This window comes from Heterodontus francisci, chromosome 4 (genome assembly GCF_036365525.1).
Source record: "Heterodontus francisci isolate sHetFra1 chromosome 4, sHetFra1.hap1, whole genome shotgun sequence".
In the NCBI taxonomy this organism is placed as follows: domain Eukaryota; kingdom Metazoa; phylum Chordata; class Chondrichthyes; order Heterodontiformes; family Heterodontidae; genus Heterodontus; species Heterodontus francisci.
In genome coordinates, this window is record NC_090374.1 from 198,828,692 (window position 1) to 198,900,780 (window position 72,089).

Below are 72,089 nucleotides of genomic sequence, written 5' to 3' on the forward strand. Positions count from 1 at the left end.
TTAAAAGGTATCAAGTTTTTCCCTTGTATTTGTATTTTGTTATGACCGAGGCGGGAGTAATGCACTGTCAATTCAGTCCCAATACTCCACATGTCACAGCATATTATTAAAGTTTTCTCACCTACTGGAGATTAGCCAAATTAAACACTTTAGTAATCTCCAGAATAAAACAGACCAAGCCAAGTATCTTTAAACAACTGCAAATTAACTATTTATTAACAAACTAAATCTTAAACATTATTAGGATATATTTATGTCTAAAGACCTTATAACATCTTATTTATCCTAACTCCCCCATTTACACACATACATTCAAAAACTAACAGTTAAGCGGTTTTAAAAATGGCGTTTTAAACATTAGCTGCTTCTTAAGAATAAATAAATAACTGGGTTGTAAGTCTTTGTTGATTACATTCCCAATGGATAAGGTATCAGAGTGTAAAATAATCAAATGCCACTTGAAGTCTCCAGGCAGATTTTATTAACAGACTTTACTTGATAGGTGTTCAAAGCACATTGGTTGCAGCAGGCATCACACAGTTCTTTAAACAAGGAGTATAGCAATGGGTCCACTTGGATTTTAAAACCGGCAATGTCTCAGTAGAAACTTTACTGAAAATAACGCAAACACAAGCAAACAACAGTTAGTAATTTTTGAGGCAGAAAATTCTTAGAGTTTAGAAGTGAAAGGAATCTACTACCTTCAATTAAAGGAAATGGTCTTTTTCCAGGTGTTTTCTCTCATCTTAGGCAAACACAGCCTGTAACTCAATGTAGTTTTTCTGATAAGAGAAATAGACAGCTTCTTCCTTCAGCGTGCTTTGATGGACTCTAGTTCAAATCGGTTGAAGCTGGTTTTTGCACACAGTTTAAAGTTACAGTACACCATGTGACCTTCTTTCTCTCCTGCTGTGGCCTAGGAAACAGGTGCAGCTGCTGGCACACTGTGCTCAGTCTTAAAGGCACACTGTTTTTAAACAGTGTCTTAAAGGCACACTGTTTTAAACGGGGGAGGAAAAAAATTTCCAAATTTCCCTGACAATTTCCAAATATGAGGCATTCAACTGAATCTGTGCTCCATCTTCTCTAATTTCTCAACATTCTACTCATATTGTGGAGCCCAATATTGCACACAGTAAAGCAATTGTCTTATTGTGGTCTTGCATCGATTCAGTATTACATCTTTGACTTTTATATTCGATATCTCCTGCCATGAAACCAAGTATTCAATTTGTTGCTTTTTATGGCCTTATCCACTTGAGGTGCTGATTTTAATGTTGTCATGCACCTCAGAGGTGCGATGATACAACATTCACAGACTAACTCTGAAGAGTTCTGAAAAAATAAACTTTGGCTTTAAAGAATGAACCTTTATTTTTAAAAGTGAGCGATGGTCCAAACTGGCCACCAAAGAAAAAAGGGGATTATCCTTTTGTTTTTCAAAGAGTGTGACAAAGACAAACAACACACCTTCAAAGCCAAAAGGCGTTAATGGACCCATTTCACACCGATCCTAAAAACATTCCAGAAATGAATGTCCTCTTCTAAAACAAAGGAGGTATGAAATAGCTATTGTGTGATCACCCTAATTGTTTCCTTTTTATCCAATTATTTTAACAATTTAATCATCAATTAAAGACTCCAAACATTTCCCTAATATAGATGGTAAACTAACTGAATTGTAAATACCTGGGTTAACTCTGTCACCAATTTGAAAAAGGATGTTACATTCACCAGTCATAGAGTCATAGAGTTATACAGCACAGAAAAAGGCCCTTCGGCCCATTGTGTCCATGCTGGTCATCAAGCACCTAACTATTCTAATCCCATTTTCCAGCACTTGCCCGTAGCCTTGTATGCTGTGGCGTTTCAAGTGCTCATCTAAATACTTCTTAAACGTTGTGATGGTTCCTGCCTCCACCACCTCTTCAGGCAGTGCGTTCCAGATACCAACCACCCTCTGGATGAAAAAGTTTCTCCTCAAATCCCCTCTAAGCCTCCTGCACCTTACCTTAAATCTATGCCCCCTGGTTATTGACCCCTCTGCTAAGGGAAAATGTTTCTTCCTATCTAACCTATCAATGCCCCTCATAATTTTGTACACCTCAGCCTTCCCTGCTCTAGAGAAAACAGCCCTAGCCTTTTCAGTCTCTCTTCATAGCTGAAATGCTCCAGCCCGGGCAACATCCTGGTGAATCTCCTCTGCACCCTCTCCAGTGCAATCACATCCTTCCTATAGTGTGGTGCCCAGAACTGTCCACTGTACTCCAGCTGTGGCCTAACTAGCGTTTTATACAGCTCTATCATAACCTCCCTGCTCTTATATTCTATGCACCTTATCTACCTGTGCTGCTGCCTTCAGTGATCTCAGGACAAGTACACCAAGGTCCCCCTGTACTTCCTAGGATCCTACCTTCCATTGTTTATTCCCTTGCCTTGTTAGTCCTCCCAAAGTGAATCACCTCCAGTCTCCAGTCCTCAAGCACACATCCCCTCTGAATCTAACCCTGAAATATCATTTCTGGGACCTCCACTGTTTCTTCCCCCAGTTCCTCAGGATCCTTGGATCCTTTATCCTTTACTTTAACTAATTTCTCTAGTACTTCCCTTTTATTTACTATATCTCACATTTAACCATTAAGGATTTACTTCCTCCACAATATTCTCTTTTATAAACATTGAAGCAAAGTGCTTGTTAAGTATTCTGACTACAGAGATAGAGAAGAATTTAAGCACAAAGGGAAGAATTTTAAATCCACAGCATTGCTGAACTGGAGGCCAATGTAGGTCAGCAAACAGAGAACTGATGGATGAATGGGACTTGGTGTGAGTTAGGATACAGGCAGAAGAATTTTGGATGAGCTGAAGCTTACAGCTTGTGGAAGATGGGAGGCTGGCAGGGAGAGCACCGGAACATACTAGTCTGAAGGTAACAAATGCATGGATGAGGGTTTCAGCAGTACTCAGGTTGTGGCAGGACTGGAGGGAGGTAATATCACGGAGTTGGCAGTAGGCAGTCTTGGTCATGGAGAGGATATTGGATTGGAAGCTCAGCTTAAAGCGCTAATCTCTCCTCCAAGGAGTTCCACCTCAGATTTGACTGTTCTCTTTTTATGTGTGGAATACTTCATATGTTACTTTTTAGATTCTCTCCTCATACTTCCTCCTTGCTTTCCATAGCCCTTTCATAACCCTTTTCCCTTATCTTCCCGTATTCTCCATTTTTATTATTTTTATCATACCTGTTGGACTCATGCCCTTTATTTCAATTTTTTTTAATGGTACTCTGGTTGTTGTAGGGGAGCTGTTCTGAGATTGGAGCTGAGGCACATTATCAAGCAGGATAAAGAGTGCTTGGGGTAGTAACAGGATTACATCACACCCGTTCTACAAGTGTAAACACGGTCCAATTTCAGGGATTGACTTCCTGCACTCCAAAGACGCCTGAACAACATTCAGCCCGAAATTCAATCAGACTTCCACTCCTGCAGGCGCCCTCTTTTGAAATGACTAATGTAATCCCAAGCTAAGCATAATTAATTTAGTATTAAACTGTAACAGAAATGACGAACTATTATTTTTATTGCACGGAATTATACATGGGTCTAAATGATTATTAGCCACTGGAGGGCCCCATAACAATAACGAAGCTCCATTGAACACACACTGATCATCCCACATACTTTGTGCATAACTCTCAGGTACCACAGAAATTTCTCTTTAATCATCAAAAAGCTGCTTCTGATTTTCCCTACACAGCGACCCTTCTCCCCAGTACTGGCTATGCTCTCAGTGTCGCTGGACACTCAGACTGGGCAGAATGGACATTAACGGCAGAACAAGTTAGCTCAGTATTGTCAAACATTAACACCAGATTTGCGTAAAAAAAAGAAATATGAATTTATATACTGTTTCATCAGCTTTATAAAAGTGTTTTCCTTACAAATGTACTATTTGAAATGCAGTAACTGCGATTGCAAGCACATGAGGGAGCCAAACAGCAATGAGATGAATTACACGTTAATCTGTTCTTCAGTGGTTTTGCTTAAGGAAAAATATCGGCCAGAACACTTGGACAGCTTGATATCCTTCTTTGAATAATGTCATGGGATCTTTAGCATCCAATTGAACAGCCAGTCCTGGGCTCAGTTTAACATCTCATCTGATGGCCGGCAGCTCCAACATTGCACTAAAATATCAACCTAGAACCTATGCACATGCAAGTATTAATTCCTAGCGAATTGCCCATGGTCTGCTGATCAATATAAACCTTTCTAATGTACAAGATGGCAACAGAATTGGGAGTGACTTCACAGTTACTGGTCAGAATCGGCAACTGAATAGTGATAGTTTACATTGCAAAACTGATTGGAAAATGTTGAGAGAAATGTGTGGCTAAAAAAAATGTGAAAACAGACAGTAAGGTTTATAGATAGATTTTTTTTCCACAAAAAATATACTTTATCCATATAAATTTGCAAAAATACGTTACAAAATAGTTCAAATTTCACATTTCGGAAAGAACAACAAAGATCAGATTTCTTCCATACAGAAAAACATGAAATGCCTCACAATTCTTGCCATTCCATTTTAAATGCAATGTACATTGGCATTACATAGTAAAAAACATTTTGGTGTATACAGCCCGAGGGGTTTCCCATGGATCCAGCCCCTCAGTTCACTATGGCGGGAGAACCTTACACAGTGGTCTTTCCCCATTGAGTCTTTGAAATGGCTGCCCCAAGCTTTAGTGCGTCCCTCAACACGTAGTCCTGGACCTTGGAATGTGCCAGTCTGCAACACTCGGTCGTGCACAACTCTTTTCTCTGGAAGACCAGTAAATTTCAGGCAGACCAAAGGGCGACTTTCACTGAATTGATAGTCCTCCAGCAGCAGTTGATGTTGATCTCGGTGTGCGTCCCTGGGAACAGCCCGTAGAGCACAGACTCCTGTGTTACAGAGCTGCTCGGGATGAACCTCGACAAAAACCACTGCATCTCTTTCCACACCTGCTTTGCAAAGACACATTCCAGAAAGAGGTGGGCAACAGTTTCTTCCCCAACACAGCCACCTCGAGGGCAGCGTGCGGAGGTGGTGAGACACTGGGTGTGCAGGAAGGATCTGACCGGGAGGGCTCGTCTCACCACCAGCCAAGCTACAGACATTAAGGTTTATGGATAGGATGTGTGCACTATACACACTATTTTAATATATAGCGTTGGAAAAGTAGAACCACAATTACAATAGTTATTGGAAATGTATACATATCTACCTTAGTTCAATCGATGTTTCGCCAAAGATGTCAAGGCAATAGTAGGATTGGAGGAACATTTATAAATGATTAAGAGTGAATGTACAACCATTACATATGTGTTCTTAAATGAGAATAGAGTGTGCTGAGTGATGGCCCATCAGTCTGTAGATAATTTGTATGTATGTATAGGAGAAGTCCAAGGTTCAAGTAATATGTCTTCAGGTCCAAACCGAAATCCACCTATCACAATTTTCAACAAATAAATCAAGATTTTTTAAAATGATTTAAAAATAATAGAAACTGCTGTTCCATTAATGATATCGAGTGTTCCATTGTTGAAATGTGCAATATTGTGTTCGCTTGTCGGGAGTGAGATTCCAGTTTTAATAATCATCTGTTTTGATGCAATAGCTGTATTTGGTTCAATGATTTGCTCACGCTGATTCCTCCTGATTGGAGGTATACTGCACTCTGCCAACTCCAATCAACCGAAAGCCGGGCACTGTGCACGGCCATTCTCGATCACAGCTCGCAACCCTGAATCTTGCCCGCTTGTTGGAAGCTCCGCGTGTCAGAAGTGGTAAGGCGAGCGGTTCTCGGCTTCAGAATGGCAGTATTAAGGGTCAGCAGCGAAAAGGAAAGCTTTTCAAAGCGCATCATTGATGCAAATACAGCTCTGCGGCAAGCGTGCAACTAACCGAGAAGCTGGGAGGAAAGAGAGTGCGCCTGTTCTCTGCGGATTCCGGTAAAGGGGTTGGTCTCTGAGCGCTGGTTCACCTGCAGCTTTGCTCCGGTGTTTGAGATCGGGAGGTGGGAGAGAGAGAGAGAGACGCCAAGGTCAGCTCATGCACTGAGCTGTTTGAAACTCCCATCTCCAGCTCATTGGCCATTTATTTTCTCGCTCTCCTTCCAGAATCAATGAATTGAGAAGCTCCTGCAAGAGGGAATGACTGAAAGAACAGTTACTGTACTTTTCCTTTTGATGTCAACTTTTTCCTTCACCAGCTGAACCTTGTCCTCGATCAAGCGAGACAATTGAGCCCAGTTGTCTTTACACATAGGAAGTGATTTATTCTCTCCACTTTGTTGCCACCTCACGTTTAATGAAGTGATCAGATCAATGTTGATATGAGCTTTGCCGTGTGGACTCCGTCTGAAAGTCTCTTCATTTTCACAATTAGTTAGAGAAGTGTTTGGGGTGTTAAATTGCCATTTATAATAATTCCGTTTTGTACAATTATCTGCCTTTGTGAGGATGGAGGAGTGTGTTCTGCCAGAGTTAAAGGAGATAGAGACCAAGATGGGACGCAAGATTCCTGAAAGCCTGCTGCGGTCACTTAGAGAGGATCAGCTGGGCCGGTACAAAGACGATAAAGTAGCTCTTTCTCGCTCAGGCACATTGAGTAACTCCAGCACGTTGGAAAGACTGGAGACCAAGATTCGGATATTGAAACTGGAGATGGTAAGTGTTGGAACACGTGTGAGATTACTGACCATGTACACTGCCCGTTGCACTGGCGAGTTGATGTCAGCGAAAGTGGCCCGGTGAAGAAACTTTTGTTAGAAAGCACAGCACAGACTGAGGGAGTACTGTACAGTCGGTAACCTGCTCATTTCGTGCTGCTACTCAGTACTGGTTATACCAGTGAAGCCAAATGTCAGAAGCATGATGTGCACCAAAAATTTCTCTGTGTAATTATGAAGAAAATTACTTTCCTTAAAATGCCTTAAAATGATTTTTGGAATATGCTTATTTTTTTTTGGGGGGGGGGGGGTGGCATAGAGGGATGTCATATACTTTTTAATTTGGACAATAGAATTGGTGCATTTTTGTTACGAGTTAACCAGTGGTGAATTTAGAGACTATCACGTGTGTTTGTCAAATTTTTCATTTGGCTGGAGTGAAGACAGTATCTTTTTTTAAAAAAAAAAGTTCCCCTGACCATTTTGAATCAAAGAAGCACCTGTTTCTTTGAAATGTATATCTTTGCCAATAATGTTAATGTTTACCCTCTGATGCCGAGTGAAACTCCTGGTAGTTTATTCCAACAATGTGATATTGTGGCTTAACGCCGACTTCAGAAGAGGAGCCGACTGCATTTATTTTTGTGGTTTGTGCTTTGAGTTCATACTCGTAAAATAATCTAAACTCAAACATCAGTCTGGCTAGGTTTGAACCAAAAATAACAACAAAAACATATTGATATAGCACATTTGTAATAAAACGTCCCAAATTGCTTCATAGGAGCATGATACAACAAAATTTGACACCGAGCCAGAAGAGATATTACAGCAGATGACAAAAAAACTTGGCCAAAGAGGTAGTTTTGAAGGAGTATCTTAAAGGACGAAAGAGGTAGAAAGGGGAAGAGGCACAGGGAGGGATTCCAGAGTTTAGGGCCTTGGCAGCTGAAGGTGTGGCCACCAGTGGTTGAGAGATTAAAATCAGGGATGCACAAGAGGCCAGAATTAGAGGAGCACAGATATCTTGGAGGATTGTGGGGCTGGAGGAGATTTTAGAGATAGGGAGGGGTGAGGCCATGGAGGGATTTGAAAACAAGGATGAGAATTTTAAAATTGATTCATTGTTTGACCGAGAGCCAATCTAGGTCAGAAAGCACAGGAGTGATGAGTGAATGGGACTTGGTGCAAGTTAAAAGACAGGCAGCAGAGCTTTGTTTGACCTCAAGTTTGCTAAGGATAAGAATATGGGTCACCAGCCAGGAGTGCTTTGGAATAGTCAAGGCTAGAAGTAACAAAGGCATGGATGAGGGTTTCAGCAGCAGATGAGCTGAAGCAGGGATAGAGTTGGGGCGATGTTACAAGGTGAAAATAGGCATTCTTAGTGCTGGCTTGGATAAGTGGTCAGAATCTCATCTCAGGGTCAAAGGTGACACCAATGTTGCGAGCAGTCTGGTTCAGCCTCATACAGTTGCCAGGGAGAGGAATGGAGTCAGTAGCTAGAGAGCAGAGTTTGTTGCAGAGACTGGAGGCAATGACTTTGGTCTTCCCAGTATTTAATTGGAGGAAATTTATGCCTATCCAGGACTGGATGTCAAGAGAAGTTGTGGGGAGGTAGAGATGGGTGTCATCAACGTACTTGCGGAAACTGATGCTGTCTTTTCAGATGATGTCACTGAGTGGGAGCATGTTGATGAGAAATAGGAGGGGACAAGGTTAGATCATTGAAGGACACCAGAGGTAATGATGAGGGAGTGGTAAGTGAAACCATTGCAGGCAATTTCCTTGCTATGTTTAGATAGATAAGTATGGAACCAGGAGAGTGCGGGGAAGAAAGAACAAATGCATTTATATAGTGTCTTTCCTGTTCATGTCCATAGGACTTCTGAAAGTGAAGCTTAACCAATAAATTAATTTTAAATAGCCGTCACTGCTGTTTTTGTAGTCAAATTGTTGTTTTGTAAATCTGTAAATTCAGTGTTATCCACTTCTCCCATTTTCTGACATGCACTATGTGACTGGAGTTATACTGCTGCCTTGTATCAATTCAAGGGAGCTTCAAGTGCATGTTGATTCCAAAGTGTGAATTCTGGCCTAGCTCCTGAATGCATGAAAAGCTTTGGGTAGGTAGTCTCACACTGGTTTGAGATCACATGCGTGCAGTATAATCCAGACTACTGTGATAACAGGGACGTGTGGAGCTTTGTGTGGCTGGCCTTAGTGCAATATACAGGATAAATGCAGGTTATGATTCATCATAAAATCACCCAATCAACTGTTTAATGTGTTGGTTATTAATATCTCAGATAAGTAGTTCCACCTGTTATTTAAAGGAATCTTTTTGTTGTAGTGTGAAAGTAATCACATTGGGCTGAATTTTTGGGGCCCCCTGAAAATGAAAACAGAGGTGTGGGGATGGGGAAGGGGGCCCAAAAATATCAGCACCAGGCACCGTTTCTGGCATCAGCAATAATGAGCAGTGCGGGGGCAGGGTGGAACAGGAACCCCACTCTCCCTCCAATTCAGGCCGATTAAGATAGTTTAAAAGCTTGTGAAGAGCTCTGAAGGGGTTGCAGTTCTGATTTTGAAAGAGGCACATGGGTAACACATGAAACAGATCAGCTGAGGGTTGGCAGGTACAGAGTGAGGAGCCAGTAATGGCTCCCCCAGGGCGTCACCCCAGCCCCATAGAAGTGTCAGCGGGGCAAAGGGGGACTCAGCTCTTAGTCAGGGGGTGCCCTTGGTGTAGCACAGGTGGCAGGGAGAGTGGGCACCCAGTGCCAAGGCTTTGACGGGGGTCACACCTGTCTGGCATCGTAGGGGCAAAAGAACAGGGGAGTCCTCAACATCGACTCCAGTTCCCATGAAGTCTCATGGCATCAGGTCAAACATGGGCAAGGAAACTTCCTGCTGATTGCCACCTACTGCCCACCCTCTGCTGATGAGTCAGTACTCCTGCATGTTGAACACCATTTGGAGAAAGCATTGAGGGTGTCAAGGGTGCAGTATGTACTCTGGGTGGGGGACTTCAATGTCCATCACCAAGAGTGGCTCAGTAGCACCACTACTGACCGAGGTGGCCGAGTCCTAAAGGACATAGCTGCTAGACTGGGTCTGTGGCAGGTGGTGAGGGAACCAACAAGAGGGAAAAACATACTTGACCTCGTCCTCACCAATCTGCCTGCTGCAGATGCATCTGTCCATGACAATATTGATAGGTATGACCACTGCACAGTCCTTGTGGAGACAAAGTCCCATCTTCACATTGAGGATACCCTCCATCATGTTGTGTGGCACTACCACCGTACTAAATGGGATAGATTTTGAACCGATCCAGCAATGCAAAACTGGGCATCCATGAGGCACTGTGGGCCATCAGCAGCAGCAGAATTGTACTCAACCACAATCTGTAACCTCATGGCCCAGCATATCCCCCACTCTACCATTACCATCAAGCCGAGGGACCAACCTTGGTTCAATGAAGAGTGCAGGAGAGCATGCCAGGAGCAGCACCAGGCATACCTCAAAATGAGGTGTCAACCTGGTGAAGCCACAACACGAGACTACTTGCATGCCAAAGTGCGTAAGCATCATGCGACAGACAGAGCTAAGCGATCCCATAACCAATCGATCAATTCTAAGCTCTGCAGTCCTACCACATCCAGCTGTAAATGTTGGTGGACAATTAAACAAGTAACTGGAGGAGGTAGCTCCACAAATATCCCCATCCTCAATGATGGGGGAGCCCAGAACATCAGTGCGAAAGATAAGGCAGAAGCATTTGTAACAATCTTCAGCCAGAAGTGCCTAGTTGATGATTCATCTCGGCCGCCTCCTGAGGTCCCCAGCATCACAGATGCCAGATTTCAGCCAATTTGATTCACTCCGCATGATATCAAGAAACAACTGAAGGCACTGGATACTGCAAAGTGGCAAGTAACATTTGTGCCATACAAGTGCCAGGCAATGACCATCTCCAGTAAGAGAGATTCTAACCATCTCCTGTTGACATTCAACAGCATTACCATCGCTGAATCCCCCACTATCAATATTCTATGGGTTACCATTGACCAGAAACTGAACTGGAGTAGCCATATAAATACCATGGCTACAAGTGCAGGTCAGAGGCTTGGAATTCTGCGCTGAGTAACTCACCTCCTGACTCCCCAAAACCTGTCCACCATCTACAAGACACAAGTCAGGCGTGTGATGGAATACTCTCCACCTGCCTGGATGGGTGCAGCTACAACAACACTCAAGAAGCTCGACACTATCCATGACAAAGCAGCCCGCTTGATTGGCATCCCATCTACAAACATTCACTCCCTCCACCACTGACCGCAGTGACCATCAAATCCCCAGGCCCTGATAATCTACATCCCAGAGTACTAAAGGAAATCGCCCTGGAAATAGTGGATGCATTGGTGATCATCTTCCAAAATTCTATAGACTCTGGAGCAGTTCCTACAGATTGGAGGGTGGCAAATGTAACCCCACTATTTAAAAAAGGAGAGAAAAAACAGGGAATTACAGACCAGTTAGCCTTACATCAGTAGTGGGGAAAATGCGAGAGTCTATTATAAAGGATGTGATAGCAGAACACCTGGAAAGCATAAACAGGATTGGCCAAAGTCAGCATGGTTTTACGAAAGGGAAGTCAGGAAAGGAGCAGGAGGTAAGAGTGCAGGATGAAGAGGAGGTGGAGGGAAATGACAATGAACAGAGGAGGTGCTCTTGCTGCTTGATGAGGTGGCCTCCTCCTGCCACCCTTTGGGAAGAGGACCTCCCTCTTCTCCCTCATGGCCTCCAGCAATAGATCCGGCATTGTTGAAGCCAGGCTCTGCCCTGCCCCGGGTACCAATCCTCCAGCTCCGCTGTGACATCTCAGTTCCCTAGGATGAAGTGGAAGGCTTTGGCAGAAACCACAGATCTCTCCCTTAGGACAACCAGCAGCCTCAGTGATCGCTGCTGTGGGGTGTCTACATGACTCCCACACTTCTCTGAGCCACCTCCAATCCTGCCCCCACTGGCTCGAAGTGAACAGGAAACTTGTCTCCATATCAGTTAAGGGTTTCCCCTGTGAAAACCTGAACATCAATTGGTTTCCCACTGGAGGCAGATTTCTGACCCAAAAACAGATTCAGCTCCTGTTTCCAGCCTCCGTGGTGAAAATTCAGCCCATTATCTTTACAATGTGAATTTAGTAAACAGCAGCAAACATGGATTCAGACACACCAACCTCCTTGACATCTTTGAGAAAGGAATATATCAAGTGGACTGTCAAAGCACTACAAACTGTTGTACCTAGACTTCCAGTTGGCATTTGATGAAGTTCCATATGAAAGTCTATCAGTTAAACTTAATGCTGTGGTTATTCAGGGTAAATATTGGGTATGGATATGAAATTGGTAGAAGGATAAAAAAGCAATGACACTTGTTCCAGGAGTTATGTCAGGGTGCAGAAGTACAGAGTGGATGCCTCAGGGACGGAAATTGAACCACTGCTGTTTCTAACTGACATCCATGGCTTTTTCTTCGAAGCACAAGGCAAACTGGTCAAATTTTGCAGGTGATAGCAAACCTACGTGAGCAGTGATATCAGAGGAGGTATATCAGAAAGTAGAGAATGAGATGAACAAAATATATCAGTGGATTGATCAATGGCAAATCAAATTTAAAGCAGACAAGTACTGCAAATTGTACAGGAAATTGGAAAACACATGCTCAGTGAATAGTGTTGAAATAGCTAAGACTGAAGTTGAAAAGGACCTAAAAGTGTTATTTGCCTTTACACTCAACATAGAATCATAAAATAATACAGCACAGAAGCAGACCATTCAGCCCATCGTGTGTGTGCCAGCTTTTTGAAAGAGCTGTTCAATTAATCCCACTTCTCTGCCCTTTCCCCATAATACTGAATTATTTTTCCCTTCCAAGTACGTATCCAATTCTTTTTTGAAAGTTATTATTGAATCTACTTCCACCACACTTTCCCTCAATGCATTCTGGATCATCGTAATTCAACATAATGTAAAATACCATGTGCAACAGTGCAGGATAGCAATCAGCGAAGCCAATAGAGCCTTGAATTATATAGCCACAATAGTAGAATATAAGTCAGACAAAGTCTTGCTCAAACCGTCTTGTGTTCAGATCAGATCACACCTTAAGAACTGCATTCAGTTCTGGTCACTGAGACAAAGGGAGACATTCAAGCATTGGAGAACGTGCAAAGAGGGGCCACAAAACTGATCCTTAGAGTTAGATATCTGAGTTATGAGGAAACACTGGGGAGATTTAGGCCTTTCAGCCTTGAAAGAAGACAATCTTATCAGGTTATATATTTTCCTTAGACCTTTACACTGGAAAGTGACTTTACAATATAGATATGCCATTGATATGGCGGCACAGTGGCGCAATGGTTAGCACTGCAGCCTCACAGCTCTAGCGACCCGGGTTCAATTCTGGGTACTGCCTGTGCGGAGTTTGCAAGTTCTCACCGGGTGCTCCGGTTTCCTCCCACAGCCACAGACTTGCAGGTTGATAGGTAAATTGGCCATTATAAATTGCCCTGAGTATAGGTAGGTGGTAGGGGAATATAGGGACAGGTGGGGATGTGGTAGGGATATAGGGTTAGTGTAGGATTAGTATAAATGGGTGGTTGATGTCGGCACAGACTCGGTGGGCCGAAGGACCTGTTTCAGTGCTGTATCTCTAAATAAATAAATATGATGCACAGTTGATTATGGGGAAGTGGTGGTATAGTGGTGATGCTACTGGATTAGTGCTATAGAGTCCATGCTAATGCTCTGGGGACATGGGTTCAAATCCCACTATCACAGATGTTGACATTTGAATTTAATTAATAAATCTGGAATTAAACAACTACTCTAATTGTGACTATGAAATTGTTGTCAAAACCCATCTGGTTCATTAATGCCCTTTAGGGAAGGAAATCTGCCGTCCTTACCTGGTCTGGCCTACATGTGACTCCAGACCCACAACGATGTGGTTGACTCTTAAATAGCCATTCAATTGTCAAGGGCAGTTAGGGATGGACAACAAATGCTAGCCATGTCAGTGACATCCACACCTCACAAACAAATAAAAAAAATTGGTGTGGAATTCCTGGCTGTTACCTTTTAAAAAGATAATGCATGATTTAAGGTAAAGAAAAAGAGAGATCTCCTGATTGATCGCAAATAATTGATCATTTCGTGACTTGTTTCCATAATCAATAAGCATCTCATACCCATTAGGTAGGAAAGTTTATGATCTCTTTTTGACTGTAAACAATTGGTAAATTAAGTCAAATATGAGACACTAAAGAGCAGTCCAGTGTTTGCATCAGAAACTGTAGCTTTGGCAAAAAGGCCCAGAGAAAAGCTGGCTCAAAATACAGGATGCTGAAGAGATAATTTGTTTAATTTACAAAAGGTGATTCACTGAAGTGAGGTATGTAGCATGTTCACTATTTTTATATCATCATACGAAAATATGCTTTGCCAGTTAAACTATGGTAATATGATCATATTTGTTTCAGTCTATACACACCTTACTGTAAGGACACAGATTGCTTGTTCAGGTCACATTGTTACATCCCCTATCCACTGGGTCCCTCTACCACACAAGTAGATAGAAAGTATTACGAGTTAACTACCATAAAAGTAAGATGCTCTGATTCTGTTCATCTTTAGAGATACCAATGCCGAATTTGGATTTGTAACATCCTCAATATTGGCAAAAAATAGTTCCCTACTTTCTTTTAATAATAATCCTCAGCCGATGCCTCTTTGTTTCTATCTTTTAAATATTCTGACTGAAGTAAGTTTGAACAGATTCAGTTCAAATCTCATTGAATGTGAATCACAGCACAAAATGTTAATTGAGCAATCACTATGGAGATATGGGAAGCAAAAAAGTAATGCTGATGGGAGATGGAGAATGTAGAGATTTAGACACAACATACTAACTGATCTAATTTAGGGGTTCCGAACCTTTTTGCTTCTGAGACTCTACTGCTGTGTTATAAAAATTTCGGGACCTCCTGTAACACAATGTGTATGTTTTCAGTATAAAAATTAGCCAAACAATTAAGTACATCTATTTATTATTTTTGTTTAACTTACCTAATGTAAAACTTGTTGCTACTGCTGAGCAACAATTCTGTCAAGACGTGGTGATATCTTTGTCAAACACGCGTGCATGCCATGCTTTATGCTCGTCGTGGATCAGTTATGCTTAAGTTAATAGACTGTCAATGGATGGTTGATAGTGTTACGACCTAGTGAAACGAGGTCTAGGGTTCCCTATCAGCCTTCACCTGGTCTTACCGTAACAGGGTTAAATTTTAAACAAACCATGTTTTTAGCTCCCCTTTGGTGAATCCTTGTTCACCACTTTCCAATTGTAACGCAAAGAAACCAGCCAAATAGGTTTTCATAGGTTTAAAGGAAAAAGGTTGAACTCTAATTCAGTTAATGCCCACAGATACGCGACGTGACCACACTAGCATGCATATGCGATACACACATGCAGATAGAGACAGAAAAGAGCAAAAGAAATAAAGTGGAAAAAGTTTGAGGCAATATCTGAAGATGGTTCTTCGATCTCACTGTGGAGTCATTGATTGTGGGTAGGTCTTGCTTTTCATTGGGGCCCAGTATTCTTCTTAAACCTTGTTCTATGTAGGAGACTTTTCTCTCTTGAGGTTCATGTGCCCTCAGTGGGTCCAGAGGCTTGTGAGAAAAGGGTGGGAGCAGACAGGAGAGGTTGTGGTGAGCCATCCAGGAGAAGTCTTTACAGTCCAGGAACAAAGAGTCTCTCTCTCTCAAATTGTCTGTACAATTCAAAAAACCTCAGGTTGCCCTGCAAATATGTGACTAGCTGGTTTGACCATGTCTGTTTGTGTATTCTGCCATCATAGCAGTCATCCTGGAATGTGAGCTTCCTCACCTTCAATGTCTGGTGATCAAAGTCCATTGTGGGTTGAATGTGTCAGAGAATGGTCCTTTGTCTCCACAAGCACTGTTTGTTAGTATGTAAAAATTTTTCCAGCCACAGCTGATCTGTTTAACAAGTCATTTCCTTGCTCCAGCAACAGTTTAAAATCAATGTTCATATGACAAAATGAATATGCCTCATTCTTGGCAGGTGGGGGCCTGCATGACAATAGTATATGAACCACACGGTGACAGTGTGTCACTGGAGCTATTGGGTGCTGATGAGACTAATGGTGTTGATGGCGATACCAGCTCTCACTCCTTCTTGTCCATTACTAACGAACTGAGTGGAACACGCTTGCTGAGACAGGATGGTGTTTCCTTAATGACACAAGGCTGAACTGATGACTGTGAGCCAGTGGGGCCAAGCTGTGGTTTCCGGTTCCTCATGTCCAGTGTGGGACTGGGACCGGGCACTAAAGTGACACTGTGCTGGTGTCAATTGGTGACTTGGGACTGGAAGGTAAAACTCAATGCCCTGGATACTGTAACCTTCAGGGATTGGCATTAAATTTACTTTAAATTGTCTGCACAGTGGAGATAGGGAGCACTGGCAGATACCTTGAATTCTTCACGTGCACCTCCACGGGGCCATGGAACCCTGGTTGTGAACTGCTGGTCTAATTGATAGGCAGTATTTGGATTTCCACCAGTGATATCAGTGAAAGCCCTGTTTAATGTTCCAACATATATCTCAGTATAGTCATTTAGCAGGCTTCCAATGTGAACCTAGTGGACATTATATATTGGTTTGTCCATTTCTCTAGGTTACCACCCTAATGCGCAGACACAACGTCACCTTGTGCAGTAAGTGTGAGACATTTAAATTAGCCTTTTTTGGGGAAAGGGAAGGGAACAAAGGTCTACTATTACAGTCCAGGTACACAGCTAGAGTCAAGTTCAGTTCTGCCTGATGTGAGAGGGTGCCCAGTAAATAACATGCTGAGGAGACAAAAACTGAACACAACCACAGGACACTGCTAGGTAAATCAAAATTCTACCAGCATCACCCCTTTTAGATCAGCCTGCCCCACTCCATGCTTACCACTTTCACCGGTAGAAAGTTGCAGAACCACTGGTGGTGACACCATTCTGGACTATTGCCAGAAATATAATCTCCATTACTTATTAAGTTTATGTAGAGGATAAAGTGGGAGGTAGAAGCTCTGCAATGCAATAGATAATGTTACATTCCATCTAGTGATATTTGAAGCTGTTAGTAGGTGTTAAATATAACATTTTCCCTTTTCACAGACTAGCTTTCTTCATCATGATAAGCAGGAAAAAGAAAATCCGAGATTGGACTCATGGAACTAGCAACGTGAAGATATTCTAAATTTCATGCTGTTCCTCACTTTCTGTTTCCTAAAGTTTATCAGCACATGACTATGGAGCTGTTTTGACTTTATAGCATTGAGGATTGGAAGAATGTGCAATACCAAATTCATTCAAATGATGTTCACTTCTAAATTAAACTAACTAAATAATATTGGGACTGTCTCCAAGAGCAAATAGGGCTTTTATTCAAACAGAAAAGGTTCAGTTGTGACCCGAGTCAGAGGCCCTGGAATTGGTCCACTGACATTGGTTAATATTCTTGTTTACAAATGCTGGTGTTAAGAAATCAGTCAGAGCTTGTTTGAAAGACATAAGGCTTGGGTAGTTTGAGAATCCTATTTACAAGAAATCAAGGTATTATGGCAGTCTTGGCAAACTAGTTTCCAATTACTTCTAGCACTGCACCAAATTGCCAAACTGTCTTCTGTGCAGAGGTCAAGAACAGACAAGTAGTGCTTACTGAAAAATAAAATGTTAGGACAAGTTCCAGTTCTGGCTTAAGGCGGTTTGAATATACAAATCAACCGAAGTCTTCAATTTACAGCTGAATCACAACTATTTAATCACCGGACAAGCAAATAAAATGTCAAGTTCGAATTGACCGATTTGGACCAATTTTATTATCTTTATTCCAAGGTCAATTTGATTTCTTTACCTGAATTCCAGTAACAATGAGCATTATGAAAATTATTAATAAAAACTCAAAAGCAATTTAAGTGAATGAAAGCTTTCCACTGAGAGTGTGTTAATGATTTATCATGCAAACAGGTTTTATAGACACTGTCATGTTATTGTACAAGAATGCTAAGACTGCTGAATTCCCCGCACCACACCCCGCCTTCATCCCTAACCCAATCCAGGGTGTTGAAATGAGACCCATTATACAATCCTTGATAGTTCCCCAGCTGGGATCATCTAATTCAGCACCGTCAAACAATTGAACCTGGCATAAAAACAAGAAATGCTGGAACCACTCAGCAGGTCTGGCAGCATCTGTGAAAAGAGAAGCAGAGTTAACGTCTTCGGAAGAAGGGTCACTGACCCGAAACGTTAACTCTGCTTCTCCTTTCACAGATGCTGCCAGACCTGCTGAGTGGTTCCAGCATTTCTTGTTTTTATTTCAGATTTCCAGCATCCGCTGTATTTTGCTTTTAATTGAACCTGGCAGTTACTGTTGTGTGTAACTGTGCACTGCTGTATGTCCATTTTGTTGTGTATTGTTGTAGTGTAGATCAAGTGTTGTCTTAAGAAGTCTTGGGTTCTTTATATGGCTAAAGAATAACTCTATTATATACAAATATAACTATTTACACACTCCACAAGCCTGTCTAGCCAGTATACCTGGTGCTGCTTCAAGCTTCTTCTCAATCTAATACCCATGTGACTATTACATCATCATCATCATCACAACAGTGGGAGGGACTACTCACTGTCTCAAACAGTCCCTATATTACATCTCCCCACCCCCCCAAGTCTTTGTCCCTATCTATTATTAACATATATACATTTATTCATTTTGACTTGACATATTACCCCATCTCCCCTCAAGTCCCTGTCCCTCACAGATTCAGCCTATCAGGAAGCTTCACAATTTTCCCAGATCATGTTCTTATCGGGGTCGGAAGATCAGTAGTCTTGCTTGAAAGTCTTTTTGGACGACTTGAATGGCCTTGACCAATGTTTGTAGTATCCTGTTGACTCTGAGTTTCTGGGTTTCTTGACCATCATCTACTCTGTCCAGATAAATGATTGATTGTTGCTTCTGCGGAATAGGGGTAGTGTTTCTCCTATTTCATTGTATAGTACTCTCTGCCGTGTGTACTAGATACAATCTCTGACAATTTTCATCTTTTTGGATGACAACACCTTCCCGTTCTAGGTCTCGTATCCATACCTTCTTACCTTCCTTTAGCTGAGGTAAGATTCTGGTATTAAATATTTCAGTGTAATTGTGAGCTGGTTGGATCCTGTGGTAATTCTATCTTGGACTTTTCGGCAGTCTTTGACGTCCAGCCCCAGAAGTAGTTTATGAGGAAAAATGGGAAATTTTGTTTTTATCTTCCTCCCCATCAACAGCTCAGAAGGTGATAGTTCACAACAATGGAGAAGATCAATAGTTAATACAGTTGGAAGATCTTTTTTCTTCAACGCCTTATGGTTCCTACTCCTCTTTCTGCCTCACCTTTTGACTGAGGATATCGTGGTGAACTCATGAGGTGTTCAAATCCCCATTTTCTTGCAAATTGTGTGAAGTATTCATTTGTGAACTGTGGTTCATTGACACAACTTCATCGGGGATAGCATGCGTTGCAAAGATCTCCTGCAATGTTCGGATAACAGATTCTGTTGTTGTTCAGTACAACCTTTTTACTTCAATCCATCGTGAGGAATAATCAATCACGATTATACAGGATCTACTGCTGTGCATAAATAAATCCATCCCTAGCCATTCCCAGGGTCTGGATGGAAATTTTGTTGTACTCAGAGGTTCTCTCTGTTCCGTTCTATGTATTGCACATACTTGGCGGTTCAGGACCATGTTTTCTATGTCTTTGGATATTTCTGACCACCACACTGATGACTGAGCCCGTGTTCCGCACTATGTTATGCCCATGTGGCCCTATGTAGACGTTCCAAGACATCCGGTCTGAGTGAACTCCGAATGACTAGTCTGTCATTGTACAGCAGCAAATCATCGATGATTATGAAGAGTATTCTGCATTCATAGAAAATTTTCATGATCTTACTACTGGGATGTTCTTGAGGCCAACCCTCTGTGCAGTATTGATGTTTACGAGTACTTTCTTCATCCTGCTTTTGGGCGCGACAAAATTTTTGCAGTTTCTGTATACCTGCAGGCCACTGTTGTGCAGTATACTGTGAATACGACTCTGTCATATCCACAGAGTTCACATCCTGTTGAGTCAGATGGTCCACAGTTGTTCTTGACAGCACATCAGCAGAAGTTTATATCTTTCCCTGAAATTATATGGTCTCATATTTATAGTCTGCTTGAAGGCGACTGTTTGACTTCAGCTGTTTGACTCCATCCACTTTTTTGAAAAGATGTAGCATGCTTTTCTGCTCAACAAGGAAAATTCTTGGTTTTTCAAAACGTATAGGGTTTCCATCATCTGTCTTCCTTTATATTGGAGAATTACTTGAAGCTTACCCTTCACTTTCAGTTGGATCCCTCCTGGACCATACAACTGTGTTATAAAAGCAAGAAATTCTGGAACCACTCAGCAGGTCTGGCAGCATCTGTGAAAAGAGAAGCAGAGTTAACATTTCGGGTCAGTGACCCTTCTTCGGAACTGTGTGTCTGCTGGTTGTAACCAATGTCTCGTCAACTATGGCTCTTGGTCTGACTGAACTGTGACACTTTCACCTGTGTCCAATTTGAAATGAGTAATATGTCCATTGACATCACTGTCTGCCATCCAAAATCCTTGATTGGGGTCATTAATTTCCCTTCGGAAGTCTCCTGGTTTATCTTCCATTGGAAGTTGTTCCACCTTATACACCATTCTATGTGTGAAGTCTTTTTGTTTTATAAATTTGGGGGAACATCTTTCCGAAGTGGCTTGTCTTTTTGCAATTAAATTATTCCTCTTTATTAGCTGGACATTGATCACGCCAGTGTGTCTTTCGGGCTCTACAGCGCTGATAACGTTTCATGGTGTCTTGCACCCTCTCAGCCGTGTGTCGCTTCTTATACGGGGATAGCTTTTCCATCCTGGGCTTCAGGAACTGAACCATCAGCTGATTTTTTTCTGATCCAAGGCCTCTCTTCAGGTCTCAGAGTAGTTCTGTTTTGTCTTCTGATTCTGCCTGTCACACCAGCCAAATCGCTTTCTCGAGTGTGAGATTGTCTTTGGACTGCAAGAGGTCTGACAAGGACTCGTAGCTATTCCCAATATTATTTTGTCCCTGATCAACTCAGACTTCAGTTCTCCGCACTCACATCTCTCAGCCAATCTGTACAAATCATTAATAAAACATCCACGGATTTGCCTATCCTCTGGACTCTCATTAAATTTTGCTATTTCCAGGATCTTATTACTTCTCAAATTAAAATATTTATCAAATGCTTATAATATGTCTTCAAATTTGTCTGAAGCTTCATTTATCCCTAAGCCTCACGATCACGCCATCAGCAATGGCACCCACGGAGTATAAAAGAGTATTAACTTGCTCACCTTTAGTGTGATTTAGTGTGTAGCTGAGAAGCTATTCTAAATCTTAGAAATCTTTTTCTCCACATTGCCCAATTATGTATCTCATTGGGTCCTTCCCAATTCTGGAAGATTTCCGACATGATATATTTCAAATCCATTCTTTACTAGTCTTTCTTTTTAAGGTGTTACCCTCTCTCTAAGAATTTTTTTCTTTTTAGGTTTGCTTGCTTTAATGGAGGTGTCCCCATTTTTTCGGGAGTTCCTGCACTTTATCAGGGGTTGCCCGCTCTTTGGCGGTCCTTCCACTTTATTGGAGTTTTCCTGCTCTTCACCCTCACATTCAGCCTGAGTTCAGGATTTGGTTTTATCCCTTTTTTCTTTCTGTGCACAAATTAATTTAACTTTTCCGATAGGCCTCTTAACTGATCCCCGACTGTCGATGCCATGTCTCACCCGATCACTGGTTTCATTTTGCAGGTCACCACGCTTCTGTGGTGCAGCCTGCATTTCAGTGCACCGACTCCCTGACTGTCCATGTTAGAGCAGCTCCAGAGCACTTCATAGCCTCTTCTGCAGGTAAGTAGTTTTCTTCAGGCTTCAGACTCTACTAAAGTATTTTTCTTTAAATTCTTTGGTTGTTTACCATATTGTGTCTTGTTGTAGCATAGATTAAGTGTTGTCTAAAGAAGTCTCGGGCCTTGGTAGAGCTAAAGAATAACTCATTTATTATATACAAATATAACTATTTACACTCTCCATAAGCCTGTCTATCCAGCACACCTCTCGTGCTGCTTCTAGCCTCTTCTCAGAATAATGCCCAAGTGATTATTACATCATCATCACTACAGTGGGAGGGGTTTACTTTCACTGTCTCAAACATCAACACTTTCCGGCCCTTATACTACACATTTCAGTACCTTTAATCTATATTAGTACATAATGTTTTTACAATATTTTTATTGGACACATGGGGTAAGATTTTAATTTCTGCTGCAGCTAATTGTTATCACCCCATATACATTTGTGCCCTGGCCACAATCTTCAAAGAGGCCTATTGGACTCAGCATCTCCCATCAGATGTGAAATTTGGCCAGCATTAATGGTCCTATTTCTATTCAGTACCCCAGCGTTAGAAGTCAGGGAAGGACAGTACCAAGCTCAGTGATGATGTCTCACATGATTGTATACTCCACTGACACTCAACATCATGACTCACCCCTGAATAACTTGGGTGAGGTACCAGAGAGTGACTGTTGCTTGTGCAACCATACTGCAATCATAAAACAAGAAAAAGGGGGAAAGGGTAGGGGAGATTGGTTTTTAAAAAGAGAGGAAAAAGGACTCTTTTTCTGTATGCAGGAATCCAGCAAAGTCACACTTTGGTTTTTAAAAAGAGAGGAAAAAGGACTCTTTTTCTGTATGCAGGAATCCAGCAAATTCACAGTTTGCTGTGTAATGGCTAACAGAATGTGCAGGTTGAGACTCGCTAACCAATCTTGTGATGGTTGTCAATGTACCATTCATTCTGTCTATTTTATTAATAAAAAATTAAACTGTACTTCTTGCCGACAAAAAAACCAATAGATGACGCATATTATTCAGTAGGCGGTACCTGCTATTTTGTGTACTAAGTATTAATCATCATTTGGATGGAATCAAAGAATGTGAGACCTTACCACCACATAATTACATCACATAGTAATTACATCATATCTTCTTTGGCCTCCATATCTCGAGAGACAATGGGTAGGCGCCTGGAGGTGGTCATATAGTAATGCTATATACCACATGAAGGAAAGCATTGGCTGAGTTGTAACACGGAGAACTACCTGAAGAAAGACAAATGCATAAACAGAAAATAAACACAAATTGTATTACTGAAAGATTGTACTGGATTCCCTAATATAAAATATTTCGGCTTCTTATGTGATGAATTTATGAAGAACAGAAGAAACATAGTTTGAGAAAACATTATCAAGCCCACAAACTACATATGATCCATATAAACCACTCTATCATGTACTCTCCCACATCATTTTGATGGGATGTCCTGCACAAAAACACTCTGATTGTATTTCACAATCGGGTGAAACTTCAGAATACTCATCCATCCGCCCATCTTCGCTGGAAGGCTGCCATCAACAGACTATAAACTCCCATCACCAGCAGCATAATAACCAGTCTGTCTGGTGGAGTACTTAATTATCCCAGTATTTATCTTTATACAGTGGTGCCTTAGCCCTGGTGCAGGAGAAACTATTTTTATGTTTGTTTCAAAATGTCTAACAAAGGGAAACCAATTATTTCAAGTAATATTCACTGCAACTAAACCACAAAGCCCATCTTTACACATGATCTTCTGTAGAGATAGCCCTGCATTATGTAGCACTTTCCCCGGCAACTGCTTGTTGTGTTGTAGAAAGGTGATATCAGTGAATGCACAATAGAAAGCACAATGAGTTCCAAATACATTTTATGCGAGATACCAGAACAGTCACAAAGGTGAGGAAGCATTCAGCACAACTTGTAGGTGTTCTATTTCAAAGCTGACTAGAGAGGCTCTCTGGGCATGCATTACCTTTCAAATGGCAGTGGTCTCTAAAGAATCAGTGACCAGCTCTACTTCAAAGGATGCAGTGAGACAACTTGTGACGATGATGTTACATTGCCAAACATATGTAGATTCACAAGCTTACTAACTTTATTTAATTTTCTCCCCTGAATATGCAGACTAATGCAGGGGCACAGTTCCAAGGATGCTGTCTGGACACTGGTACCTCCAAATGGCCATTCTTAATGCATGACTTGAGACGCTGAATTACTATAGGTTAATTAATCCTATTTGTTTTTATTATTCGTTCGTGGGATATGGATATCACTGACAATGCCAGAATTTATTGCCCATCCCTAATTGCCCTTGAGAAGGTGGTGGTGAGCTGTCTTCTTGAACTGCTGCAGTCCATGTGAGGTAGGTACACCCACAGTGCTGTTAGGAAGGGAGTTCCAGGGACAGTGAAGGAACGGTGATATTGTTCAAAGCCAGGGTGGTGTATGGCTTGGAGGGGAACTTGCAAGTGGTGGTGTTCTCAGGCAAGTGCTGCACTTGTCCTTCGAGGTGGTGGAGGTCATGTGTTTGGAAGGTGCTGTCAAAGGACCCTTGGTGCATTGCTGCAATGTATCTTGTAGATGGTACACATGCTGACACTGTGCGTCGGTGGTGAAGGGAGTTAATGTTTGTGGATGGGGTGCCAATCAAGCGGGACAAAGGTCCTGGATGGTATTGAGCTTCTTGAGTGTTGTTGGAGCTGCACACATCCAGGCAGGTGGAGAGTATTCCATCACACTCCTGACTTGTGCCTTGTAGATGTTGGACAGGTTTTGGGGAGCCAGATGAGTTACTCGCCGCAGGATTCCTAGCCTCTGACCTGCTCTTATAGCTATGCTATTTATGTGGCTACTCCAGTTCAGTTTCTGGTCAGTGGTAGCCCCCAGGATGTTGATAGTGGGGGATTCAGTGATCGTAATGCCATTCAATGTGAGGGGAGATGGTTAGATTCTCTCTTATTGGAGATGGTCATTGCTTAGCACTTGTGTGGTGCAAATGTTACTTGCCACTTACTAGCCTAAGCCTGGATATTGTCCAGGTCTTGCTACGTTTCTACACGGACTGCTTCAGTCTCTGAGGAGTCGCGAATGGTGCTGAACATTGTGCAATCACCAGCGAACATCCCCACTTCTGACCTTATGATTGAAGGAAGGTTATTGATGAAGCAGCTGAAGATGGTTGGGCCTGAGACACTACCCTGAGGAACTCCTGCAGTGACGTCCTGGAGCTCAGATGATTGACCTCCAACAATGACAACCATCTTCCTTTATGCTAGGTATGACTCCAACCAATGGAGAAATTTCGCCCTGATTCCCATTGACTCCAGTTTTGCTAGGGCTTCTTGATGCCATACTCGGTCAAATACTGCCTTGATGTCAAGGGCAGTCATACTCATCTCACCTCTTGAGTTCAGCTGTTTTGTCCATGTTTGAACCAAGGCTGTAATGAGGTCAGGAGCTGACTGGCCCTGGCAGAATCCAAACTGAGCATCAGTGAGCAGGTTATTGCTAAGCAAGTGCTGCTTGATAGCACTGTCGGTGACACCTTCCATCATTTTATTGATGATTGAGAGTAGATTGATGGGGCAGTAATTGGCTGGGCTGCATTTGTCCTGCTTTTTGTGTGCAGCACATACCTGGGCAATTTTCCACATTGCCGGGTAGATGCCAGTGTTGTAGCTGTACTGAAACAGCTTGGCGAGGGGCGTGACTAGTTTTGGAGCACATGTCTTCACTACTATTGCTGGATTATTGTCAGGGCCCATAACCTTTGCAGTATCCAGTGCCTTCAGTCGTTTCTTAATATCACACAGAGTGAATCGAATTGGCTAAAGACTGGCATCTGTGATGCTGGGGACTTCAGGAGGAGGCAGAGATGGATCATCAACTCGGCACTTCTGGCTAAAGATTGTTGCAAATGCTTCAGCATTATCTTTTACACTGATGTGCTGGACTCCCCCACCATTGAGGATGGGGATATTTGTGGAGCCACCTCTTTCTGTCAGTTGTTTAATTGTCAACCACCATTCACGACTGGATATGGCAGGATTGCAGAGCTTAGATCTGGTTCATTGGTTGTGGGATCGCTTAGTTCTGTCTATTGCATGCTGCTTCTGTTGTTTGGCATGCAAGTTGTCCTGTGTTGTAGCCTCACCAGGTTAACAGCTCATTTTGAGGTATGCCTGGTGCTGCTCCTGGCATACCCTCCTGCACTCTTCATTGAACCAGGGTTCTTCCCCTGGCTTGATGGTATTGGTAGAGTGGGGAATATGCCAGATTATGAAGTTACAGATTGTGGTTGAATACAATTCTGCTGCTGCTGACAGCCCACAGCACCTCATGGATGCCCAGCTTTGCGTTTCTAGATCTGTTTGAAATCTACCCCATTTAGCACGGTGGCAGTGCCACACAACATGATGGAGAGTATCCTCAATGTGAAGACGGACTTTGTCTCCACAAGGAATTTGTGGTGCTCACTCCTACCAATACTGTCTGTGGAAGGCAGATTGGTGACGACGAGGTCAAGTATGTTTTCCCTCTTTTTGGTTTCCTCACCACCTGCCGCAGGCCCAGTCACGCAGCTATGTCCGTTAGGACCCGGCCAGTAATGGTGCTACTGAGCCACTCTTGATAATGGACATTGATGTACCCCACCCAGAATACATTCCGCGTCCTTGCGACCCTTAGTGCTTCTTCCAAGTGGTGTTCAACATGGAGGATGACTAATTCATCAGTTGGTGGCAGGGGTGGTAGGTAGTAATCTACAGGAGGTTTCCTTGCCCATGTTTGACCTGATGCCATGAGACCTCATGTGGTCTGGGGTTGATGTTGAGGACTCCCAGGGGAACTCCCTCCTCACTGTATACCACTTTGCCGCCACCTTTGCTGGATCTGTCCTCCCATTGGGACAGGACATACCCAGGGATGGTGATGGCAGTGTCTATGACATTGTCTGTAGGGCGTGATTCCGTGAGTATGACTATGTCATTCCCTTCGCGACACCCTGGTCCACTGTCCCATTACCCCCAACACCTCCTCCCATTCCCATGGCACCTTCCCAAACAATCGCAGGAGGTGTAATACCTACCCTTTTACCTCCTCTCTCCTCACTATCCAAGGTCCCAAACACTCCTTTCAGGTGAAGCAGCAATTTACTTGTACTTCTTTCAAGTTCGTATACAGTATTCGCTGCTCACAATGTGGTCTCCTCTACATCGGGGAGACCAAACGCAGATTGGGTGATCACTTTGCGGAACACCTCAACTCAGTCTGAAAGCATGACCCTGAGCTTTCGGTTGCTTGCCATTTCAATACTCCCCCCTGCTCTCGTGCCAACATTTCTATCTTTGGCCTGCTCCAGTATTCCAGTGAACATCAACACAAGCTCAAGGAGCAGCACCTGATCTTTTGATTAGGCACTCTGCAACCTTGTGGATAGAACATTGAGTTCAATAACTTCAGGGCATGACTGGCCTTTTTATATTTTATTTTTTAATGTGCCTGTTTTTCATGTCATCAGAGTTGCTCATCATTCTGCCATTAACACTCTCTCTGGACTAATGCTTTGTCTTTCACCACAAGCATTAATTAACTCTTTGCCTTTGTCCCAGGACAGCTTTGTTATTTAATCTCCCTCTGCCCTATCAAACACCTTCCCCTTTGTTCTCTCCCCCAACCCCTCCCCTTCACTTGCTTAAAACCTAATTCTTTTCTAACCTGTGCCAGTTCTGATGAAAGATCACAGACCTGAAACGTTAACTCTGCTTCGTTCTCCACAGATGCTGCCAGAACTGCTGAGTATTTCCAGCACTTTTTGTTTCTATTTCAGATTTCCAGTATTTTTTTTATTATTATGTCAGGCTGTTGCTTGACGAGTCTGTGGGACAGCTCTCCCAATTTTGTCACAATCGGCCAAATGCTCGTCAGGAGGACTTTGCAGGTCTGACGGGCTGAGTTTGCCATTTTCAGTGCCTAGGTCGATGCCGTTTTCATTCTTTATTGACTTTGTAGTGGTTTAATTCAACTGAGTGATTTGCTAGGTCATTTCAAAGTCAGTCACATTTCTGTGGGTCTGGAGTCACATGTAGGCCAGACCAGGTGAAGACAGCAGATTTCCTTTCAGAAAGGACATTAGTGAACCAGATGGGTTTTTACGACAATGGTTTCATGGCTATTTTTAGGCTCGCTTTTAATTCCAGATTTATTAATTGCATTCAATTAAACTTCCTCCTTCTGCCATGGTGGGATTTGAATCCATGTCTCCAGAACAATACTCTAGGTTTTTGGGTCACTAGTCCAGTGACAATACAACTACGCCATTGCCTCCCCCTGCTATATACACGCATGCGCTTTCCAGCAGGGCTCACTGGATAACTGAAATCCTGATAACGTTTCCCTTCTCAAGTCAATTCCCCAAGTGCGGCCCTGGTTAATATCAGTAAACTCAACACCTGCTGGGATTTGAACTTGGGCCTTTTTGGGTCTGTTTAGCTCAGCTTTGGATAGTGCACATCAACACCAGCTTTGCAATTACAGGAACTTTCCCCTTACTTTTAATTTTTAAAGAAGTTTGTCACAATAAAAAGAAAGATTTGGCTGCAACAAGTGTACGACATACTTCCACATCAGCTTGCTGCAGCTATTCGACAATAGAATTTTATGAGCAGACTTTTAGCCGTTCTCGAAAGCTTCCGAATGCAGCTACACTAAGAGGAATTTTAACCCTCGAAGTTGGATGTTTTATTTGAGTGGGATGTTAAAAGTTCAAAAATCTTAAACCCTAACCCAACCTGCTTCGAAGCTATTCACTTCCAGTTTTAATGCAGGCAGGACTGGGGCAGGCAACCAAGCTACTCCCAGGAGGCGATTGCTGATTTAAATATTTTAATGAGACTGTGCGCATCATATTTTATCTCTCTTCGGGATTTAACCCTGGACAGCTGGGTTTCCCAGGCCTTGGGATATGATGAAACAGAAAGCATAATACCGCAGCTAATTATTCCAGTGGTACTGTCGGGGAGCTTGAATCAATTATGGCCGATATGTCTCCTGTAGTGTCACCAATCCTCTCCGTTATCACTGACCGCACCTTCCCGCTGTCTCCAACACCCCGCTGCACCCACCCACCCCCAACCGGGTGAGGATCCTGTTGTAAAAAAAACACAGACCTTGTGGAGTTTTCACTCCACCGTGTGTGGGAACTAATTGTCTCACCACCACCATAAACAATAGGGCTAGTATCTCTTTACATAGAACCATAGAAAAATTACAGCACAGGAGGAGGCCATTCAGCCCATCATGTCGGTGCCGGCCGGGAAAAAAAACAGCCACCCAAATCTAATCCCACCTTCCAGCGCCTGGTCCATAGCCTCATAGGTTACTGGTGCATGTCCAGGTACCTTTTAAATGAGTTGAGGGTTTCTTCCTCCACCACTGTTCCTGGCAGTGAATTCCAGACACCCACCATCCTCTAATTGAAAAGGTTTTTCCTCATGTCCCCTCTAATCCTTCTAACAATCCTGTGCCCCCAGTAATTGACCTCTCCGCCAGGGGAATCAGGTCCTTCCTGTCTACTCTATCTAGGCCCCGCATAATTTTGTACACATCAATTAAGTCACCCCTCAGCCTCCTTTGTTCCAAGGAAAACAGCCCTAGCCAATCCAATCTTTCCTCATAATTGCAACTTTCAAGCTCTGGCAACATTCTTGTAAATCTCTTCTGTACTCTCTCCAGAGCAATTATGTCCTTCCTGTAATGTGGTGACCAGAAGTGTATGAAATACCCCAGCTGTGGCCTAACCAAGGTTTTATACAGTTCCAGCATTACATCCCTACTCTTATATTCTATACTCGGCTAATAAAAGAAAGCATTCCATATGCCTTCTTCACCACTCTATCTACCTGTCCTGCCACCTTTAGGGACTGTGGACATGCATTCCAAGGTCTCTCACTTCTTCTACCCCTCTCAGTATCCTACCGTTTATTGTGTATTCCCTCACTTTATTTGCCCTCTCCAAATGCATTACCTCGCAATTCTCTGGATTGAATTCCATTTGCCACTTTTCCGCCCAGTCAACTAAACCATTGATATCATTCTGGAATCTACGGTTATCCTCTTCACTATCAACTACAAGGCCAATTTTTGTGTCATCAGCAAATTTTCCAATTATGCCTCCCACATTTAAGTCCAAATCATTAATATATACAACAAACAGCAAGTGACCCAACACTGAGCCCTGTGGAACGCCATCGCTTTCCATTCGCAAAAACATCTGTCGACTACTACTCTTTGTTTCCTGTCACTGAGCCAATTTTGGATCCAACCTGCCACATTCCCCTGTGTCCCATGGGTTTTCATTTTACTGACCAGTCTGCCATGTGGGACCTTGCCAAATGCCTTACTAGAATCCATGTAAACCACATCTACTGCACTACCCTCATCAATCCTCCTTGTTACTTCCTCAAAAAAATCAATCAAGTTAGTAAGACATGACATAAAAACAAGAAATGCTGGAAATACTCAGCAGGTCTGGCAGAATCTGTGGAGCGAGAAGCAGAGTTAACATTTCAGGTCAGTGATCCTTCATCAGAACTGACAAATATTAGAAATGTAAAAGATTCTAAGCAAGTAAAGCGGGGGTGGGGCAGGAGTTAACAAAAGAGAAGGTGTTGATAAGACAGGGTCACAGAGAATAACTGACCAGAAGGTCATGCGGCAAAAGCAAATGGTATGTTAATGGTGTGTTGAAAGACAAAGCATTAGTACAGATAGGGTGTTAATCGACAGAAAAATGAACAGCCCTGGCCCCAAGCACAAACATGAAAAATAAAGTGGGTAGGCACAACAGAAACAAACTAAACAAACTAAAATAAAATAAACAAATAAAAAAGAAAAAAATAACTAAAAATAAAAATAAAAAGGGGGGCCCGTCATGCTCTGAAATTATTGAACTAAATATTCAGTCTGATGCTGTTCCTCGAGTTTGCGTTGATGTTCACTGCAGCAATCCTAGGACAGATGTGGGCATGAGAGCAGGGGTGTGTGTTGAAACGTTTGTACGTTTTACATTTTCATACGTTTTACCAAACGCAGATTGGATGAGTGCTTTGCAGAGCACCTCCGCTCAGTCCGTAAGCATGACCCTAAGCTTCCAGTTGCTGTCCATTTCAACACCACCACCCCCCCCACCTCATCTCTGTCCTGTATTTGCTGCCGTGTTTCAGCGAACATCAACGCAAGCTCGAGGAACAGCATTTCATTTACTGCTTAGCACGCTACAGCCTGCCGGACTGAACATATGGTTCTATAATTTCAGAGCATGACAGGCCCCCCTTTTTATTTATATTTTTAGTTATTTTTTCTTTTTTATTTGTTTAATTTATTTTAGTTTGTTTAGTTAGTTTCTACTGTGCCTGCCCACTTTTTTAATGTTTATGCTTGGGGCCAGGGCTGTTCATTTTACAGTCAATTAACACCCGCTCTGTGCTAACGCTTTGTCTTTCACCACACCATTAACATATTCTTTGCCTTTGCTCCATGAACTTCTAGTCAGTTATTCTCTGTGATTTTGTCCTATCAACATCTTCCCTTTTGTTATCTCTTGCCCCACCCCCACTTTACTTGCTTAAAACCTTTTACATTTCTAATATCTGCCAGTTCTGATGAAGAGTCACTGACCTGAAACGTTAACTCTGCTTCTCTCTCCACAGATGCTAGCAGAACTGCTGTGTATTTCCAGCACTTTCTTGTTTTTATTTCAGATTTCCAGCATCTGCAGTACTTTGCTTTTATTACAGTAAGACATGACCTTCCCTTAACTAATCCATGCTGACTATCCCTGATTAATGCGTGCCTTTCTAAGTGGCAGTTTATCATGTCCCTCAGAATTGACTCTATTAATTTACCCACCACCGAGGTCAGACTGACCGGCCTATAATTATTTGGCCTATCCCTCACACCCTATTTAAACAATGGTATAATGTTCGCAGACCTGCAATCCTCTGGTACCCCGTCTGTATCTAGTGAGGATTTGAAGATGATCCTCAGCGCATCCACTATTTCCTCCCTGGCTTCCTTTAACAACCTGGGATGCAATCCATCCAGCCCTGGCGATTGATCCACTTTCAATGATGTCAGACCCTCTAGTACTTCCTCTTTCATTACGCTTATCGTATTTCACACACCACCTCTTTAGCTACAATGTCTGCATCAGCCCTCTGCTTTGTAAAGACAAACAAAAAACTAATTAAGAACCCTGCCCACACCTTCTGTATCTACGCATAAGTTCCCTTTTACATCTTTGATAAGCCCTACCCTTTCCTTAGTTTTCTTCTTGCTCTTAATGTACTGATAAATAATCTTCAGGTTTTCCTTGAGTTTTACCTGCCAATAATTTTTCATGTCCTCTCTTTGCTTTTCTAATTTCCTTTTCTACTTCACTCCTGCACTTTCTATACTCCTCTAGGCTTTCTAAAGTATCAAGTTTTTTGTGATTGTCATAAGCTTTCATTTTCTGCTTTAACTTACCCATGTAAGTGGACTGTAATAAAGGTGTGTTAAATGTACATTTTCATATCCTAGACAAGTTTGAGATTGGTGCGACTAAGTCTGTCAGTTCCACTGTAAAAATAGCATGGAGGGTCCATTGCACTAAATTCATCTTCTGAGATAAATAGCCTGCTTTGACCAGCCAAGAGTTCTAAATGTACCAAAATGATTGCTGATTCTGTCAGCTGTGGCTCACATGGTAGCACTTTTGCCTCTGAGTCAGAAGGTTGTGGGTTCAAATCCCACTCCAGAGACTTGAGCACAAAAAAAACAAGATTGATACTCCAGTTCAGTACCGAAGTCGTGATGCACTGTCAGAGGCATGTCTTTCGCATGAGGCATTAAACCGAGGCACTGTCTGACATCTCAGGTGTACATAAAAGTCCCCATGGCACGAGTTTGAGAAGAGCAGGGGAGGTATCCTGACTAATATTTATCCCTCAGAGCAGATTATATGATCATTATCACATTCCTCTTTGTGTGCAAAATTGGCTGCCGCATTTCTTACATTACAACAGTGACTGCACATCAAAAGTATTTCATTGCCTGTAAAGCTGTGTGAGATGTCAGGAAAGGTGCTACATAAATGCAAGTTTTTATTTTCCTTTTTCATCTATTTTCTCACATCAGCCAACAAATGACATGAAAAATGTTCTAATTATGATCTCTCCTATTGTAACCATAGATTGATGACTTATAGGCTGGAGCCATTACTCTTGCTGCAAATATTAATGGTATTTGTACAAGGATCTTCATGCATTTACTTTGCTTCCTTCTTTATTTTCAGTACTTATCCCTCATCTCCAATCCACATTGCTGTCAGGGAAGGCCAAATTTTGCAATAATGTCTCTATGAATTAATGTATATTTCCAGCATTATACCATTATGAGAATAGCATTGAGCTCACACCAGTATAAAACTGTCAACTTAAAGCATAAGCATAAAAAAGGTAAGGTAATCTTGTCTGTTTCAGGTTCTATATCTTCTGCCTGTTCCAGTTCTGGGGCGAGGGGAAAATGCTTGGCCAGCATTTTTAGCACCTCAGGTCTTCTAGCCCTTTTCCTCACACTAAATTTCACCTTGTCACCTACTGCTCTGAGCTGTTCAATGGTTAAGGTAAGTTAAATTATGCCAAGTTAAATCCTCCTGTTCTACAAAAGATTTCACGTTAAAGTCAGCCATTCTATTTTCATTTGTTAGTATACGTAAAGCCCGCTGCTGTCGTCCTTTTTTTTTTGAAGAAACAATTTCAACTATTGAACTTTTCCCCTTTGCTTCCAATTTATTATTTCAATGTCATATTCGACTCGTTTTAGTCTAATTGGTTCAGATCCCGGACGAGTCCCCAATCCTGTTATGGACAGAATTGAGAAAGAACTGAAATCCCAGTTTTTTCCCCTGTACTGTCAGTAATCAGTGACAAGGAAGATGTGTGTGTTTCTTAATCCCTGAGTTATGGCCAATCTGAATAACTAGCAGCACACTTTTCATGGGTTTAAATAAATAGGATCATTTTTATTCACGTGTTCTACCTGAAAGTCTAATGCGACATCACTCAGCACCACTCACGCGCACACAGACACACACACACTCAAGAAAGAAAGCCGTTAAACAGGATAATACAATTTTACAAATTACAAGCAAAGGAATAGTTCATAAATCAGGTGATTTGGCTGACCCTGGGGAAAAGGCATGCATTGCGGGCCCAGTGAAGCAGGCATTTTCACTCCTGAAGTGTAGTTAGGTGGATTCGAGAGCCGGAGTCACATATCGAAGCCGTTGCAGGACTCTCTCAAAGAGGTGGATATTCAGCAGATGATGAAGTTAGTTGCTTGTAGTCTCATTACCAAGAGGTCGGTTTTCTGTACTGGTGGAAAAGAAACAGTCTTGGAGACCTCCAGTTCTTTTAAGATATGATGGTACTGCATTGTCTGCTTGCTGCCTTTTCCTGCATCTGCATTTTAATTCTCTTTTTAAAAGGCGACCAACATGGCTGCCCCTGACTTCTCACAGTTCCTTTTCCAAAGTTGATTAGCCCCCATCCTGGTTTATCATTGTAAGACATTCATCTTGAGGAGGGTTAAGACAATCACCTTCGTTGTTTCAGGAAAAACCCATTCAATTCAGGAATATCTCCTGATAGATCCAGGATAGGCGTTGATGACACATCTTAGTCTGGAAGGTATTCTTTTGTCCTTTTGGGACAGTGAGTCAGTTTTTGAATACATAGGCCAAAGGTCAGCTGACCTTCAGTGACCATCATTGCAGCCCATGCCCACTTTTAATGTCCATTGTAAAAAGGAAAATTCAGTTCCAGAAGATGCTATGCTGAATATAGTCCATGTTTAAAGTTATGAATAGAACATGCCTCCACTGGGCATGACGCTGGGTTAAAATAAAATATCTGCAGTGTTGGATTGCTGGGCCAATGTCACACAAGAATTACACAGGTGTAGATCGTGGCCGAGTTTCAAGCCACCGTCTGTACACCATATGTACTGTTTTGACAATTTTATTTGGCACTATATGTTTATACATGTAACAACAGGATGTAACAGAAAGTGAACTAATCACTCATGCACAGAAACAATCTGTTTTGAATGAATAGTTACCTGAGAACTTGAAGTGGGGTAGGAGCAGATGGTACGTGAATATTCCATAAGGCTACATCACAGCCAGTGTGTACAATTGTTACCAGTATTGAATCACAGTATCCCGGAGTTACACATGACATGTGTGAGATTTCTGGGCTTCCCTTTCCATTGGTGGAATGCTTCACTGTAGTGGAGTTGCACCTCGAACAGCCAAGCCGTGAAACAACCAAAAAACTGAGGCAAAGAAACTTGACTGACCGGCTGCCAGGAATGCACACTGCCTAGACACTGGCATGTTCTGGGATCAGCTAGGTCAGAATTGGGCTCTTAAACTGGTCTCCAGTCCTGACATGGTTGATTTCCCTGCAGTAAAAAAACCTGATATTTTTTAAATTGTCATGCAATATTTCCAGAAACAAAAAGTCCCCCTTTGCCCTATCAATTACTGAGTTAATCTTAAAGGTAAGTGATTCCACAAATATGGCTGGATTTTGTTCTTCCCCAGGCATCGGGTTCGGTGGTGGTGACGGGGAGGGCCTGAAGATGCCTCTGGGAGAGGACTGCCACGGACCCTGTTGCTGGGAGGGTCCAGCCCAATATTTCTGTTGGTGCCGAGGCATGTGTGCACACCACCGCCCCCCACCACCACCCCCCCCCCCCCGCTGCTTGGCGACGGGACCCCCATTTGAATATTTAAATAAATTAAAATGAACAAATAAATGACATTCGCGTCGCTGCCTGATGGCCTGCTGTGAACTTTGACCCGATGGCTGGCACTCCCGCGCCTTCGGATCCCCATCCGGGGAAACGAGGCGCCACATTGTGGGGGGAGGGAGGAGGAAGTAAGTTTATCAGTGCAGGAGGGGTGGGGGGATTTGGGGCGGGGTCAAAATAACATCATCGGTATAGGGGATGGCGGGAAGGATTATAGTTTAAAGTTTATGTAGTTTGAGCAGGGCGAAAGGTCAGATGGACAAGGTAAGTGCTTTGGAGGTGGGTGGGGGAGAGGGAAAATAATTAATTTAATTGTTATGGGGTTGGTGGGAGAAGGGCAGAAGAAATGTTATTATTTTTTTCTTTATCTTTAAATATTTAAATTTCCCAGTAGGGCTGACAGTCCTTTAAAAATGGTGCCAGTCCCTGCACACAGGCAGCTAACACCATTGCCGGGGATGGACCACCAGCCCTCTCCATGTAATCGGTGGGGTGGGGGCAGGGGTGGGGCGCTGACCCGGCTATTTAAATGAGCTGCCGAACGAAAGATTGTGGTGGCTCCGCGAAATGCGGCCCACACGGGTGGGCCATCGACGGCAGGTAAAGAAGATTCAGCCCATCGTTCACATATCTCATAGATTTTATTCTATCTTGCACCTTAGCTAACATGGCCTTTTCAACAGCAAGATAGGCATCCCTGGAGAAGCTACAACATAATAATTCCAAAATATATTCATTATGACCATTTCATTTTTAAAAAGGTTTGGCTTTATTGCTGGAAAGGAAAGAGAGCAAGAAAAGCTGTTAGTGCTGAGCAGTCGTGATCTTACTGCATCCTCATCATGCAGTAGATCATTTCCACATGATTTACACCCAACATTATTTTCTTTTTACTCGTTCATGGGATGTGGGCATTGCTGCCAAGGCCAGCATTAATTGCCCATCCCTAATTGCCCTTGAGAAGGTGGTGGTGGTGAGCTGCCTTCTTGAATCGCAGCAGTCTGTGTGGTGAAGGAACTCCCACAGTGCTGTTTGCTAGGAACTTCCAGGATTATGAACCAGCAACCCAGGACTTTAAACTAGGTGGGAGGGTTCTGGAAAGATAAGTTCAGAAGTAGCAAGGGAAATGTCAAGATGGAGCAGCAGTTTGGGTCAAAATAAGCAGAGTGGGCCAGGAAGGGACAGTGAGAGTAACGAAGGGCATTAGTGACTAAGGTGACGGCAGGGAAAGTTAGAAAAAAGTCAAAGCTGAAGGCGCGATATCTGAATGCGCAACGTATTCACAACAAATTAGATGAATTAATAGCACAGATTGAAATTAATACATTTGATCTAATAGCCATTGTGGAGACGTGGCTGCAAAGTGACCAAGGTTGAGAACTAAATATTCCAGGAAGCTTAACTTTTAGACGAGACAGGCAAAATGAAAAAGGAAGAGGATAGCCCTGATAATAAATGATGGGGTAAAGACAGAAGAAAGAAATCATCTCAGCTTAAAAAATCAAGTAGAATCAGGTTGGGTGGAACTAGGAAACAAAAAGGGGCAGAAAACTTTGGTGGGAGTTGTTTATAGGCCCCTTAACAGTGGTTGTAGTATAGCACAGCAGGAAATTTAAGGTGCATTTAGTAAGGGGCCTTTCCTCTTCATATAGACGAGGCACAACAAATTTGCAGTAATAGTGTGGAGGACGAGTTCATGGAATACATATAAGATAGTTTTCTGGAACTGGAAACAACTGGTGAACAGCATTTGCAGTATTTTGCTTTTATTTTGGTGAACAGGCTCTTTTGGATCTGGTACTGTGCAATGAGAATGGTTTAATTAATAACCATATAGTAAAGGGGTCTCTAGGGAAGAGTGGCCATAATATGATAGAATTCTATAGTGAGTTTGAAAGTGATTCAGTTAAGTCCACAACTAGGATCTTAACGCTGAACAAAGCAAATTACACAGGGATGAGGGGTGATTTGGCTAAGGGAGATTGGGAAGATATGACATTAGACAAGTAACGGCTAGCATTTAAAGAATTAATACATCATTTACAACAAATATACATTCCTTTATGGCACAAAAGTAACCACGGGAAAAATGATCCAACTGTGGCAAACAAGAGGAGTTAGAGATGGTATTAGATCAAAGGAAAAGACTCATAATGTTGCCAAAAAAGAGGAATAAGCCTGAGGATTGGAAGGATTTTAGAATTCAACAAAGGAGGACCAAGAAATTAATCAAGAAAGAGTAAAGAGAAAGCAAGAGTAGACTAGCAAGAGACATAAAAACAATTTCCAAACGTTTCTATAGGTATGAATATAGGAAGAGATTAATTAAATCGAGACAGCAGAGACAGAGACAGGTGAAATTGTAATGGAAATGACAAAGAATTTGGGTAGAATTTTACCGGCTTCTGGTTGGTGGGTTGGGAGGAGAGGGGTGCCAGTAAAATAACAGGGAGCCATATCAGAATGGCTCCCCGAAGCAGTCCCGACACCGGGGCATTCTCCCAGCAGCAGGACTAGATGCGGAGCAGCTGCTTGTTCACTCCCAGGAAGTGGCAGCTGAGCTGCATACTTAAAGACCCTATTAAGGAACTATTTTATGCAGCCATTTTGCTGGCGGTGAAGAAGCTCCACTGCCCTACAGCAGATTTGGTGGGGCGGGGGTAGTTGGGGGGGGTGGGCGCCCATCAGAGCCACAGGCTCCAAAGTGCAAAGAAAGAGCCACAGGTAGGGAAGGCAGCCCCTGTGTCCCTACCGATCTCCCCGGAGGGTTTTCCCCACCAAACTTTGGCCCCCTAAATTAATTTTTTTACTTACTTGTCCAAGCTCCTGAGGTCTGCTGCCTGCCTCAGCAGCGACCATCTCTCCTAGTGGTACTGTTGAGGCTTTAGAATTTCCGACCCTCTGACTGAGCCAGAGTGCCAGAGTGGTTAGCACCGCAGCCTCACAGCTCCAGGGACCCGGGTTCGATTCTGGGTACTGCCTGTGCGGAGTTTGCAAGTTCTCCCTGTGTCTGCGTGGGTTTCCTCCGGGTGCTCCGGTTTCCTCCCACATGCCAAAGACTTGCAGGTTGATAGGTTAATTGGCCATCATAAATTGCCCCTAGTATAGGTAGGTGGTAGGGAAATATATAGGGATAGGTGGGGATGTGATAGGAATACGGGATTAGTGTAGGATTAGTATAAATGGGTGGTTGATGGTCGGCACAGACTCGGTGGGCCGAAGGGCCTGTTAAAGTGCTGTAACTCTAAAGTAAAGTAAACATCAGCAGCCTACCTGTTGTCCTTAATTGGATGACAGGCCCACAGGCGGCATTGCTTTTGATCTTCCAGAATACCTCAGATTCTAGAAGAGCAAACATAATCCCACTATTGAGGAAAGGAACAAGAGAGAAAATGAGGAACTATAGGCCAGTTAGCTAACATCAGCAGAAGGCACAATACTAGAATCTATTATTAGGGACATGGTAACAGGGCACTTAGAAAATCATATATCCATGTCTTACGAAACGGAAATTGTGTTTAACAAATCTGTTAAGAGTTTTTTGAGGATGCAACTAGTAAGATGGATAAGGGGGAACCAGTGGATGTAGTATATTTGGATTTTCAGAAAGCATTTGATAAAGTGCCACACAGGTTATTACACAAAATTAGGACTCATGGGATTGGAAGTAATATATTAGCCTGGACTGAGAACTGGTGAATGGACAGAGAACAGCGAGTAGGAATAAATGGAACATTTTTGGTTTTGCAGGCTGTGACCAGCGGGGTACCACAAGGATCAGCACTTGGGCCTCAGATGTTTACCATCTATATTAATGATTTAAATGAGGGGATTGAATATAACGTAACCAAGTTTTCAGATGGTACAAAGTAAGGTGGGAAACTAAGCGGTGAGGAGAATGCAAAGATGCCGTAGAGGGACATAAACAGTCATCGAGTACATTCAAAACAGATTGATAGATTTTTGGGCTACAAAGGGAATTAAGGGATATGGGGATATTGTGGGAATGTAAAGCTGAGGTAGAAGATCAGCCATCATTTTGCTGCTTCTAGCCTGATGTTCTACACTCCTTATTGACTCAAGGTGGGCTTGGTGGTAATGGTAGAGTGAGGGATATGCTGGTCATGAGGTCACAGATTGTTGTGAATTGCAATTTTGCTGCTGCTGAAGGCCCACAGCACCTCATGGATGCTCAATTTTGAGCTTACATTGTACATGTGGTGAACAATCAAAATTGATCTGTCACTTTTTCATTGTCAGCGCCCTTTTAAATATGAATTGCAAAGTTTTCACTCATAACATACATGCAGTATATTTAATATCTTCAATCCAGGATTAATATGTGCCCATAGATTTTTCACATTCCTAACACTTCGTTTTTTAACCTGTCATTTAGTTTTCCAGCTCCGTATCCGTAAACCAAGCAATCCTTGCCAGCCTAGGTGGACAAGCCTGAAACCAGAAAAAGGTTTCTCTTGAGCTGTAATTTTATTGCAACAGTGATTGTCTATCAAATTTCCTCTTCTCACATTAAGGAAACATATACCTCTTTCTTTCAGGGAGTTCATTGTGCGTAGAGTCATAAAAAAGTTGTTTAATAACTAACTAATGTAATCACTAATAATCTCCCAATGACATCAGTCAAAGATGAAGACCTTTTTTGTGAATATAAGGAGAGTGGAGTACATTGGGCGCATTCGGTAGCCTCACAGGGAGTAGAGAGTAGTTAAAGTGCCCAGACTAGAGGATTAACGGGGTGGAGAGAAACAAAGAATTATCACTGTGGTCAAAAATGACATTTTTATTTTGCCAGTGGTCAGATTGAGTAGTGGCTCATGTGATCAGTATGGATCATTGGCAACACTAGGAGCTCAGTACAATGATTCAGTATTGCAGACTGAAGGGACAATACCGGCCAGAGCACTAGTGGAATACACTCCAGCCAATTCAGTACAAAAAAAAAGCTATTGTGGTCCTTTGTTCATCGATTAACATTTTAACTGGACCTACTGGCTGATTAAAGAGGCTGCTCAGACTACACAGTGGTGTGCCCCGGGGAACAAGCATAATGACGGTGACCGTGGCGGAGGGTAGGTCATCGCTCACAAATTTTTCTGCCCTGTTTCCACCAGGCAGAAGGCCAGAAAATTTACCCCAAGGTTTTTTCGTCAGCCCATAAGCAGATGTTAGGTTCCAATTTAATTTGTGTCTTTCAACAGATGAATACATCCTTCAATTAAGTGCTACTTGAAAGAGGGATTCACTGGAAAATTGCAACACTCACTATGGACAATGGGAATATAAACAAAGTCAGATCCTATGAATAACATATATTGTATTACTGTTTGAAGATGTCCTATTTCCAAAGAGTTGCTCAGCGTTGTTTTGAAAATGATGCCAAAAATACTAGAATAGGAACCAAAGGTCAAACATACAGCTTCGAAAGTTAAAAATGTCATGTCAACATTGTTACATAAAACTTCAAATTTACCTCGGAGGAACTTTAAGCCTATATGCTATATATCTATACTTTTAATGGCGTTAAGTAAAGCTCATGTAATGAACTGATTTATTTGCCATTTTCTGCCCCAGGCTCGCCTCAGGGCAATCGACGTCAAGTTGATGCATCAGTTATTGTCTATCAATGAAGGTATTGAATCGATCAAGTGGATGATGGAGGAGAAAAGCACCATGGCCAGCAGGGGCAGCAGCTTGGCAAGTAGTCTGTACAGCTTGGTGGAAAGTCAGAGCACTTCACTCCGAGGCAGTTGGAACAGCCTGCAAGATGGCAGTGATGGACTTGATGGAATATCAGTGGGAAGTTACCTGGACACACTAGCTGATGACTTACCAGGTCACTGCACGCCCTCAGACATAGACCCTTTCTCAGACGGATGTGTGACAGCAGATTCACTTAACGGCGACTCTATCAATAAGGAATCCAAAGATGAATATTATTGTTTTTGATAAATTATGTGGAGCCAAGAAGATATTTGTCTGTATTTAATGACAGATACTTACATAAAATTATTGATCAGCCTCCTGTTATACATCTCGCCCTTAGGAACAAAGTACAATGGGCAGCTGATCCCCATTTATTATCGTCCATTTTACACTACCACCCAAAGGCAAACTTTCCTGCATTAAAATGTTAGTACCTTGGTAAAAGCAATGCTTGGGACCCTGTCATCATTTGTATTTTGAAACTTTAGGGTAGAGTTTCCACTAATAATAGTGCAATCTGGGAGGAATCAGCCAAATCAGCACAAAAGATTATGGAATCTTAAACATAAGCGAGTTATGGCCAAAGCCATTTATGTTCGTGTTATTCTCGATTTTTTTACGTTGGTTCGAGATTCAATCCGCTCGCATCAGGCTATGCCCCCAGATTGAAACTGAGGTTCCAGCAAATGCACTGCTTTGACGAGGCTTTTCAAACTGTGCTCATTTTATTAGATACACAGGCACTTGTAGGTACATTTTAAAAGTTGTAATTTCAAAAAAATATTAAGAAACTGATTGGTGTACATCAAAGGAACTATTAAATGTTTCAGTATTGTTTTTAAAAGTCTTTTTCAGTGATTTAAAATCAGGTTCCTCACAGGTGGCGTACTGGACACTTATTAAAAATATTTATTTCTAGTAATAACCCCATTTTCAGATGAATTAATAAAACTGCACCAAGTTACCACTCTTAAATACATCAAGGAATACTTTTTATTGGGAAGAAAAAACTAAGGAATTACTTGGTTATACTGCACAATTGCACTGGTTCATGGAAAATTTTATGTTTGTGATAATGCAAATAAATTTTAGCAGGAAATTGTAACCTAACCAGTACAATTTCAAGGGCATTTTGAGTGCAATTTCCTGATTGTGCCCAAAGTGGAAACTCTTGTTTCCATGTTTTAAAAGCTGTTAGTTTCAACTGGTACTGCAACTTTCCTTTGTATTTTTGCAAGTGAAAGAAAATATTGACCACTAACAAACAGGTGCATCCATTGGTCTAATTTATTGTAAATTTTCAATAAGAAAAGTGGCAAAGTCCTCATCATGTCCCGGATGACGGAAAAGTTCACTACTTCTGAGCTCAATTAAAACAAAACGTTGATTGCCAATACAATAAACCAATTACCTGTATTTACATTAAGTGACGCTAGTTTTTTTAATTATATTTTTTTAAAGTGTTTCAAAAAGTCTCAGTGCCACAATTATGTGCCAATGCTGGAGATATTACCAGTCTCTTTGAACTGACAAGATCATGGATATTCCCCAGATGTGTGTCTGTTACTGCACAACTCCTCAACCTCTACCCTGAATTAAAGATGCAGGCAAAAATAGATAACATTTTAATTTTAAAAATTAATCCTGTTTGGTGTCCAAATGACTCTGAGAAATAAGCCTTGCAAGGATCTGTGAACAGATATAGTTCAGCATTGGCAAATGTGAAACAGTTCTGGAATTTTGAGTTATGTATTAAAGGTTTCACTCAGCATACAAATTGGACCATTTACTTAAGCTATACAGTTGAATGATCAGTGGGAAGGCAAGCACAGATACTAACTGAGCAAAATTGCTGCAAAATGAGATATTTCAATGAGGAAAGCCAAGTTTGATACCTTAGCACTCAAAGACCTGCTGCAAGGAGTCGGGGAATGGAAGAACACAATTTATGCCCACTCTCTTTTCCACTAAGCACCTAGTGCAACAGGCAAGGTGACAGAACCGAGACAGAACTAGCTACTCAATTTAGTACCAGATGTGACTGACTAAGGTGCAAGCCCCAGTAATGCACAGTCCAAGAAGGCCCAGGGTTATCAGATTTCCACTTGTCTGCCAGCAAAGCTATGCAGTCAGCCAGCATGCTCACTTCTTACTCAAGGAATCATTTGAAGCTGTTTGGTATCAACTGAAACAAAACACAAGCCCAAAAGGACTATGAAATAAAAATAGAAAGTGCTGGAAATACTCAGCAGGTCTGCCAGCAACTGTGGAGAGAGGATCAGAGTTAACGTTTCAAGAGGTCAATGATCTTTCATCAGAACTGGCAAAGGTTAGAAATGTAATAGGTTTTAAGCAAATAAAGCAGGGGTGGGAGAAAAGAGAACAAAAGGGAAGTGTGGTAGGACAGAGGGCCGGAGAGATTAACTGACAGGGAGATCATGGGGCAAACGCAAAGAACATGTGATAATGGTGTGGTGAAAGACAAAGCATTAGTGCAGAGGGAATAGTAATGACAGAATAATTGGCAGCCAAAGCCAAAAGCATAAAGATGAGAAAAACAGTAGGCAGGCACATGGTTAAAAAACAAAAAAAAGGAACAAGATAAAATAAAAATAAAAAAGGGTCATTCATGCTCAGAAATTATTGAACTCAATGTTCAGTCTGGTAGGCTGCAGAATGCCTAATCGGAAGCTGAGATGCTGTTCCTCGAGCTTGCATTGATGTTCACTGGAACACTGCAGTAGGTCCAGGACAGAGATGTGGGCATGGGAGCAGGGAGGGGAGTGGGGAGGGATGTTGAAATGGCAAGTGAGCGGAAGCTCGGGGTCATGTTTTCGGACTGAGAGGAGGTGTTCCGCAAAGCGGTCACCCAATCTGCGTTTGGTCTCCCCAATGTAGAGGAGACCACACTGTGAGCAGCCAATACAGTATACTACATTGAAAGAAGTACAAGTAAATCGCTGCTTCACCTGAAAGGAGTGTTTGGGGCCTTGGATAGTGAGGAGAGAGGAGGTAAATGGGCAGGTATTACACCTCCTGTGATTGTATGGGAAGGTGCCGTAGGAATGAGACGAGGTGTTGGGAGTAACGGAGGATTGGATCAGGGTGTCGGGGAGGGAATGATCCCTTCAGAATGCTGACAGTGGAAGGGAGGGGAAGATGCGTTTGGTGGTTGCATCATGCTGGAGGTGGCAGAAATGGAGGAGGAGGATCCCTTGGATGTGCAGGCTGGTGCAGTGCAAAGTGAGGACAAGGGGAACCCTGTCGCCATTCTGGGAGGGAGGGGAAGGGATGAGGGCAGAAGTGCGGGAAATGGGCTGGACATGGTTGAAGGCCCTGTCAAGCACAATGGGGGGGGATTCCTCGGTTGAGGAAAATGGAAGACATATCAGAAGCACTATTGTGGACGGTTGCATCATTAGAGCAGATGCGTCGGAGAGGGAGAAATTGGGAGAATGGAATTGAGCCCTCACAGGAAGCAGGGTGTGAAGAAGTGTAGTCAAGGTAGCTGTGGGAGTCGGTGGGCTTATAATGAATATTAGTGGACAGTCTATCCCCAGAGATGGAGACAGAGAAGTCGAGGAAGGGAAGGGAACTGTCGGAGATGGACGATGTAATGGTGAGAGAAGGGTGGAAATTGGAAGCAAAGTTGATGAAGTTTTCAAGTTTGGGGCGGGAGCAGGAAACGGCACCGATACAGTCATCAATGTACTGGAAAAATAGTTGGGGGAGGGGGCCTAAGTAGGACTGGGACAAGGACTGTTCGACAGATCCCACAGTGGCACAGTGGTTAGCACCACAGCCTCACAGTTCCAGCAACCCGGGTTCCATTCTGGGTACTGCCTGTTTGGAGTTTGCAAGTTCTCCCTGTGACTGTGTGGGTTTCCGTTGGGTGTTCTGGTTTCCTCCCACAGCCAAAGACTTGCAGGTTGATAGGTTAATCGGCTATTATAAATTGCCTGTAGTATAGGTAGGGGGGATGTGGTAGGAATATGGGATCAATGTAGGATTAGTATAAATGGGTGGTTGATGGTCGGCACAGACTCGGTGGGCTGAAGAGTCTGTTTCAGTGCTGTGTCTCTAAGAAAAAAAGACAGGCATAACTAGGACCCATGAGAGTACCCATAGCAACACCTTTGATTTGAAGGAAGTGAGTGGAGTTGAAGGAGAAGTTGTTCAATGTGAGAACAGGTTCAGCCAGGCAGAGGAGGGTGGTGGTGGATGGGGACTGGTTGGGCCTCTGCTCAAGGAAGAGGTGGAGAGCCCTCAAACCGTCCTGGTGGGTGATAGAGGTGTAGAGAGATCGGACGTCCAAAGCGAAGAGGAGGCGGTTAGAGCCAGGAAACTGGAAATTGTCAAAATGACATAGGGCGTCAGAAGAGTCACGGATGTAGGTGGGACTGAACTTTGGTGGCAACAGTTATGAAACAGAAATTGATTAAAAATGTCCTTGTTGTTGGTTCCAATAAAGTAGGAGCAGACCGTAATATAACAATAGATGGTGTTGAAAGAGCTGAGCACAAAAATATAAAAGGTGATTTGTGTGTGGTTATTTTGCAGATGTCATTTGTGACTTGAAGAAGCTGTGTTACTGTGGTATTTATTGAAATCTACCTTGTATTAGTGCCTCCAGCACAATTCTTGCAGGTTGCACTAAAATTTTGCCCTGTTACTTCTTATTATCACTGCCTCCATTGCTTTTTCTCATTCCGTTGTGAGACCTCTTTTAAGAGTAAATAAATTATGCAGCAGATGGTGAAGATTCTCGAGATCTTATGGCTGTCAGGTTTTCAGTCATTTGCAGTATTGTTTCAAGATGCCAATTGTATACTTTATAATAAACCTGGTGATAGTATAAACCTTGCTGTATCTGTGCTTTGCAGATGTAGAGTTAGTGTAAGGATAGCAGAGATGCAGCAGTAGCTTTGGTCCCTTGGCAGCCAACCTCCAGATAAAGATGGCACAGGTGATTTGTTTAAAGTTAAAGCATCAAGGGAACTGCCAGGTAAGTTGGGACTGACATATGATTCTGCACTGTTGGTTGTAGATTAGGTATGTGCAGACAGAGTTAAATACCTCTTAGTTTATGTAGACTACAGGAACAGGAGTGATCATGATAACGGCATCATTGATCACTTGTACTTTTGGAAAGCCAGCAGCCTGTTGGATGTGGGTAAACCACTTATGCTACTGTTGCTGCTTAGTGCCAGGGTGATGCAGTTTTTAGTGGAAGCGCTATCTTTCAGATAAGACACTAAACCAAAGCCCTATCTCTGATTCAGATGGACATAAAATATACTATGCCACTATTTGAAGAGGAACAGGGGAATTCTCTTTGTTTCCTGGCTAATATTTATCCCTCTACTAAAATAAATTAACTAGTCATCATTTGATTGCTGTGTGCTGACCTTGTGTGCAGCTTGGCTGCATTTGCCTATCACAGTCACTGTAATTCAAAAAGTTGTTAGTTGGCTATGGACTGCTTGGGACATCCTAAAGATTTGAAAGACACAATATAGGCATGAATCCTTTTTCCATCTGCTAGAAACAGCAAACTGAATTCGTTTTATGGACACTCAGAGCACTAAAGTACTTACAAGAAAACTGCAGTCACAGTAACTTCAGGCATTGTGAGAAACAGATGGTAACTAGCACTCATAAAATCACAGGTCCATAACATTACACCACTGCCTGGAAGACAGTAAGTTCCAGGCCATCGTTTTTTTAAAAAAGCTTTCCTGAAGATAAAACTGGAACCTTTTCCTGCCTAGGATAGAGTATTTCCCAATCTAACAAAAAAATTATGTTTGGGTCAATTGGGCAGCTGTGTAAAGAAAAACAGATGAACGACAGAATAAAAATTGCTGATGAGATTATACTCAGGACACTGTGGCGAGTGATTCAGGGTGTGATATATCTGTATGGGCACAACATAAGGAAATAATTCAGCATCGTTACTCTTTTAGAAAGGAATGACTGTGTAAATAAACAGTGACAATGAAACATTTCGTGCAATTACCTGAGGGGTCAAATGAAAATGGTCGAAGAGATTTTGGGCGTTAAACTGGGATGCCAGTGCCTGTTTTCCAGGTGCTATGAAACATCCTAAATGCTGGAAAATGGGGTCTGAGATGCGCATGCCCCACCTTGGTAAAGGGGTTTTCACCCGATCATATCAATCGCCGGCTACATTAGATTATGTTGTCATTCAGTGTGGAATGCCGATTTGATACCAGCACTACCGTTTTCCAACTGCACATTCCAGCCAACTCCTGTCTTAACCTCACACAGCTGAACAATATGTCTAACAGAATGAAGAACTTGGACCCCCACCCAACCAGTGCTATTTAAAGGAATCATGAAGTATTTACAAGTTGCTGGCTTGTTTCTTCTGGCTAGAGGTACAATTATGTATTTTTGGAGCTTTCTTATATCTGGCTACAGTTTGAATATTCAATAGGGAGCGGTGTGGCTGGTACTGAAGTACTTTTCTGTTTATTTAACAGCTTGTGTTGAAAAAAAGTTGCTTCCTCTCACAGGCAGCCTGCTAGGGCTTGCTCTAGGAATCATGCATGACTGAGAGAATGAAGAGAGGTCACGTAGAACAGGGCAGGCTAGAAGAGGGAGGAGGGGCAGAAGGGCTCTCAGTGTCTAGCTCCTTCCAGACTGCTGCTGCAGATAGAAAAAACATCTCAGTTTGCAGTGCACTGCTGCATAAGGGACCTTATTGAGGTTCTCTATATATAGAGAATCAGTTTAATCTCATTCCCCCTTGACAGAGACAAGCCAGCAGAGTGAGCACAAGGGTTTGCATGGATTGCCTTGTGTATGTCTTATGGGAACAAAACCATTTTCATGAGCCGAAGGCAATTCCACTCCCACTATGCAGCTGCTGTGTGACCACAGGCAGCACATCATGCAGATGAGTGCCCATTATCTTGGCAGGTGTCATGATTCTTTTATTCAAGGCCAGTCCTCTGGCCTAGAATTCACCATGTCAAGACAAAGGCTGACTACTGAGTGACAAGGGTTATCCACTCATGGCATGGCTCATGACTCCACTGCAGAACCCATGCACATGTGCACAACAGGCCGACAATGACAGCCATGCTGTCACAAGGAACATTAGAAGGCACACCAACTGCATCCCCAAGCAATGCTTCTGCTGCCTGGACTGCTCTGGAGGAGCCCTGCAGTATTCAGCTGAATGGGTGGCAAGAGTTTCAGCAGTATGCCTCATACTGCACGACCACGCCACATGAGGGAACCAGCTCTTGACCCCACCTATCAAGCTAGAAGCTGAAAAGCAGGAGCATGAGGAAAAGGGGCAGGAGGAGGAGAACGTGGAGAAAGTAGAGGAGAAGAAAGTGAAACAAGAGGCAGAGGAAGAGGAAGAGAAAGGGAGGCGACAATGTAGACAGCCCCTTTCTGCTGGGGCTCCACATGATCAGACAATTAATGAGCGATATTGGAAACCTCAAAAACATCTTACCTGACCAGCACATTGTAATCTTTCCAACCTCACAAAAATAAAAACCATCAGAAAATGCACATCCCAATCCAATTTTATAAATTTCATCATTACATAACACATACAAAAATAAACTAATTACCCTTGTGCAGTCCCTTACTGCTCTCTTCCATGTGCCATTACCTACCCTAGTGCTCTGATGAGATGACTCCCAACTGGTTGCAGCATGGGTAGTGGAAGGCTGCTGATCTCCAATTGAGGAGATTGTAGATGGCCTTGGAGCATGACCTAGAGCAGCTCTGGGCCTACAAGGCGCTGCTTCATACTGCACCATCTGAGTCTGCACTGCAGCATTCTGGGCTGGTTGGCTTACCGGCAACAGCAAGAGCGCAGATGGAGTGACAGGGGTGGAAGTAGGAATGTTATCAGACCGACAGAGGACAGCAGGTTCCTGTTCCATGGAGCCATTGCCACTCCGCTGGGGCAGTGTCTCAGCAATCCGATTGATCTGTAGGAGAACAGATCAATGAACTCCTGTGATGCACTGGAAGCCCCTTTGAGCAGTGGCACCCAGAGTCACATGGTAGCAGCCTGAGCTTCCACTACAGCATTCAGGCCTTTGATGCAAACTGTTTATGCTACAATGGCAGCTGTTTGTGGTACAGTGCAAACTGTTTCATCAACCATCAGGAATAGTATCATGGAAGGTTCCACGGTTGTACTGATGGAGGTGACCATCCATTCCGTATTGGAAAGGATTGGTTCCAAGCTCTGTGCAATCATCTGTGCCAAGTTGGGCCTGGACTCCTGCATGATCCTTGATATCTAGTTCAGGTTTTCTGGCAGGTTTTCCAGGGCACCAAGCATTTGGTTGTGTACACCCATCAGCCTTCTTCTGTATCCTGGGCCAGAAAAATGAAAAAGGGCCAAGGTTTGGGTTGCAGTGAGGGGAGAGGAGAAAGTAGAAAGTGTGTGCTTATACCATCAGCAACTTGTCGGTCAGAAGAGATTGCAGGACAAGGATGAAGTGAGATGAGAGAAGGAAGATTTGATACACAGATGGTTGATGAGTATATCTGGATATCAAATCCTCCGAGGAAATTGTGAACAAAATGAATGCAAGGAGTGTGGAACATGGATTAAGAATGAATATGAAGAATATGAATGTTGATAACCCCGGTAGAGAAAATTGAAGAAAATGGACAAGTCCTGGAACAAGTGAAAATGTTTACATACCCTGGGCAGATTATCACAGATGATGGGAGATGTGATTGTGTGATCCAAAGGAGAATTGAGATAGCCAAGACTAGCTTTTTCAGAATCAAGGACGTGTTAACATCAAAGAAAGTGAACCTGAATCTTAGAAAAAGAATGCTGAGGTGCTACATTTTATCATCTATGTTATATGCCTTGGAGACATGGACAACAAACCAAGAGACAATTGATAAGCTGAATGCATTTGAGATGTGGACATATATGAGGATGTTCTGCATATCCGACACAGACAGAAAGATGAATAAGGAATTGTTGGAAATGTCTGGAGAAAAGAGGAAATTGGTGTATAACATCAAAGACAGAAAGATGCAATATTTCGGTCACAACAATAGAGCAGAAGGTCGGCAGAGACAATTATTGGATTGATGGAAAACGTAGAAGAGTGAAGCAGAGGAGAAAATGGATGATGATATAGTGGACTGGTGCAGTTGATCTATGCAGAATGTGTAAGGACAGCACAGGACAGACAGAGGTGAAGATCCATGACAGTCAACCTTCTGGGAAGAGGATGACAACAACGAATGAACGAACTCATTCTCAATCCCTCCAACCCCACCAATGGCCATGGCCCTTCCCATGATGGCCAGCACTGTCTCCTCCACCAGGGATAAAATGTGCAGCTGTTCTTATTCTCCTCCCGTTATTGCGGGAGCAGAGCGGAGACGAGGGGGAACGAGAGCGAACTTGGGAATTCGGTACAGATGGGGGAAGGAGGTGCTGCTTTTTATATCTATTTTTCTGCCTCCAGTAGCTGGTGAGTGTTCAAAAGCATTAATTAGGTGAGCAGGTAGTTGATTGGTTGGTGAGTTTAAGAAAGTATCCCTCTAAACAGGGGTAGTAGTTTGGTACTGGGGAGATATAAATATTGCATTAAATATATAGCTTAAAGAGTTAAACTACTTAATATAGCTACAGATAATAGTTAAGTGATATTTTTAAACGTGAAACCTAATTAGTTAAATAAAACACAATAAAGATGGCAGGGCAGGTGATGTGTAGCAGCTGCAGCATGTGAGAACTGGTGGACAACAGTGTGATCTACAGCAACCACGTCTGCAGTCAGTGTCTGCAGCTCGAGGAACATCGGCTCAGAGTTGATAAGCTGGAGTCCGAGCTATGGACACTGCGATGCATCAGGGAGAGGTAAAGTTACACTCCTTAGGCTAGGTACTGCTGAATTGGTCTGTGGTCAGGGACTGCCAGTAAGGTAGGTATGGGGACCCATAAGGTAGCAATGGAGGAGCCTCAGCCCCTGCAATTGTCTGACAGGTTCAATGTTCTTGCAGCTTGTGTGCATGAGAGCAGGGACTGCAGGGTGGATGTACAAACTGACCACGGCACCGTGGTACAGGGTTGGGGGGGAGTAAAAGGGAATGTAACTGTAGTAGGGGACAGTATAGTTAGGGGGTTGGATACTGTTCTCTGTAACTGAGAGCATAAGTCCTGAAGGCTGTGTTGCCTGCTCAGTGCCAGGGATAAGGACATCTCCTCAGGGCTGGAGACCAATTTGGAGTTGGAGAGTGAGGATCCAATTGTTGTGTCCATGTGGGTAGCAACAACATGGACAGGACTAAGAAAGAGGTTCTGCTGAGGGACTGAGCAGCTCGGGGCTAAACTAAAAAGCAGAACCACATAGGTAAGAATCTGTGGATTACTGCCTAACCCATGGGTAAATTGGCATAAGGTAAATAAGATAGAGAGATGAATGCGTGGCTGAAAGATTGGTGTGGGAGAAATGGATTTCGATTCATGGGCACTGGCACCAGTATGGAGAAAGAGGGAGCTGTACCGTTGGGATGGTCTTCACCTTGGACCGTGCTGGAACCACTGTCCTGGTGAGTCATATAACTAGGGATATAAAGAGGGCTTTAAACTAAATACTTGGAGGTAGGGTTCACGTGAGGGGAGATTTGGAAAGTTAAAGAGAAAGGATAAGGGAATAGTTCAGGGTAGTGATACAGATAATGGTAACCAGAGTGTGACAAGAAGGGACAGAGCGTACAAACATAAGAGTCCACCAGCAAATAGGGTCAGATTAGGGAAAAATTGCTTTAAACTAACAGAGCGGAAGGACGAATCAGGTGAAGGGACATTTAGAAATCCAAAGATAAAAGTTAAGGCAATAATGTGGTATCAAAGAGCCTGAGCCAAACTGAAGTCAATCGGAATCAAGGGAAAAACTCTCCACTGATTGGAGTCATAGGTAGCACAGAGGAAGATGGTTGTGCTTGTTGGAGGTCAATCATCTCAGTCCCCGGATATTGCTGCAGGAGTTCCTCAGGGTAGTATCCTGGGCCCAAGCACCTTCAGCTGCTTCATCAATGACCTTCCCTCCATCATAAAGTCAGAAGGGGGGATGTTCGCTGATGATTGTATGATGTTCAGTACCATTCGCAACTCCTCAGATATTGAAGAAGTCTGTGTCCATATGCAGCAAGACCTGGACAACATCCAGGCTTGGGCGCCACACAAGTGCCAGATAATGATGATCTCCAATAAGAGAGAATCTAACCATCTCCTTTGACATTCAATGGTAGTACCTTCACTGAATCCCCCACTATCAACATCCTAGGGGTTACCATTGACGAAATACTGAACTGGAGCAAACACATAAATACTATGGCTACAAGAGCAGGTCAGAGACCGGGAATTCTGTGGTGACTAACTCACCTCCTGACTCCTGAAAGTCTGTCCACCATCTACAAGGCACAAGTCAGGAGTGTGATGGAATACTCTCCACTTGCCTGGATGGGTGCAGCTCCAACAACACTCAAGAAGCTCGACACCATCCAGGATGAGCAGCCCACTTGACTGGCACCCCATCCACAATCTTCAACATTCATTCCCTCCACCACCGACGCACAGTAGCAGCAGAGTGTGTACCATATACAAGATGTACTGCAGCAACTCACCAAGGCTCCTTCGTCAGCACCTTCCAAACCCGTGACCTCTGCCACCTAGAAGGACAAGAACAGTAGATACATGGGACCACCACCACCTGCAACTTCCCCTCCAAGTCACATACCATCCTTACTTGGAAATATATCGCCATTCCTTCACTGTCACTGTGTCAAAATCCTGGAACTCCCTTCCTAACAGCACTGTGGGTGTACCCACATCACATGGACTGCAGGGGTTCAAGAAAGCAGCTCACCACCACCTTCTCAAGGGCAATTAGGGATGGGCAACAAATGCTGGCTTTGCCAGTGCTGCCCACATCCCATGAAAGAATTAAAAAGTATATTGATGTGGGTAAAGACAAGCTGAGTGGGACAGGAAAGGTCAGAGAATTTAACAGCAATAGTGCATCAGAGAGTAAGGTCCATGCAGGGAATAGTCGTAAAAAACAATTTAAGTCACTTTAACGGAATGCACGGAGCATCCGCAATAAGATAGATGAACTAATGGCACAAATAGAGATAAATGGTTGGATCTAATCACTATGATAGAGACGTGGTTACAAGGTGACCATAGTTGGAAAATAAATATTCCAGGGTACACAATATTTCTAAAGCACAGGCAGAATTGAAAAGGAGGAGGAGTAGCCTGATAGTAAAGGACGGCATAAGGATATTAGTGAGAAAGGATCTTGGCTCAGAAAATTAGGAAGTAGAATTAGTATGGGTGGAGATTAGGAATAGCAAGGGTCAGAAAATGCTGGTGGGCGTGGTTTATAGGTCCCCGAACAGTAGTTATGCCATTGGACAGAACATTAAACAAGAAATTATTGGAGCTTGTAACAAAGTCAATGTAATAGTTGTGGGCGACGTTTACCTTCCTATAGACTGGACTAATCAAATTGGCAAAGTTAGTCTAGAGGTTGAGTTCATAGAATCCTTTTGGGACAGTTTTCTAGAGCAATATGTTGTGGAACCAACTTGGGATAAAGCTATTTTAGATCTAGTATTGTGCAATGAGGCAGGATTAATTAATAATGACATAATAAAAGATCCACTGGGAAATAGTGATCAAAATACGATTGAATTCCACATTAAGTTTGAAAACAACGTACGCCAATCACAAACAAGAAACTTAAACTTAAAACAAAGCCAATTGCTTAGGTATGAGGGGAGAGCTGGTTAAGGTTGATTGGGTAAATAGACTAAAAGGTATGGCAGTAAATAAACAGGAGGAAAGATTTAAAGAAACATTTCAAAATGTTCAACAAAAATACATTCCATTAAAAAACAGCGAGAAAGATCCAACTGGCTTACTAAGGAGGTTAAAGATTGTATTAGACTAAAAGAAGAAGCTTATAATGTTGCAAAAAATAGTCGTATGTCTGAGTATTGGGAGTGTTTTGGAAACCAGCAAAGGGACACCAAAAAGTTGATAAAAAGGGAAAAAATAGAATCAGAGAATAAACTAGCCAGGAATATTAAAACAGATTGTAAGAACTTTTACAAGTATATAAAAAGGAAGAGAGTGGCTAAAGTAAATGTTGGTGCCTTAGAGGCAGAGACCGGAGAAGTTATCATGGGGAAAGAGGAAATGGCAGAGGCATTGAACAAATATTTTGTGTCCATCTTCACAATAGAAGACACAGGTTGCATACCAGAAATAGAGGATAACCTAGGGTCTAAAAAGAGTGAGGAAATTAAAGTAATTAATATCAGCAGGGAAAAAGTACCAGAGAAACTCAAGGGACTAAAATCCAACAAATTCCCGGGACCTGATGGCATACATTCTAGGCTTCTAAAAGAGTTAGCAGCAGAGATAGTAGATAGTGGATGCACTACGATTTTCCAAAATTCCATAGATTCTGGAACAATCCCAGCAAATTGGAAGTTGGTAAATGTAACATTCAAGAAAGGAGGGAGAGAGAAAACAGGGAACTACAGGCCTGTCAGCCTGACATCAGTCTTCAGGAAAGTGCTGGAATCTATTATTAAGGAAGTCTTAACAATGCACTTAGAAAAGCACAGTATGAGTAGAGCACGTCAACATGGCTTTACGAAAGGGAAATCCTGTTTGAAGAATTTATTAAAGTTTTTTGAGGATGTAACTAGTAGGGTTGATAAAGGGGAGCCAATAGATGTGGTACACTTAGATTTCCCAGAGGCATTTGATAAGGTGTCACACAAAAGGTTAATACACAAGATAAGGGCTCATGGAGTTGGGGGTAATATAGATGTATAGATGTAAAAGCAAAATACTTCAGATGCTGGAAATCTGAAATAAAAACAAGAAATGCTGGAAATACTCAGCAGGTCTGGCAGCATCTGTGGAGAGAGAAGCAGAGTTAACGTTTCAGGTCAGTGACCCTTCATCAGAACTGACAAATATTAGAACTGTAAAAGGTTTTCAGCAAGTAAAGCGGGGGATGGCGGGGGGCGGGGGGGGGGTGCGCGGGGGGGTGCAAGAGATAACAAAAGAGAAGGTGTTGATAGGACAAGGTCACAGACAATAACTGACTGGAAGGTCATGGAGCAAAGGCAAACGGTATGTTAATGGTGTGGTGAAAGACAAAGCATTAGTACAGAGAGGGTATGAATTGATTGTAAAGCACAAAGCACTCCAAGCACAGACATTTAAAAAAACGGAAACAGTGGGTAGGCACAGTAGCAACAAATTAAACAAACTAAAAAAAATTAAAATAAAATAACCAAATAAAAAAGAAAAAATAACTAAACATAAAATGGGGGGGCCCGTCATGCTCTGAAATGATTGAACTCAGTGACCAGTCTGGCAGGCTGTAGCGTGCCTAATCGGTAAATGAGATGCTGTTCCTTGAGCTTGCGTTGATGTTCGCTGGAACACTGCTGCAATCCCAGGAGATGTGAGCATGAAAGCGGGGTGGAGGCGGGGGGGAGCTGTTAAAATGACCAGCAAACGGAATCTCAGGACTGAGCGGAGGTGTTCCGCAAGGCGGTCACCCAATCTGCATTTGGTCTCCCCAGTATAGAGGAGACGGCATTGTGAGCAGCAAATACAGTATATAAATTGAAAGAAGTACAAGTAAATCGCTGCTTCACCTGAAAGGAGTGTTTGGGGCCTTGGGTATTGAGGACAGAGGAGGTAAATGGGCAGGGATTAAACCTCCTGTAATTGCAGGGGAAGGTGCCAAGGGAAGGGGAGGAGGTGTTGGGGGTAATGAAGGAGTGGGCAAAGGTGTCGCGGAGGGAACGGTCCCTTTGGAATGCTGACAGGGGAAGGGAGGGAAGATGCGTTTGGTAGTGGCATCACGCTGGATGTAGCAGAAGTGGCGGAGGATGATCCTTTGGACATGGAGGCTGATGGGGTGGAAAGTGAGGACAAGGGGAATCCTGTCGTTGTTCTGGGAGGGAGGGGAAGGGGTGAGGGTAGAAGTGCGGGAAATGGGCCGGACACAGTTGAGGGCCCTGTCAACCACAGTGGAGGGGAATCCTCGGTTGAGGAAAAAGGAAGACATATCAGAAGCACCGTCATGGAAGGTAGCATCATCAGAGCGGATGCGTCGGAGACGGAAAAACTGGGAGAATAGAATGGAGTCCTTACAGGAGGCAGGGTGTGAAGAAGTGTAGTCAAGGTAGCTATGGGAGTAAGTGGGCTTATAATGAATATTAGTAGACAGCCTATCCCCAGAGATGGAGACAGAGAAGTCGAGGAAGGGAAGGGAAGTGTCGGATATGGACCCTGTGAAGGTGAGAGAAGGGTGGAAATTAGAAGCAAAGTTGATAAAGTTTTCTAGTTCCGGGTGGGAACAGGAAACGGCACCGATACAGTCATCAATGTACCAGAAAAAGAGTTGGGGAGGGGGCCTGAGTAGGACTGGAACAAGGAATGTTCGACATATCCCACAAAAAGACAGGCATAACTAGGAGCCACATGGGTACCCATAGCAACACCTTTCACTTGAAGGAAGTGAGTGGAGTTGAAGGAGAAGTTGTTCAATATGAGAACAAGTTCAGCCAGGCAGAGGAGGGTGGTGGTGGATGGGGACTGGCTGGGCCTCTGTTCAAGGAAGAAGCGGAGAGCCCTCAAACCATCCTGGTGGGGATGGAGGTGTAGAGAGATTGGACATCCATAGTGAAGAGGAGGCGGTTAGGGCCAGGAAACTGGAAATTGTCAAAATGACATGGGGCGTCAGAAGAGTCACGGATGTAGGTGGGAAGAAACTGGACTGGGGAGAAAAGGTAGAGTCAAGATAGGAAGAAATAAGTTCAGTGGGGCAGGAACAGGCTGAAACAACGTGTCTGCTGGGACAGTCCTGTTTGTGGATTTTGGGAAGGAGGTAGAAGCGGGCTGTCCGGAGTTGCGGGACTATGAGGTTGGAAGCTGTAGACGGAAGATCTCCAGAGGAGATGAGATCAGTGACAGTTCTACGGACAGTAGCTTGATGTTCGGTGGTAGGGTCATGGTCCGGGGGAAGTAGGAAGAAGTGTCTGAAAGTTGGCGCTGAGCCTTTGTATAGATGATTGGTTATTGAACAGGAAGCAAGAATAGGGCATTTTCAAGTTGGCAGGTCGTGATTTGTGGAGTGACACAAGGCTCAGTGCTGGGGCCTCAGCAATTTATGATTTCTAGTAATGACTTAGACCAAGAGACGGAGAGTAACGTTTGCTGACGATACAAAGCTAGGTGGGAATTGCAAGATGTGAGGACACAAAGAGGCTGCAAAATGATATAGACAGGTGAAGTGAGTGGACAACAAGGTGGCAGATGGAGTATATTGTGGGGATGTGTGAGGTTATTCACTTTAGTTGTAAGAACCAGCATCCCGCCTCCCACCCCTGCCATGTGATTGGGGGTGACTGACAGAACATGAAAGGTCACAGACCTGAAACATTAACTCTGTTTATTTTATTTTATTTTTATTTAGAGATACAGCACTGAAACAGGCCCTTCGGCCCACCAAGTCAGTGCCGACCAACAACCACCCATTTATACTAACGCTACAGTAATCCCATATTCCCTACCACCTACCTACACTAGGGGCAATTTACAATGGCCAATTTACCTATCAACCTTTGGCTGTGGGAGGAAACCGGAGCACCCGGCGAAAACCCACGCGGTCACAGAGAGAACTTGCAAACTCCACACAGGCAGTACCCAGAATTGAACCCAGGTCCCTGGAGCTGTGAGGCTGCGGTGCGAACCACTGCGCCGCCCTTTTGCAACCGATCACATAAGCTACCACAGTGTAATAATTGATAAACTGGTCATATGCAGACAGCCCTAAACCACAGTCAACTTTTGACAAAACTGACCAAACTGAATTATAATCTTGAAGCACAGTTAGGTGACTAAAGGAATTGACCACCATGAGAGGCTCCCACCTTGCTGATGGCCTAGCCTTTCTTAGAAATCAAAGAAGGTGAATTTTAACCAGAATATTCTCTCTGCACTCATTGCTGCCGGACCTGCTGAGTATTTCCAGCATTTTCTGTTTTTATTATAGAAAATTTGGAGTGATAGTCAGTCATTAGCAGATAGTCTCCTCTGCCCACAGAGTAGATATCTGTTGCTATCTTGGTCCATGGTGATTACCGTATGTCATGTGGTTGGAGGGGCTCTTTCTGTTGACTAGTTTGATGTTCCTAATGTACATCACAAGACCTCACCATCTGGTCAATGTCCTTGCTGATGCCAGGCCAGAACATTGACTCACAAGCAAGTCGTCTCATCCTCTCTATTCCCATGTGCCCTTGGTTGAGCTGTCCAAGTATGTTATACTGAAGTGTCACTGGATTGAATACTTGGCGTTCATTGAATATTTGGTATACTGATTTTGTCTCGATTTGGCCAGTAGGTTATCAGCTCTGTAGGAATCAAATGAATGGTCTCGGGCTAACCCTATACAACGATCTGCCACAGAGCTCGGAGTCTGGGGTTTTGAGAGGTCTCCCTCTGGAGTTCCTCTTTCTTGTTTTGACCGAAGACAAAATCGACATTGTCGACATCCTGTAAACTTGCACAGACTTTGTCCAGATGCAAGTCGAGTGGTATGTCTCACACCTTCCCAGGTTCAGGCAGTCTACTTAAAGTGTCTGATAGGATCATCTGACTACAGGGTTTGTATTTGACATGACAGTTGTAGCCCTGAATCTTGATGAGTAACCTGTGGAGTCGAGGGGTTTTCTCCACATCATCTCCAGCAGCTTATGATCTGTCTTGACTGTCAACTTTTTCTTGAATAAGTATGTATGGAACTTGGTGATCCTGAAGACAAGAGCAAGAGTTTCTTGTTCATTATTGGAGTAATTTGCTTGTGCTGGTGACAGACCTTTTAAACCAAATGCAACAGGCTTGACATCTTGATGAAGACACACACCAAGACCTTTCTGTGATGTGTCCACTTCTAAGGTTGTTGTCATCCAAGGGTCATCATATTGAAGACATGACTCGGCTGACGGTGCTTGTTTCAATGCATTGAATTCATGTTGGTGATCGTCTTGACCCAGGAATGGCCCATCTTTCTTCAGCAATTCTCTTACTGGAGATGCCTTCTCCGAGAAGCTCAGTATATATGCAGCAAGGAAGTTGAATAGACCGAGATACCTTTGCAGGTTATCCTTGTCCTTCAGTGTTGGCATTGATTGGATGTGTTCGAACATCCCAGGATCAGGGCGTATACCTGAGCTTGAGCAAATGGCACCAAAACAGTTTATGTGATCTGCCTTAATGGAGCACTTTTTGCTGTTGAAAACCAAACCTTCGCATTTGGTGGTCCCCATTAACAAGTGTAAATTTCTGTCACGCTCTCCTTCCATGAGTCCTACTACGGCGATGTCATCCGTAATACACACACAGCCTGGGACTCATTCCATTATCTGGTCCATTTGTTGTTGAAATGTATCCTTGCTGACCGACAGCCCAAATGGTAAACTGAGGAAACAGTACCTGCCAAAAGGAGTTCTGAACATTGTTCACTCTTGTGACTCTCTTAACAAGTGTACAGACCAATATCCATTTTTTGCATCTAATTTGGAAAAGTGTTTCACTCCAGCAAACATTGGGTTTAACTCTTCTAGCATTGGTATCTTATGAGGACATCTCTTTAAGGCTTTGTTTTGTCTCCTCAGGTCTAAACATGGTCGAATTGACCCGTCCTTCTTGATTGCAGTATTGATGAACAGCACCAGTCCATGTGATGCTGCACTCATTGAATGATGTCTTGTTTTTCCATTCCATCCAGTTCCATCTTCAACTTTTCTCAAATGTACATGCTGCATTTTCATGGCGGGTTGATTGACGACATTGCACCTACTTTAAGGTGTAAGACTGTGTCTCAGTGGAAATTCCCAACTGCGTCAAACCAGTCCGGGTATAACCTCTGGAAGTCTTGTACCGATCCAATGGGTGTACACCTGTTTTGACTGCTGTGGTCTTCCAATTGGCTCAGCTCAGGGATGGTGACCATGTTCAATTCGTTGTACGCTGACCGTCCTGCTACTGTTGGTCCTGACACATCCACTATGTTGAATATATGAGTAGACCATGTTGACTCTTTGTACCTGCATTCCAGGTCTAGGGAGTCCAGGCACTTTATTGTCGAGCCATTATATGCTGTAAGCTTCATGCTTGTGGGTTGGACTACAGACTTCCATGTCTTTTTTTTTTAGAACATTACAGCGCAGTACAAGCCCTTCGGCCCTCGATGTTGCGCCGACCTGTGAAACCATCTGACCTACACTATTCCATTTTCATCCATATGTCTATCCAATGACCACTTAAATGCCCTTAAAGTTGGCGAGTCTACTACTGTTGCAGGCAGGGCGTTCCACGCCCCTACTACTCTCTGAGTAAAGAAACTACCTCTAACATCTGTCCTATATCTATCACCCCTCAACTTAAAGCTATGTCCCCTCGTGTTTGCCATCACCATCCGAAGGAAAAAGACTCTCACTATCCACCCTATCTAACCCTCTGATTATCTTATATGTCTCTATTAAGTCACCTCTCCTCCTCCTTCTCTCCAACGAAAACAACCTCAAGTCCCTCAGCCTTTCCTCGTAAGACCTTCCCTCCATACCAGGCAACATCCTAGTAAATCTCCTCTGCACCCTTTCCAAAGCTTCCACATCCTTCCTATAATGCGGTGACCAGAACTGCACGCAATACTCCAGGTGCGGTCTCACCAGAGTTTTGTACAGCTGCAGCATGACCTCGTGGCTCCGAAACTCGATCCCCCTACTAATAAAAGCTAACACACCATATGCCTTCTTAACAGCCCTATTAACCTGGGTAGCAACTTTCAGGGATTTATGTATCTGGACACCAAGATCTCTCTGTTCATCTACACTACCAAGAATCTTCCCATTAGCCCAGTACTCTGCATTCCTGTTACTCCTTCCAAAGTGAATCACCTCACACTTTTCCGCATTAAACTCCATTTGCCATCTCTCAGCCCAGCTCTGCAGCCTATCTATGTCCCTCTGTACCCTACAACATCCTTCGGCACTATCCACAACTCCACCGACCTTCGTGTCATCCGCAAATTTACTAACCCACCCTTCTACACCCTCTTCCAGGTCATTTATAAAAATGACAAACAGCAGTGGCCCCAAAACAGATCCTTGCAGTACACCACTAGTAACTAAACTCCAGGATGAACATTTGCCATCAACCACCACCCTCTGTCTTCTTTCAGCTCGCCAATTTCTGATCCAAAGCTCTAAATCACCTTCAACCCCATACTTCCGTATTTTCTGCAATAGCCTACCGTGGGGAACCTTATCAAACGCCTTACTGAAATCCATATACACCACATCCACTACTTTACCCTCATCCACCTGTTTGGTCACCTTCTCGAAAAACTCAATAAGGTTTGTGAGGCACGACCTACCCTTCACAAAACCGTGCTGACTATCGCTAATGAATTTATTCTTTTCAAGATGATTATAAATCCTGTCTCTTATAACTTTTTCCAACATTTTACCCACAACCAAAGTAAGGCTCACAGGTCTATATTTACCAGGGCTGTCTCTACTCCCCTTCTTGAAGAAGGGGACAACATTTGCTATCCTCCAGTCTTCCAGCACTATTCCTGTCGACAATGACGACATAAAGATCAAGGACAAAGGCTCTGCAATCTCCTCCCTGGCTTCCCAGAGAATCCTAGGATAAATCCCATCTGGCCCAGGGGACTTATCTATTTTCACACTTTCCAAAATTGCTAACACCTCCTCCTTGTGAACCTCAATCCCATCGAGCCTAGTAGTCTGAATCTCAGTATTCTCCTCGACAACATTTTCTTTCTCTACTGTAAATACTGACGAAAAATATTCATTTAACGCTTCCCCTATCTCCTCTGATTCCACACACAACTTCCCACTACTATCCTTGATTGGCCCTAATCTAACTCTAGTCATTCTTTTATTCCTGATATACCTATAGAAAGCCTTAGGGTTTTCCTTGATCCTATCCGCCAATGACTTCTCGTGTCCTCTCCTGGCTCTTCTTAGCTCTCACTTTAGATCCTTCCTGGCTAACTTGTAACTCTCAAGCGCCCTAACTGAGCCTTCACGTCTCATCCTAACATAAGCCTTCTTCTTCCTTTTGACAAGTGCTTCAACTTCTTTAGTAAACCACGGCTCCCTCGCTCGACAACTTCCTCCCTGCCTGACAGGTACATACTTATCAAGGACACGCAGTAGCTGCTCCTTGAATAGGCTCCACATTTCGATTGTGCCCATCCCCTGCAGTTTCCTTCCCCATCCTACGCATCCTAAATCTTGCCTAATCGCATCATAATTTCCTTTCCCCCAGCTATAATTCTTGCCCTGCGGTATATACCTGTCCCTGCCCATCGCTATGGTAAACCTAACCGAATTGTGATCACTATCACCAAAGTGCTCACCTACATCTAAATCTAACACCTGGCCGGGTTCATTACCCAGTACCAAATCCAATGTGGCATCGCCCCTGGTTGGCTTGTCTACATACTGTGTCAGAAAACCCTCCTGCACACACTGGACAAAAACTGACCCATCTAAAGTACTCGAACTATAGTATTTCCAGTCAATATTTGGAAAGTTAAAGTCCCCCTTAACAACTACCCTGTTACTCTCGCCCCTGTCGAGAATCATCTTCGCTATCCTTTCCTCTACATCTCTGGAACTATTCGGAGGTCTATAGAAGACTCCCAACAGGGTGACCTCTCCTCTCCTGTTTCTAACCTCGGCCCATACTACCTCAGTAGACGAGTCCTCAAACGTCCTTTCTGCCGCTGTAATACTCTCCTTGATTAACAATGTCACACCCCCTCCTCTTTTACCATCTTCTCTGTTCTTACTGAAACATCTAAATCCCGGAACCTGCAACATCCATTCCTGCCCCTGCTCTACCCATGTCTCCGAAATGGCCACTACATCGAGATCCCAGTTACCAACCCATGCTGCAAGCTCACCCACCTTATTCCGGATGCTCCTGGCGTTGAAGTAGACACACTTTAAACCAAGTTCTTGCTTGCCAGTGCCCTCTTGCGTCCTTGTAACCTTATCCCTGACCTCACTACTCTCAACATCCTGTACACTGGAACTACAATTTAGGTTCCCGTTCCCCTGCTGAATTAGTTTAAACCCCCCTCCGAAGAGCACTAGCAAATCTCCCCCCCAGGATATTGGTACCCCTCTGGTTCAGGTGAAGACCATCCTGTTTGTAGAGGTCCCACCTACCCCAGAAAGAGCCCCAATTATCCAGGAAACCAAAACCCTCCCTCCTACACCATCCCTGCAGCCACGTATTCAACTCCTCTCTCTCCCTATTCCTCGCTTCGCTATCACGTGGCACGGGCAACAACCCAGAGATAACAACTCTGTTTGTTCTCGCTCTAAGCTTCCACCCTAGCTCCCTGAATTTCTGCCTTAAATCCCCATCTCTCTTTCTACCTATGTCGTTGGTGCCTATGTGGAACATGTCTTGTGGTACATGTCCTTGAGAATGCCGAAAGGTAGAGTGATGGCACTTGCACCTGTGTCAATCTTCCCTCTCAGTCATTGACGTCCAGCCTTATTGGGGCAGACAATCTGGAGTGTTTCAAAAGCTTCCATTTTGTTAATGGAGTGGAGCTGTTTTGCTAAGGTGATGGTGTGAATTAGCTGTTGACCCATAGTGTCTTCACCTTTATCCACCTCATCCATTTTGGTCAAACGTTCTCCCATTTCCCCCCATTTCATAGGTGAGTCTATGCTTTTGGTGATGCCTAGAAGTGACTCGCCTCCCTTCACCTTTGGGTGGCGTAGTTCTGCAGTCTGAGCGCTGCCCACTCTGGCTTCTCCCCGTGTTCCGATGCTGGACCTTCTGTAAAGTTTGGCCCAGTGCCCTCTAAGCCTGGATACCTTGCACGTGTCTGTGTATGCTGGGGATCTACACTGTTGGTGGGAGAGCCCACAGTTACTGCACACCTTGTTCTGCCTGGGTGCCTTGGACATTGTACGACAGGCATTTCAGACCCTAAGACTTGCCAACACCGTCTCCCTGCAATAATTGTTTCGTACCTGCATTCGTCCTGTGGTATGCTCTCCAGGTTGTGTCCTTTTGACTTTTCCAGGAGGTCTTTCTGGAACGCCTGAATAGGAGTGGAGGCAATAACCAACTCCATAATTGGTTCCAAGAGTTCTGCATCAGAGAAGTAATATCACTTTGCTTTCTCATTGAAGCATACAAAATACTTACAGGGCTCAACCAGGTTGGTGCAGGAAGCATGTTTCCCCTGGCTGGGGGAGTCTAGAACCAAGGGACACAGTCTCAGAATAAGAGGTAGTCCATTTAGGAATGAGATAAGAGGAATTTTTTCACTCCGAGGGTGGTGAATTCTCTACCCCAGAGGGCTGTGGATGTTCAGTCATTGAGTATGTTCAAGACGGAGATCAATAGATTTCTAGATATTAAAGATATCACGGGATATGGGGATAGTGTGCGAAAATGGCACTGAGGTAGAAGATCAGCCATGATCTAGTTGAATGGTGGAGCAGGCTCGAGGGACTGAATGGCCTACTCCTGCTCCTATTTCCTATGTTCCTATGTTCTCTCTGCGTAGGTTAACAAAGTCGTCCAAGCTCTCATTGGCTCTCTGTCTATACCGTAGAGTTCCAAGTGGTGTACTCTGAAATTGACTTAACCTTAAGCTGATTTTCTCATGTCGTCCATAACTTTGATGGATCCTTCTGGTCAGCATCAGATAAACCAGAGGTATTGATCCTGCACAGGCCTTTGTTTCCTCTGGTGATCCTAATTTTTATCACCTGTTTCTCTGCATCCACAACCTCGTGGACCAGGAAGCATAATTCAATCCTCTGCTTAAACACTTTGAACTCGCCTGGGGCATCAGGTGCTTTCCAGTCCATTTCTGTATATCTGGCTGCCATTTCCTAAGCCTTCTACTCTTTCCTCCCCATAAGGAGGAAAGCTTGGTTTAAAAGTTGCAGCAAGCTGCGATGTCTGCGGAGCTGAGCAGGAGCCACACCCTGAGCTGTGTTGCAGAAGCACGGGGGCTTGTAGGCGGGAGGGGTCCTGACATCGGGGTCGGTTAATGGCGCGCGAGTGTGGTGATGGCGGTAAAGAATCTGCACTAAAACGCAACGCTCCACTGATCTTTGTGGCTGAAACTCCCATTGATTTTTGTCTTGCTGGCTCAGGACAAAACCAGGAGTGCAACCAAATCACCTTCAATCACTACTCACAATGTTGCTCTCCCGATGTGAGAGCTGTGATCCGGTCACAATGCTTCAGGTAGGGCTTCTGATTTGAATTATCGCTTTTAGCTGCTGATCACTGTTGTTGACTCAATACCACTGCCACCATATTGTATTAGCTTTTTCTGGAAATGAAGGGCAGGCATAGAGGTTGAACACAGAGCTTTAATGGAGACTTGTTACTTCAGCTTACACCTGTTAACTAACTGTGCAAGAGAACTCAATCACGTGATATTGCATCACTTCCTGTGATGGCATACATATTAGCATAAATATGTATTTAAATGATTGTATTTAACATACTAACAAATGCACTATCACAACAGTTGTTTTGTCTTTGCAGACTCTTTGTATCCTCCTCACAACTTGCTTTCCTATCTACCTTTGTATCATCAGCAAATATGGCTGCAATACACTCCGTCCCTTCACCAAAGTCACTAATATGGATTCATAAATAGTTGAGGCCCCAGCACCGATCCCTGTGGCACTCCAATAGTTACAGTTTGTCATCCTGAAAATGACCCATTTATCCCAATTTTCTGTTTCCTGCTAGTTAGCCAGTTCTCTATCCGTGCTAATATATTGCCCCCAACACAATAACCTCTTGCAACCACAATACACCTCCCCTTTAAAAGGTGCAGGCTGCCTTTAAATAGTGTTAGTGCCTCACAATATTGAACCCCCTGCTGATCCATGCAGTCAATGAATAGTGCCAGTAGCGCTGGCTGCATCAATTTAACATGCTGCCTGCAATTCAATGAACGGACTCAGCTGAATCACATACCACGATCCCCATGCCAGTTTCCAATGTTTAGCCAATTTAACCTCCATAGTTGGGAAACAGGAAGTTTGAACCATGCCAAACCAAGCTGACCTGAGCCAGTCCAGTGTACAAACATACTGCTCATATTCAAACTAGCACCTGACTAGCCTCGAGCTCCTGAAACCTGAATTTTTGGTTTGAATGCAGCAGACACTTCAAATACATTGTTTGTAAACTAAATTCATCACTTATCCTTCCATGTATAATAATTTTACATGCTCACCAGGATGTGTTTTTGCTTGTTCTTACATAAGGTTAAATGAGGGTAAATAGGAGTTCATGGCAAGACAGGTCGTGTGTAGAGTTTGTGCTTGAGGCCATGAATCTGCTATCCAACATTTTACCAGCATATAAATCTGTGAAAGCAGTGAACCATAGCCCAATATACAGGAAGAACCAAGATCACTGAGTCTCTTGATTAGAATTAAACAACATTTGAACTAGCTTCAAAATCATCTGACACCAGATAGTTTGCTATGGTGATCTGCTGACTAATATTGAAATGCCACCTTTGGTCCATAAAAACACAAATCCTGAGAATAGAAAAGCTAGGACTTAATTCAGTCCCAGAACAGGTGAGGCCACAGGTGACACTGCCTGATATTCCATACTCCACCCATTAGTATTGGTGTAGATCTAACCAGAGGTCCTTAAATGGGTCATTGGAGGCCATTCTGAATCACCCAGATAAAACCCTGTGTGCTCAATGTGTGTTCTATATGAAAGTTGGTCCCTCCACCTTTGAAGTACTTAATCTTAAAACCAGAGAGTTTATAACACAGAAAGAGGCCATTCATTCAATCATGTCTGTGCCAGCTGTTTCCTGAAACACATTTAAAGTATTCCATAGCCACCTGTCATTGATGGACAGGGAGAGGCAGCATATTGGGACCAAAGGCAATCATAAAGTTTCAAATTCCTGCTAATTTGAAACTTGTTTTTTCTGTGCAGCAAATGATTTCTCTGAGATTGATTACCATTCAGAAACAGTACTGTGGGCCCCCACTTCTGCGGACTGCTTCATGCATGCTTGCATCATACAGCAGTAGTTCTCAAACATTTTCATTTGCTTAGATGGGGCAAAAGACCCTGCAGACCACCTACTGGTCCTACCCTACCCGCTTTCACTTGCCACTGCCAAAAAACTCATCAGAATTAATGGGAGCTTCTGGCTTTTCGCTACTAAATGTAATAAATTTTGCACATTAATTTTTTAATGAAATATTGTAAGTAAATTATTCATTCATGCCAGAAGCAAAAGTATAGACATTTTCATATTCGAAACATTAACGCTACAAGAGAACACATTTATTTGAAAGATTCTAATATGTGTTATAAAATCATTACAATAATATCCTTCTGAGAATATTAACCTATAAATCAAAAGTAACATAAACCTTGCTTATAAAACTACATTATTGTTGCTGATGCTTATGACGACTTGTGCCGCACATGTGGAAGCTGGTCTGGTTGTGCGACATCATGCGAATGGCGGGAATGAGGGTTCTGATCGGTTCTCTCGCATGGCCTCAGCTGTGGCATTGCATGTCAGTGACTTGCATTTTGGCCCAGCCAGCGGACCACCTGGAGGACCCCCATGGGCCACCAGTGGAACACAGTTTGAGAAGCACTGTCATACAGGAGTACTTTCCATGAGTTAGAAGAGGAGGAGGAACTGGTGAGTTTTTTGGGAGTGATATAATCCTGCCACTTCTAGTTCCTCTTTTGACATAGAATCATAGAATGGTTACAGCCATTTGGCCCATCGTGTTGGTGCTGGCTCTCTGCAAGAGCAACTCACTTAGTCCCACTTCCTCACCTTTTCCCTGTAGAACTGAAATTTTTTTCTCTTCAGATAATTATCCAGTTCTCTTTTGAAAGCCTCAATTAACCTGCCTCCACCACACTCTCAGACAGTGCATTCCTGATCCTAACCACTCGCTGCATAAAAAGGTTTTTTCTCATGTCGCCATTGCTTCTTTTGCCAATCACGTTAAATCAGTGTTCCCTGGTTCTTGACCCTTCCACCAACAAGAACAGTTTCTCTCTATCTACTCTGTCCGGACCCCACATGACTTTGATCACTCCTATCAAAACTCTTCTTGATCTTTTCTTCTTTATGGAGAACAGACCCAGCCTCTCCAATCTTTGCACGTAACTGAAGTTCTTCATCCCTGGAATCATTCTTGTGAATCTTTACTGCATCCTCTCTAATGCCTAAACATTCCTCCGAAACTGTGGTGCTCAGAATTAAACACAATACTTCAGTTGAGACTGAACCAGGGTTTTGTACAGGTTCAGCATAACTTCCTTGCTTTTGTACTCTCTTTGGCCTCCTTATCTCGAGAGACAATGGGTAAGCGCCTGGAGGTGGTCAGTGGTGTGTGGAGCAGCGCCTGGAGTGGCTATAAAGGCCAATTCTAGAGTGACAGGCTCTTCCACAGGTGCTGCAGAAAAATTTGTTTGTCGGGGCTGTTACACAGTTGGCTCTTCCCTTGCGCTTCTGTCTTTTTTCCTGCCAACTGCTAAGTCTCTTCGACTCGCCGCACTTTAGCCCCGCCTTTATGGCTGCCTGCCAGCTCTGCCGAACGCTGGCACTCTATGTACTCTATGCTTCTATTTATTAACTGCTTTCTCAACCTGTCCCGTCACCTTCAATGATTTGTGCACATATATCCCCAGGTCCCTCTGATCTTGCACCTCCTTTAGAATTGTACCCATTACTTTATATTGCTTTTCCTCATTCTGCCTACCAAAATGAATCACTTCACACTTGGTTGCATTAAATTTCATCTGCCACTTATCCTCCCATTCCACCAGCCTGTCTATGTCCCTTTTGAAGTTTATCACTATCATGGTAAATCTCCTCTGAACCCTCTCAAGGATCCTCACATCCTTTCTGAAGTGTGGTGACCAGAACTGGATGCAATGCTCTAGTTGTGGCCTAACCAGAGCTTTATAAAGGTTCAGCATAACTGCCCTGCTTTTGTACTCAGTACTTCTATTTATGAAGCCCAAGATCCCAAATACTTTGTTAACTATTCGCTCAGTATGTCCTGCCATCTTTGAGGATCTATGTTTATGAATCCCCAGGACTTTGTCACTGCACACTCTTTAGAACTGTACCATTTAGTCTGTATTGCCTTTCCCTTTTGCCAAAATGCCACCTCATATTTCTCTGTCCTAAATTCCATCTGCCACTTGTCTGCACATTCTGCTAGCTTATTTACGTCCTGTTGCAATTGATTGGTGTTTGCCTCACAGTTTGCTGCACCTCTACATGTGGTAATATTGACAATTTTGAATTTTTATTCTGTATTCCAATATCCAAGTCATTTATGCATATCAGAAAAAGCAGTGGTCCTAGAACTCAACCTTGGGGAACATCACTGACTATCATCCTCCAGTCTAAAAAATAACCATTTCCCATGACTAATGATTTTGGTCCTTAAGACAGTTTTTTTATATTCAAGCTGTCACTGTCCCTCCTAATCCATCAGCCTCAATTTTGGTAACCGGATGTTTATGTGGTATTCTATCAAAGGCTTTCTTAAAATCCATACAGACAACATCCATTGTTTTCATTTCATCAACCTTCCCTGTTACTTCATCAAAAAGATCAAGTAGATTCGTCAAGCAAATCTGTGCTGGCTCTCCTTAATTAACTCAAACCTCTCCAAGTGCCTGTTGACTTTTTTGTTTTTCCTGATTGTTGTTTCTAAAACCTTGCCCACCACTGATGTTAAACTAATTGGTCTGTAGTTGCTGGGATTGTCCTTACACCCTTATTTGAATAAGGATGTCACATTTGCCACCCTCCAATCCTCTGGCACCTCCCCTGTTTCCAGGGAAGATTGGAAGATTATGGAAAGCCATTCCACTATCCCCATACCCATTTTCTTTAGCAACCTGGGATGCAACCCATTTGGATCAGACGATTTATCAACTCTAAGCATAGCCTTTCCAGTACATCCTTCCTATCAATTTTCACCTCAGCCATTACCTCTACCATTTCTGCTTCTACCAATATTTTGTCAGATTCCTGTTCTGTAGTAAACACCGATACAAAGTACTCACTAAATATTCTAGCCTTACCTTGCATCTGTAACCATATATCACCCTCTTTGTCACTAATAGGCTCCACTCCACCGAATGGCCTGTTTCAGTTTTTCCTGTCAATCTTTGGTTCCATTTTATCCTGTCTGCATCCCCTCTCATTCCATAGAAGTTAGACCTCTTCCAATTTAGAAGTCCTATTTTAAATTATTCCTTGCTCTTTTCCATTGCTAATCTAAACCTGATGATCACTCTTTAATCAGATGTTAAAAATTGCATGCAGTACTCTTAACTGTGGCCCAGTTTTATATTTTCAGCAACAAAATAAATTTGATTGCATATAGACTGAAGATTGATATCTGTAATGGAGCAGGCTGAATTGATGATCCTTTTTCAGCCAATTGAATTCACTGATGAGTGCACTGGATACAGCACAGGCTTTGGGCCCCAACTGCGTCCTGGCTGTAGTGCTGAAAATTCAAGCTCCGGAACTAGCTGCCCCCTAGTCAGTTCTGAATACTGAGGAAAGTGATGCTTCACCTGGGGAGTGCAGCCAGAGCCAAGTCCATGGCACCGCAGGTGGCTCAGCTGCACAGGGGGGTACAGGGAAGACTGGAAGAGCCATAGTGATAGGTGATTCAATAGTCAGGGGAACAGACAGGTGTTTCTGTGGCCGCTGATGTGAATCCAGGATGGTGTGTCACCTCCCTGGTGCCAGGGTCAAGGATGTCATGAGCGGCTGCAGAGCATTCTGAAGGGGGAGAGTGAACAGCCAGCAGTCGTGGTCCACATCGGAACCAATGACATAGGTAAGAAGAGGGATGTGGTCCTGCAGTCAGAATTTAGAGAGCTAGGTAAGAAATTAGCAAGCAGGACCTCAAAAGTAGTAATCTCCGGATTGCTCCCAGTGCCACGCGCAAGTGAGTACAGAAATAGAAGGATAAGACAGATGAATGCATGGCTGGAAAGATGGTGCAGGAGGGAAGGCTTTAAATTCCTGGGACATTGGGATCGGCTCTGTGGGAGATGGGACCTGTACAGGCCAGACGGGTTGCACCTGAACAGAGCCAGGACTGAGTTCCCTGTGGATGTTTTGCTAGTGCTGTTGGGGAGGGTTTAAACTAGTTGGGCAGGGGGATGGAGACCTGAGGACAGACTCAGTAGGGACAAAATCAGATATTAAAATGGAAGGCAGAAAATTAATGGATGAGTCTGGAAAAAGAGGAAACAAAGGTTAGAAAATAAAAAATAGAGTTTGGCAGTGCTCAAGGATATTTATTTCAATGCAAGGAGTATATCAAATAAAGCAGATGAGCTGAGGGCACAGATAGACACGTGGCAGTAAGATATCATAGCTATTACAGAAACATGGCTTAAGGAGGGACAGGAATGGCAGCTCAATGTTCCTGGTTACAGGGTCTTCAGATGTG

The 72,089-nt window shown here is 43.3% G+C and overlaps 1 protein-coding gene across 1 annotated transcript; it reads left to right on the top strand.

Annotated features, from left to right (window-relative positions):
- Window positions 1–5,748: 5,748 nt before the first annotated feature.
- On the top strand, window positions 5,749–44,113 carry LOC137369471 (leucine rich adaptor protein 1-like). Its single transcript, XM_068030725.1, has 2 exons — window positions 5,749–6,716; window positions 41,286–44,113. Exons 1-2 carry the CDS (start codon window positions 6,510–6,512, stop codon window positions 41,658–41,660), a joined length of 582 nt encoding a protein of 193 aa, XP_067886826.1. The 5' UTR covers window positions 5,749–6,509; the 3' UTR covers window positions 41,661–44,113.
- The last annotated feature ends 27,976 nt before the right edge of the window (window positions 44,114–72,089 follow it).

What these genes read in the sequence shown, in the direction of transcription:
- LOC137369471 (XM_068030725.1), top strand. Translation starts at nt 6,510, where the DNA reads ATGGAGGAGTGTGTTCTGCCAGAGTTAAAGGAGATAGAGACCAAGATG. An exon ending in GGATATTGAAACTGGAGATG is followed by an intron (nt 6,717 to 41,285) that starts GTAAGTGTTGGA and finishes TTTCTGCCCCAG; the next exon opens with GCTCGCCTCAGGGCAATCGA.